This window comes from Hirundo rustica, chromosome 13 (genome assembly GCF_015227805.2).
Source record: "Hirundo rustica isolate bHirRus1 chromosome 13, bHirRus1.pri.v3, whole genome shotgun sequence".
NCBI lineage: Eukaryota > Metazoa > Chordata > Aves > Passeriformes > Hirundinidae > Hirundo > Hirundo rustica.
This window is the reverse complement of record NC_053462.1, coordinates 17663019-17731392: the sequence shown is the minus strand read 5'-3', so window position 1 is coordinate 17731392 and position 68374 is coordinate 17663019. Positions and strand designations below refer to the sequence as shown.

Below are 68374 nucleotides of genomic sequence, written 5' to 3'. Positions count from 1 at the left end.
AGCATTCCACCTCCTCTCTGCCTTGATGAGAAATCATTCATTACATGCCAGAATTAAAAGGAAAGCTGTAGAAAAGCTTCTCATTACTGTGTTTTTCATTACTCTTGGGCTTGGGGTTTTTTCTCCTGTGTTTCTGAAAGAATATACCTCCTAACGGGGTATCTGTGTCAGGACTCGCTTCTGCCCTGAATGCTTTTTCAGCTGCAGCTCAGTTTCAGAGCCTCTGCGTGGGAGTGCAGTTCCCACAAAGCCCCGCACTCCCCTGGGAATTCTCTGTGGCTGCAGCAGGGTCCTGGGAGGAGGAGGGGACATGGGGGATGAAGGAAAGCAGCTCCTGGGCATCAGGTGCTCAATGTGCCGAGGGTTTTCTGGGACCTGGGAACCATCAATCACTCCCCAGGCCCCAGCACAGACCCAACGGGGTGGCAAGTGCTGGCTCTCGCCAGAGACTTGCATGAGCCAAGTCAGGGTCTTTTGAGGACATGGCAAAGCTTGGAAGTATAGAGAGTGCCACAAGGGAATGAGGGGGAGGGAGCCATTACATGGTGATACCAGGCTTGCAGAGCTCCACAGCCAGAGGAGCTGTTCACATTAGATCCCACCGACTGGTGTCGAGGGTTCACAGCCCTCAACGCCAGCTCTGGAGATAACTGGGGAGCGCAGAGCTCCCCTTTGTGACCACAGGGACTGGGGCAACAGCAAACCCAGACCCTGGCTCAGCTGGTTTCCCATCCATGGGGCAGACTTTGGGCTGCCTCTGCTGCCCAGGCCAGGAGAGAGCGGAAGGGATACCAGCTGGGATGCCTCAAATACCTCCGCTGCTGATCCTCGCCAAGTTCTCAGCATTTTCAAAACAGTTCCCGCATTTGAGAATAAACCCACTCAATGCAACTGCAAACCAAAACAATCCAGAAAACCCCAGCTTGCACCCACAGCCAGATGGAAAACCACTGGATGTGTCTTGTCCCCATTTGCTCTCTGCCCCTGGGCCAGGCCACCACCCCGATGTCACCCGTGAGGAGACTGCTGCCGGTGGAGCTGCAGGTCTGGTGGTGGCACGGAGGAGGCAGGGGACACTGACAGATCTGTCCCAGCTCTGCACCGTGGGCACTGTGAGCTGAGCACCACTGCAGTCCCCAGGTGGAATGTTACAGCAACCTATCAAATCAAACCCTTGTCCCCTTCCCAGACAAAGCCAATTAACATTTCACATTGTCTTCTCCTGACAGCAGCACATGGAAAAACATTGCTTTAAAACAATTTTAAGTTGAACAAACAGCTTAAACATCCATTAAAATGAAGTTAAAATAATTCTGTTACTAAAATATTTATGTTGGGCTCCTGTGGCCAACCCTGGATCACAGAACTTGGCAGGCTCACCCCTCCCCTCCAGCTCTGACACCAAGCGACACAACCTCCTCCCCACTTCTACATGCTGCTTCTTGACAGTTCAGGGGTTTACAAAGATATTTGTCAACAAAATGCAAAAGGTTTTAAGATTTTAAGTGTAGCACTTGAGGGAAAGTGTGAGTCTTGACAGGCAGTTGAGTATGGCACGGATGCTCCCAGGAGCCATTTGTTGCATCCATCAATCCAGACTGTGATCCAGAAAGTAACACAAGATAATTTTAGGGGTAAAGGGAGGAAAAAAGATACATTTCTTACCTCTGCAAGAAATGATCCAAGATCCAGGACCAAGCAAACCACTAAGGAGGGTGAGAAGCTGTTCGCCTTTGCAGAGTGAGTTGGCACAATGCTGCCAGTATGCTTTGCTCCAGCAGAATTCAGCACAGCACCCTTATCTTCCCCTTTCCATCTTCACGGTGTTCACTCCTCCAAAGATCACAGTTGGAGGCGACGCGATCTGCCCTAACCACAGTTTAACCTTTTGCAAGTCTCATTTTTAAGGTGACATCATCTTGGCAAGGGGGAATGTAAGGAAAAGCTGTCTGTAGATGGACTTGCCTTATAAGGGCTGTATCAAAAATAAAAGCTTGTATAACCAAGGGAAAGCAGAAGGAAAAACAGGGCTGGGAGTTCCAAGAGGAGCCTGCAAGCTCCCCACAAATATCTCCCTAGGACATACAGGGTGCCACATTTTCCATTTCAATGCTATTAAAGAAAAGCAGAAATAAAGCATCCTTGGGGATGGAAGGGTCAACTCCCCCAAAACCTGGATGCCAAGTTCCCTTGTTGCATCCAGGCAAGAATGAAGGCGGCCATGGAGAGCTGTACCTTCCTGATGTTGTCTGGCACCCACCTGGAGATCCAGGGAGAAGGGACATAGTGTTTTACCTTGATGGCAGCACGTTGCACTGGGAGATTGTTTGGAAGGGTACAATGGAAAATGGTACTAATACAACTAAGGATTTTCTCTGCTGGGTTGTGCCAGTTGGCATCCTGACAGAAAAAGACAAACATATTGCAGAAGAACGCCCCCAAGCATCTTTACTCAAAGAAATTACATCTGTATCTAATTCACAGGAAAATAATATACTTTATGTGAAAACACTGTTCACGGTTCCACTGCCAAGCCAAGACACACATCCTGTACAGTGATCTGAATCTCCCATTCTCTGTCCTTCAGTTATATACAGAAATTCCCTTGAGCATCCAGATGTTCCTGATGCTGACAGTCATGCTTCACTTCATTTGGAGCCACTATCTTCACAGTTTAGGGAAGCATCCCCTGAATTTTTCTGATTTGGGCAGAGCATGAGTGCAATGAGCAGTTCCCCATCTTTTATGTTCTGATTTCATGAAGCTGTCTGAGGACAAACCTTTGCCTCCACCGTTTTTCATTGCACCGGATAAACCATGTATTTCAGAGCAAGGGCAGCTTGTTTTCTTTCTTTACCCACATGGAACTGTGTATTTTCCTCACATTTCTGGTTTAAAAGAAGCTAATGCCATCAAAGGACATTTCAATTACTATATTCAACCATGACTAAGTCGGCTGAGACTCTTCCCAAGCCAGGACCAACACATGTTCCTGCATGAGCCTTCAGATTTTAGGAAAACAATTTCTTCTGTAGATTTACATAATCTTTTAAGAATCCCCGTTTGATTGTAGCTGAAAACATGACACCCATCACCCTAGGTGGAGGGAGAACACTGGTTTGGGTTTTGCAAAAATCTAAGCCGAAGGCGGTTTGGATCTTCTTTCATCTAATCTGAACAGCTGAGATGATCAAGGGATGTGTGGGTGAGGAGATAAACATTCCTGCTATGCAGTCGGTGCCTGAATGACAAACACTGTTATGCTGGATGTCCATAAAATAAGACACCAAGGCAGAGCTGTGAAGTTGTGTGTCTGGTGCTTCCAGGGGTGGGGATGGAGCAGCAGAATCACCTGAGTTCTTCTGGTCTGGTGGAGAGGGGAAGCTGTGACTGCCCCAGGATGCTGCTCAGTGGGTTTTCATCACGAGCTCTTCCAGCGCCCTCTCCCTCTGATTCCCACAAAGCAAAAGAACTTCTTTGATTTCATTTTGCTGGAAGCCCATATCATTAAACTGAGCCAACAGATGCAAGAATTCAGCTGCCTGGAGGAAGAAGGAGGAGAGAAGAATTATGTTACCATGGATGGATATATCGTGTGATTGCAGCAAAAGCAGTGCTGTGGGACAAGGCTGCAGCCAGAAGACCTGGCTGGGTTGTATCACCGTGACAGCAGATCGAGGGCACACATATCCCTGGTAGCATTGAAACTTCTTAAATAAGAAATATTTCATAAAGTCAGCCTCTAGCTTCACTATTCCTTATGACACTTATATCAAGTCCATGCAGTGTTTGCCTGCATTATGAAGAGAGAAGGGAATGGCAGTGAGCACAGCTGGAATTCATCTGTCCTGCTCCCTTTGCTCAGGCTGGGCCCCAGCACCAAACATCACCCGGAGATGTGTCCTTAATAAATAAACCCTTCCCTGACACTGAGACCCAGGCACCCTGCCACTGCCACTGCCCTCAGGGGCGGTGACATGGCAATGCTACAGGCATTGGAGATACAGCAATCCTACAGGCACTGGCTACCGGCAATCCTACAGGCATTAATGACACAGCAATCCTACAGGCTCTGGCTACTGGCAATCCTACAGGCATTAATGATACAGCAATCCTACAGGCACTGGCTACTGGCAATCCTACAGGCATTAATGACATGGCAATCCTACAGGCACTGGCTATCAGTAGGTCCTACAGGCATTGGTGACACAGCAATCCTACAGGCACTGGTGACCAGCAAACGCTGCCACCTCCCCAGGCTCTTCATTACCCCCAGGGGGAGTCTGATGGAGACGAATGCCCAGTTCTCCATGGTTCTCCTCCCTGGGGGTAGAAGGGAGAGCTGGCAGGGCAGGAGAGAGTGTGAGTGCTGGTGGGCTTGGGAAGGGATTCCCTGTGCGGGGGCTGAGTGAGCATCATGCTGCACAACAGGAGGAGAAGAAGGGCGGAGAGGAGTGAAGGAGCAGGTGTCCTCCCCCAGGGGTCCTCCAGTGGTGACACTGCCCTAGAGGTCTGGCCTTCCATGAGGCTGCAGGAGGGCCTGTGGAGGCAGAGGGAAGCGTGCAGCCCACGGTAAAAGAGAGCCTGGAGGACACAGCACAAAGGGCTGGGCTGTGCCATCCCATTCTGACCTTTTTCTCCGAGTACTGGAACATTTCCATGGCCTCCTCCACCTGCCCTTCCTCATAGCCCTGCTTCAGCAGCCGATCACAGGCACCCAGGTAGCTCAGGAACTGCAGAGGAAGACAGACAGGTTAATCCAGCCTTGCAGGCACAGGGAACAAGGCCAGTCAGGAGCCACCTCCCAGGGACACACCAGGAGCCACCACCATCTCGCCAGCTCCCATCCAATGCTCAGCCGGGGTGGTCTGTCTGTCTGCAGAATTCCCAGTGGGAGACAACATCTTGGTCCCCCTTCACCCTCCCAGGGTGGGAATGGGAACAAGGTGGAGAGAGGACAAGGGGGAAACCAAACATGTGAACATAAGAGATGCAGAGCCTGTCCCGGTGGGATGACTTTGCTCAGCTGACCCTGCATCCCTTTGATGCACTGGGGTTCAGGCACCTCTGGGTTTGATCCAGGCTCCAAGTGCAAAACCCACCCCAGGGGAGACCTGTGTGCTGTCATTACTGAAAGTAAACAGTTATTTTTGACTTTCCTCGTTTTTCTTGGAGTGCTGATAGCACAATTCCCAGCAGCATCTTTTAAATACCGCGAGAATCACTCAGTGTCCAAAAACATATGGGACAGGCAATAAGAAATGAGCTATATAATAGCAGGGGGAATAAAAACATCCCACAGGTCTCTCCAAAGCTTTTTCATCCAAGGAGAAGTTGATTCATTTTTCCCCAGATTCACCGAACACAGACCTCCACCCTCCCCAGCACTACCATAGACAAGGAGGAGGACTCAGTGAAAGGCCATAAAACATGAAAAGGACAAACAAAAAATCTCTCAAACGTTGAATTGATCTCTTTTGGCTGAAGAGCTGAGCAGGGATTTTCAGAAATGTCAGCCTTTTAAGGAGCCCAGTAACTCAGAAAGGAGACAGTCACTGGTCATTGGTGTTCCTCACTTCATGTTATGTCCCTTGTAACCAGGCTAATGACAACCCCAGATCATTGCTGTGTTTTCTTCTCCTCTTGTGGCAGAACAGCCACTCATGCACAGCATAGCACAGATAGTCCTGGCAGCCTGGTCAAGCCCAGCATAAAATCAGTGCCTTTGTCAACTCAATGTTTTTTATCACTAAAAATAATACATATATATATATCCTCTCAAGACTAAACAAGAAGAGGGTTTTTTTAAGTGATCTGCTGCAGCCTTGGTCATATCTCAGCTCACATGTATACTGAGGGCTCCATGGATCAATGATGCACTTTGAATTTGATCAGTGATCGTTAATCAGAATGCAATGGTGCCTTTTTGGCCATGATGTCCTACATGATGAACCTCTGGCACGCTGGGGCAACTAATCGTGCTTGAGCCTTTCAGAGAAGATTTTCCCACCAAAATTAGGAAAGCACTGCTTTCAAAGAAGGCTATAGAAGGCCTTGCCTTCTCCACTAGGGTGGGCTCTGCCAGTTTCACTTGACACTGCAACGAAGTTGAGCAATTTTTGGCTACCATCTGGTTCTTCCATCAATCCTCACAGTTGAAATAGACATTCTCACACATCAAAACCTCAGGTATCACCAGCAAGCAATAAAGAGCATAGGTCTTCTTTTTAACTTCCTGGAACACATTTTCCAGGAAGTTTTAGACTAATTTGGTCGTTTGGTACTTGTAAAAGATGCATGAAGGGTCAGGCTTTATCTTGGCTACATCGGGCATAAATGGGAAAGATGGGAACTGCTGTGAAGAAGACATGGCATAGAAGCCAGACCTTGTCTGTTGGTGCAGTAATCTCTCCTCCAAGGGAGTGGGAGTCCTGGTGTTTATACAGAAGGGAGCAGGCTGTACCCATTTCCACCCTTAATAAGATGCACTATTTCTTCATTTAGAAGCCAGCAGTTGCTACAAGACTCCCTCACATGGCTCTATGAAACAACACGGGCTGGGCTCTGCCCATCTCTCTGTGCCTTGATGAAACCTCTGTGGATTGAAGACACAAATCTTCCCTTCCCACCTCAGCTTGCCTGCAACTCCAGCGAGCCCTGGGGAGCTGGTCCAGCCAAGGAGGAAGCTGCAGGATAATTCAGCCACAGAGCATCTCCCAGGAGGGTGAGAGCTGGCACACAGAGCAGAGGCAGCTCCCAGGGGAATGGGAAGGAGACTGGCAGCTGGCAGCAGCTGCTTGGTGCTCTGCCTGCTCATGCCCTGCCAGGCTCCCTGGCTTGACAGCCCCATGGATATCCTTCCTGCTCAGCTGTGATTAAGACCCTTCTCTCTGCAAGAACTACTTGGATAATTTAGCCCTAAAAATCCAGCTGGGATGGGCAGGTCCAGCCCCAAGCTGCCTCCCTCAGGTCATGGATGCTCTGAGCCCACCTGGACCTTTCTGACAATCATCTGGACAAACAAAGACATTGGGAATAAGGATGCAGCACAGCAGGCAGGGATGTATTCACATACCAGGGGTAGGAAGAGGCTGAATGTTAAGTATTTTCAATAAATTTCAGGTTATTATACTGGGTTCCTCAGGAAAAGAGCTCTGGGACTCCACTGCAATGTTTGCATGGATTCCCTGCTTGCTCCAACACGGGCAAGTTGTGTTTTGGAGAGAGCCCAACCAAATCTCCAAGGTATTCCTACAGTGTCACTCTGACAGGATGAGCCATGGCAATAATCACATGAATCCAACAACTGGGAAAAATGATGTGCAAAAAGTTTCCATATATGGGGGCAAAATTTGTACCTCAAAAGGACATGAAGCTTCACACAACAGATTGAACAGATAACAAAGACAGCCGTGATGATGCGCTGAAAAGCTGAGGGCGACTCGCTGCTATTTTATTACAGCAAAAGTGTAATCTCATGGAAAATCCTGTCAGCTGTGGTCTGACACCAAAGTGGAAAGGCCAGGCCATCAAAAATCTACCCCAAAGAAGACAGCCATTCCTTCTGCCATGAAAATCAAGTTTTCCTTTACCAGAAGTTTCTCACAGTACTGTGCTAGCTCCACCAACCTGGCTTAAGCTTTGCCTTCCCGTCTTCTGGAGGGTGAGGATGGCTTTGTGGGTGGGGTAGCCCAGGGCTATGACGGGCTCGATGAGGTCTCGCTCCTCTTGGCTCAGTGCAGACAGCAGGTCAGCTGCAGAATCCGGCTGGGATCTGTGGCAGCTGAGAGGTCGTCCAGGTGTGGAGGCAGGAGGGAGGCAAGTGTAGGGGCTCAGGGACTGCAAGGAAAAAAACAGATGGTCTTATTGCTCCAGGTCATGGAATTAGGTGGAACAACCCAGAGTGAAGCAACGCTTCTGAATGCTGGTGGTTACCTTGATCTCTGCAGAAGAGAAAAATTCCCATACAATGAACATCCCATGGGAATCAAATGAGATTGGATTTAATTAAATCCAGGCTCAGCTATAGATACAGGTCAGAGAAGAGCGCTCAGGGTGGGTATTGTACAAATATGCATGGCATTTAATCCTGCCTTAATTACTCCATGTCAAATGCAACTGCATATAAATAACCTGGTCATTCATGTGTCTGATGGTTTTATTGCAGGTTTTCAGTAATTCATCTCTTAAATCTCTCAAGCAGCTGGATTAGATGCAATTTCTTAAAAGCAGGGTGCAATTCAGATTTAAGGTGACAGGGTATTATTTACTCCATCCTTTCACATCACTGTCTCTACCACTAAATGATCTGTATTTCTAGTAGGACTATGAAGTCCAAAGTTACCTAGAAAAGACGTAATGAGTGTAAGGGGACATTTCCCTATAAACCCTGATTATATCTGTTACAATGGGATAATGTAGCAAAAAGAGGACAAACCCCTCATATTTCACTCTTTTTTTAGTGCTTCAATTGAGAATCAGATTAGACCCTGCTTGGGGAAAACATGGATGTTTTGGACAGAGAAAGTAAAATGTGCACCCAGAAAGCTTCTTTCAACCACTGTGAAAAAATCAAATCCTTTCTTCACTTTTTGTGAAAACTTCAGCAATTCCTCATGGGTTCAGTGTTTCCAAAGCCCCATTTTGGTTCCTTTCTGCTGGCCAGCCCCCACCAAATGAGACCAATTCGATGCCCTCCACCTCCCTCCTTTCTCAGCAATGAACAAAGAGCCACCAAAGTAAGCTTCTCACCGGTACTGTGGGCTTGTGCTGCTTGATGGGAGGGATGGGTGTGGCTGTGGCTGGAGGAGTTGGCACAACTGTCCCCTGCTGGGACACGTCCAGATCTGGCCCGTACTTGACGCCACGGTTGGTGCCAGGGCACTGGGGGAGCAGCCGTGGCACCGGGATCCTCCTGCTCCCTGTGGCAGCTCTGTTCAAAGGATGCACCAAAGCAGCCAGCTTCCTCCTAGCAGCTTCCAGCTCGTTCTTCATGTTGTTAAATATCACCATGGATCTTCCCTGCTTGCTGGGGTCTGGGCTGGCTGGGCTGTGGACATTGTTCTCCAGCGAGGGCTCCAGCAAGCTGGGCGATGTCTTTGGTCGGGTCTGGTAAAAGCCGGGTCGTGAAGACACACTTCTCGCAGAGCTTCTCCTCCTGGAGAGGATCGTTTCATCCTTGTCATTCTCTTCCCAAGAGGTTGAGGAGTACTCATCATCCGAGTACTCACCCTCATCTGAGAGCCAGGTGTCACTCTCAGTGTCGGACAGGACCGCCCTGCCCTTGGCGTGCCCGTAGGAGCTCAGGCTGATGGAGCGCCGCACCGCCCCGTCCCGACCCCGTCCCCCGTAGCTGTCGGCGGGGTCCACCAGCAGCAGCCAGCATGGAGGAGCCGTGGGGACGACTTCGGAGGTGACTCGATGGCGGGAGATTTGCTGCTGAGAGGCCACCTCCACCCAGTAGAGCACTTTCCTTTCCAGTGAGAAGTCGTGCTGCGGAAGAGCGAGAGGCAACTGGTGAGGACGTGAAACCGGACCACGTGGAATGGGCTCCATCAGGGATTTTGAGGGCTTCAGTCTTCCTGTCTCAGCTCCTATTTCTATGAGGATTAGGGCTGGCTGTAGGATTGGGCAGTGCCAGCCTCATCTCTATAGGGAATCCCTGAATTTATACTTGAAAACAATCTATGTATGAAGTCATTACTATTGTGAATTCTTTGGAAAAGCGTTTTATGCTTGAAGGTGTTTGCGTCATTTTGACTGTGGAAGGCAGGAGTGTGCAGACATCCCAATTTTAGGCAGCTGCAGACAGGCACCACATCCAGCCCCAGGCTGCCTCCAGCACGGTGGCAGAGTTTGTTCGTGGCTCTCATTAGCAGTGCTTGGCAGAGCCACTTCAGGGGCTCAGAAGCCACCAAGAGGGGAGATGCCACCTCGGGCAGAAGCAGAACCAGCCATGGGATTCTCCAGTGGCGCCAGGGTCTCGGCTGGTCCCCAAACAGAGTTGTCATTTCCACATAGTTCAGCTTAAAATATAAGTGTGTTTGTGACTGAAATCTGAGGGTTTTCCTGGAACAAACAAGCTTTGCCCGTCCCAGAGCTCTCCAAACAAGGTCTCCTCCTGACAGGCAGGCAAGTACATTCACAGCCCAGGAATGCTGTTTTTACTGTTCCTGCCACTTGGGTCAGCTGTGGACCAAATCAGCCTCCTTCAGGAAAACACCCTCACATCCCTCCATAAGGACCAGCAGCACAATGGCTTGGCTTTGGAGGGGAACATCAAAGCATCCCCAAATAGAGAGAAACATGGGGTGTGTATATATACATATATATATAAACATCATCTATACACTTCTAGCACAGGTAGTATTGCCTGCTTATAGCTGGTAGATTTATTGGTAAATATTTAATAAATGTTATTAATAAATATTATTAATAAAACTTTGTCCTCCTATCCCAGAAAAACCTAACTCTCCTGCTTGGAAAGGATTTTTAGAAAGCAACTCCAAACCAACCCCATCATCGCTGCCACACACCACAAACCAACCTCACCTCCTCCCAATACTGCTGCAAACCAGCCAGTGAAGAGGAGATCATGTTTCCGTTCCCTTCTTTCATGAGGACACTGCTGACATCCCTTTGAGCATCCCCCAGCGGTGACCCGAGTGTGAACTCACCATGGTGCTCATGAGGATGTCGGTGCAGTCAGGGACCTCAATGTCTGGGGCAGTGACTAAAGTGATTTCTCCCTCTGAGTCCCCACTGAGGCTCATGGCTGTCCGAAAGGGAACTTCATCCAGATAGTTCATTGCTGCTGCCTGATTTCTTGCTGCAGGAGGAAGGGAAACAGAAACTGTAAGAGGGAGGAGGACTAGCATCTCTTAAGTTGGCGGGGAAGGAGAGAAAGATGAGCTGTTTCAAGTGCCAGCTGGGTAAAAACAGATTGGGAAAATCTTAATTACTTACATCAGGAAGCTTTGTCTGAACTAACCTTTGCTATTCTCAGCTTGAGCCAGCAGGACTTGACCAAGCTTATGGCTTCCTTTGGCAGAGATCCTGAGCCTTTTTCTCCTCCATGCTTGCCCTGCTGTTTCCCATCCCTCCTGTCTCTCCCTCTTCCTCTGGTGCCATTGCAAGCTCCCTTCCCCAAGCTGGGGACGGACTGAGCACATTTTCCAGTTACAGAGGGAGAAGTCACAGCCAAGGAGGACACTTGCAGGTCTCCCCTGTCTGTACAGCCTGTGGTGACAGAGCTCATGCACACAGCCTTATGCTGCTAAGCCATCACAGGGAGCATCCTGAGGGAGCTGGGGTGAGGGGATCCCTTCAGGCATTGCAGCAGCTTACTGGGAGTCAGGCAAGAGGCCTGGTGCATCAGTCAAGCTTGGGAATCAGGAGGATGTCAAACAAGCTATTTTTGAGATTAGCTTTTAGGAACCCTGCATTCATTTTAAGTGTGGTGATGGTCTTAGATCAAGAATTGCAGGGGAGAGAAAAATTGCTGGTGAATTGGGAATGCTGTCAGGGAAAATATTACTGCAAGTGTCACCATCAGGTCTCTATAAATGTCTCAATTTACTAAAAAGCCATTACTTGCTGCATGAAGCCTTGAGCTTTCAGTTTCCCAATGATGACAGTGTAAAAAAATCACTTATTTTACAGATTATAAACTGTTAGGAGCTGGTAGCCAGTCTTACACCAAGTTCTGCTACTGGCAGCATGTGCGTAATCATCCCAAAGTCCTCAGCACCCATCCTCAGGTCACACAGTAAATATGTATGTGACATCCCTAAGTGCTTTTCCCAATTATTTTTTTCCTTTAAAAACAAACAGCTTCTATGACAACAAGGATAAACATTCCACTAAAGGAAACATACAGAAGAATATACACAAGGATGACAAAACCGCCTGTTTAAAGCAAAAATAAGAGTCTGTAATGGGAGATGGGGTTCAGGGTAGTTTCCTGTCTTGGGAAAGGACTCATGAAGAGCTTCCAGGCCACAGAGAGAGTGACATACACAATCAACGTTCACAATCACTCGGTGCACTTTGCCTGCTTACGCCAGGAGCCTTTAATACCCCTGCACATGGCCCCTAACGAGCTTTGTGCTCCTGCACATGTCCTGCCACTAACATGCAACACAGGCAACGTGTTGGGATCCCACATGGAGCCAGGCCATCTGCTCAGCTTAAGAGGGCTCAGCCTAAGGGACAATCCACGTCAGTGCTGACAAAGGTGACGCCTGAAAACATCTGTAAGCAAAGCCATCTTCCCTCAGCTTTCTGCTACTCCTCGAGCAGCTCCTGCATGCAAGGGGGACTGACCTTCCCTGCAGCTTGGGCTGTAAACTGGCCCTTCCCAAAATCCCAGGGTGCTGAGGAAAGCAGTGACAGCTTCTGTCACCCAGAATGGCTCCACTCAGGTTCAAATTATACTTTAAGGGATGGTGATGGGTAGTGAAGGTGTCTGAAGCCACGATGAAGAAAATATGAGATGGTGGTACTGTACCTAGCTGTATTTCACTGTGTAAATACTGTGCTTTAAGAGAGGCTCACACAAGTGTTAATTCCCAAAACCACAGTTTAGAAAACAAGTACTTTGGGGCAGGAGCAATCACAACAAAAACACTACTAGAAAAGGATAAGAGGGTCAGTCATAAACACCAACTCCCACCAAAAGGGAACTCCTACAAGGGCTCTGATCTCATGCTCTCCAGCCAACCCTGCCCACTTGCACATCGCAGACACCAGCCAGTGCACGAACCAGTTCACATCAGGAAGAGGATGTGCCTGAACAGCAGGAGAAACCCAAACTGCACCAGGACCAGGGGAGGAATAGGATACAAATGAATCTTGGAAACTGACAGCCAGCCCCTCTCTTCTTGTGGGCTACACTGAGCTTTTAAAACTTAAGAACAGTGGGAAATATTACACTCAGAAAAATGGGAATCAAGTCTGGACACACACTTTTTCAGTTAATACCCTGTGTCCATGTATTTTATGAGCTGAGATTTTAAACATTCCTCCCCATCAGTGGCTTCAACAACTTCCTCACTAAAGCTATTAAACATTTGAATGCAGATGTCATTAGACAGGAGCGAATACACAGAACATACCTAAGGGTAGATCCTCCCCAGGTATTTTCAAGCCTTATGTTTATTAGCAATATAAAGCTGTCCTTACCGTCAGATGAACTCATGGAGCTCTCTCCTCGCAGGGCAGGGAGAACAGGGCTGCTGCTTTGCTGCCTCTTTAGCTACTGCTCAGCTCTTTAAATTCCTGCAGTGTCAGACAAGCAGCTGACTTGGACAGCTTTAAGATAATCGTAGCTTAAGCGGTTGTTCCATCAGACATGCTGATGGGATAAGGAGACTAATTATTTCATCCTCTGGTCACTAAGCTGCCTGAACAGAAAGTGTTGGGTTTGTGTTGGCTTTTTGTAGTTGTTTTTATTTTTTAGATCTTCTGTGTTTTCATCAGGGAAGACTCCCCTGTCTGAGGGTCTGACTCAGCTTAGGAGTAATGAGATGCTGGAAGTGACACTAGGGATGGGAGGATGTAGGGAAGAGCAAATCAGAACACCACCTGCAGAGGGCTTCATGGCAATCTGTATTCTGGAGTACTACAGGTGAGCAAGAACTGCAAACTTCTGCACTCATGTTCTATCAGGAACTACCAGTTCGTGTCTCTTACTGACAGAAACCAGTGCAAAGGTTCAGCCAGGACACCACTAACACTACACCTAAGGCCCAAGGATTGAATTTAGGCAATGACACACGTGAATTACGCACTCTTGTGACGCCAGGAGGCAAAGCACTGCAGAGATTAACTTGATTCCCACATATTGGGGCTGCGCAAAAGTAAGGACTGCAGCTCTGGAAAGGTTCCACAGCAATCTGTGCAGAACAGCAACGCTCCAAATCCATATGGGCTGTCACAGTTACAAGCAAACTGTCCAGAACATGTTAAGCTTTGACATCAGATGTCACCTCTGTCACTTTGCAGGAGGTAGAAGTTCCTTCACACAAATCATTTCCCAACAATTCTCTCCCCGTTGGAGTTGTATTTGATGGAAAGTACTCAAACAAATCTCTCCCCTGGCGTGAAAATGCTTTAAACAAAAAAGATAAAATCCATTTTTCTCTATTTGTTCTGTACAAAAAAACCAACTTACAAAATAAAGATTTGGTTTTTAATCAAATATTATAGATGTGATATGTGCCTATACAAAAATTTCTATATTGTCAAAACACAGTAGGTTAGACTTTAGATTTTATTACGTTTTTTTCCAGCAGGCTTATTCATCAAATTTGTATTTATTCACATGGTTGTCTGACCTATTTCACCACAACTGGGAATTTTTTTCCATGTTTTGGTATCAGTTTTAGTCCACAAAAGTAAAACGTCAACAGCTGCTTTAATCAGCCTTGAAAAACCCTGTCTTGTTTGTACTTCAGAATTCGTTTAAACTTGTAATAGGTTTGTCTCTACACCCAAAAATACAGGAACTGTTTTGACAGTGATGCTTGACATGCTTCATTTAAGAAGAAAAACATGTTTACTAATGATCTCTTCTTTTTTTTTTTTTTTTTATTTTTAATTCCTTTATTTCTGAAGTTTGCATCATTCTTTATAAAGATAAAAGCCACTAAAAATAGTGTGTTAATACTGGCACAAATACCACCATCAGCAATGTTCCTTTATTAAGACTGAGATTTAACAAGAACTCGCAGCTGGATTGTAATTCCACACCACAAGAGGCCTGGCAGCTCTGGGCTTGCTCAGCGATCTCCCTGCACAGTCAATCAGCAAAAAACAATTCTTAAACTTTTTTTAAAGACATTCCAGTAAAGACATTCCAGTACCTGGCTGCTGAAAGAGAGGACGAGACTTCCTCTTTGGACCCTCTCATATTTACACGTGATTATAATGAAGCAATCCTCCAATGCTGAAATCATTTATTACTAAATTATCTGACAGCAGTGGCCCAAGTGTCATTGGTGGGGAGACCTGGGAGAACCCATCCTGGAGGGATGCAGCTTCCTTCAGGGTGGTCAGCTGGCACCAAGTACTGATCCCATTCATGCCTTTAACAGAGAAAGTGTTGTTATGAGAAGAGAGCCGGGATTAATTTGGTGGTAAGATTTATTATATACCCACACAGAAGTTACTGATCGATACAAAACCCACAATACTTGTACTCTTAAACTTGTTTTTCAAAACACAAATATGAAAATTCAATGTTCTGGTGTTAAATTGAATGGTTATGCAAGGAAGTGCACTCTGCCTCACACGGGCATCTGTTGGATATGACTCAAGCAAGAAACCTGAAAAAAACAGAACAACCCACTGCATAACCATATTTGGAAGCCGACAAACCAGAAGGGGCACTGAATTTACAACTGCAAAAAGCAGTGTTTGCCATCTCTGATGATAAAATATTTTCTTTGGTTTTACCTGATCTGGATTAGAGCCGCTACAGAATGTTCAGCTTGTAAGTAGTAGTCTCTAAAAGGCTGCAGTAGATGGGCGAGTGGGAATTCAGCTGTGAAAACACAGACACAGAAACACTTAATAATCCAGAAAAACCTTCCATTCTAGTGAGTCTCAGAAGCCCCAAATTTGCAAAATCATTTGCTACTGCCCATCTGTAATCTGACATCAGGTCCCTAGATAATGTTTACATGTTACACATCCCCTGGTCCATACCACAGCTGTCAGAGGAAAGCCAAGACTAGAAAAACTTCCTGACTCCACCATAGAAAAAAGGGGAACATATGGACACTGATTCTTTACAGATTATCTGAGTTACACTCACCAAAGCACCACACTAAAGCATCTACTGGGTTCTGGAAGTCTTCAATCTATTCTGTTTATTCTCACTTCAGTTTAATCTACAACTTTGTCTTGCAAAACATGATGAAACCAATTTGAGATGTGCAGTTCGTGTGGAAGAGCTCAACAGCTCCTCTTACACCACAGGTGTTAACAGCCCTATGTTTATCCCCCATTCTCAGACCATAAATTACTCCAGTGGATGAATCCTTTCTCAGCTAGATCTGTGCCTGTATTTCGTATTTCAAATCCGGTGTCTGTGAGATGGGGATGTGATGTGGAAAAGCATTATTAAGAACAGGAGGCAGAATTTACCTGGATCCCCAAACAGCTTGGAATCCATTTCCAGTTTCTGCTGTAGTAGTTTTTCCCTTTCCTTCTTCTGTTTCTTTTCCAATTCCCTCTTCCTTTCCTCCTCCTGTTCTCCCTCCAGCATAACCCTTAATGCTCTTTCCTCAGCTTCATACAGTTCTGTGCGAGTTTTGAGCAATGTTTTGAGACTTTCCACCTGATTTTCAAATGCTTCATCTGCTGAAGGCGGTGGACAAACACCTGAAGAGAAAGAGAAGTGATTTTAAGTTTTCAGATTCAGAAGGGGGTTTGATACCAGACCTGAGAGCAGAGTTGGCAAAATCTCAAGAGGAACATGAGCTTAACCTTGCTAACAGATGGAATTCTTACTGGAATAATCTTTCAACAAAGAGCTTGGAAACATAGGAACACAGCCACTGAATTCAGCATTTTGTACCCATTCTTGTAATGAAGATCACAATGAAGACACAGCTTTTTGAAGCTGCACCTAGCAAGTCAGCACAGGGCACCCTCATCTTATTTCCTGTGCGGGCAATTTTAAAAACTTTGGATCAATCTTCTAACGAACCTTTCCTGGCAGCAGCTTCTTTCCTCAGTTTCCGAAGCTTTTCCAACCCACGCAGGATGTCCATCATCCTCTTTGTATCTGCTTGCTTCTTCCGGACTTCAGACAGGACACTGTCAGCAGCAGCCTTCAGCTCTCGTTCCTATGAAAGGAAGGAAAAAAACCAGATGAGATGCGTGAAATATCCCTCAAAGACAAGAATCAAATGGTATTTTCAGAGATTAGCAAACCAATGGAGAGCAAAGCGACTTCACAGTCACAGCAACAAGTCAAGCCAACCATCCAGCCGTGCCTTTTTATGAAAAAAAAAAAAAAAAAAAAAAAAAGGCTAAAACACCACAGACTTCAGAAAACAAAGAAAGAATGCTGTAGGACTCGTAAATCTGGGCCAAACCACAGAATCATGGAATTGTCAAGGTTGGAAAAGATCATTAAGTCCATCTGTCAACCCAGCATCACCACCAAGTTTACCACTAAACCACGTCCTCAAGCGCCACATCCACACATTTTTGAACGCTTCCTAGATGACTTATGAATTATGAAAGCCTGAGAGCCTCTGACCACAGAAATTTAGGGAAAATACTTTACAATAAACAGAAACCATCCCAATTCCACAGTTCTGCAATTAAAAACCATTACCTGCTAGAGTCTGACCACAAACCCTTCCTCAGCAGCTGCCTGGACCATCCCAGCAGCAGACCAGCAGGAAGGGAGCTCTTCAGCCAAAAATCAACAGAAAGATTCCTACAGCCCTTCCCAACAAGTCTAATTTGAGGTGGTATTTTGGCTTTGGAGATGTTTTACCACCCCTCGAGATCAAAAAGCTTGTAAACCACAAGCTTTAGAAGGATGAAAGTAGGAGGCAAGGCTGATGGATACTGAAACAGCACTGACCACTACAGGGCAGCTGTGAGCTGCGTGGACAGCCTGACACTTGGGACCAGAGACGAAAACCTCCTGGAATTCAGAAATAACTTAAACCCCAATTTCATGTCAAGGCATAGAATATGAGGATGGGAAACCCGAGATGTCTACCAAGACTTCTAAGCAAGAGGCAGGGCTGCAGGCCTCGGAAACAGCACGTCTCTCAGTATGCTGAAGTCATGCAGCACCTCAGTGACACCCACTGAAGCACGGGCGTCGAAGCCAGGTGTGGGGGAGGCACAACCCGCCGTGATCCCGTTACCGGCAGGTAACCCTGCTTCACCGCGCTGTTCTGGAGCCCCGGAGAGAGGCAGGACCAGGCCCCCGGGACCATACCCGGTTCTTTTCCTCCACCTCCTGGATGCACTTAGCCCGCCACTGGTCGATCTTGGCCTCCCGCTCGGCGGCCCGGGCCGCCTCCTCCTCCTTGGCCGCCCTGGCTTCATGCTTCCTCCGCTGCAGGCGCAGCCTCCTCTTCCTCGCCCTCTCGGCCTTCCTGCGCAGCGCCTCGCCGTACCCGGGCTCTCGCAGGGGCCGCACGACCTCCCGCAGCTCCTGCAGCACCGCCTCCGCCTCCTCCCGCGCCCGGTCCCAGCCCGGCTGGTCGCCCTCGTCCTCGCTGCGCCGCAGGGCCCGGCAGAGCGCTGTCACCCGGGCCACCCGCCCCAGCGCCGCCACCGCCAAGGCCCGGGCGCTGCTGGGGCAGGCGGCGGTGGGCGGCGGTGGCGGCGGGGCAGCGGAGCGGCGGCGGCCCAGGAACTGCGACAGCCACAGCTCATCCTGCTGCCGCTGCACCGCCTCCTCCTCGGCCGCTGCCCGCGGCGGGGCCGCCGCTAAGTAGGGGACGCCCGGCGGGAAGCGCGGTCCCCCTTCACCCGCAGGCGGCGGCAAGAAGAAAGGCGGGGGCGCCACCGGCCCCACCGGGAAGGGCGCTGGGCGGACGGCGGGGCCGGGGAAGGGCGGCGGGAAGGCGCGGAAGGGCGGCGGGAGGCGGGCGGGGAACGGCGGCGGCTGCGCCATGATCCCGCCACAGCCCTCAGCGCGCCTCCATGGTCCTGCCACAGCCCTCAGCGCGCCTCCATGATCCCGCCTCAGCACAGCGCCACAGCGCCGCCTAGCGGCCGGGAGGACCCGCCCCGCCCGCCTCTCCGCTTGAAAAATTGTATCTCAAAAACTTCTCCTAAAACTTAAAATATGTGGGGATGGCGTCAGGGATGACAACGCTTCGCTGCTTGAATATTCGCTTTTATTCAAACGCCAGAGGTGAAGTACAAACTGTAGTTACACGGCATTTTTGTTTCCTTAAAAACAGTTCTTGGTTACAGAATTCCAAACAACTTTCAAAACTAAGTTGTTGAACAGTTTCACCTAAAATGTGGTGGGTTTTTCTATCTGTTTAAAAAAGGGTTTGAATTAAAGGATTCAGAATTAAAAGCTGTTTTATTTTTTCACTCTACAAAAAGGAAAGTGAGGATGCAGTTACAGATAGTTCACCACAGATTCTCATTTTGAGGGGACCAAGTTTCTAGAAATATCCTCAACTCCAAACACAGCTTTTTCTGAACCATTAGTGGGTCATTTAACCTGAAAAAAATCTGAAATCCCACGGGAGGTATCTGTTGCACTTGGCTACAAACTGCATGTCACACTGCTGCTAGGGAAGAACACAAGTATTACATAAAATTTACATGACAAAAATTAATGACAAATATAGGGTCAATAGGTTTTTTATATCCTTTCCGGTTCTAAAACATCTACTAGACTGAAAAGAAGGAAGAAAGCTTTATTTAAATGGTGTGAATTAAAGTTTTAGGGAAACTCAAGTCCACATTTTCACCGAAGGACAGAACAAATTGTAAGCAACAATTTTAATTCCTGAAACAAATCAAAAACATACAGGTCCTTTAGTGTTTTTACAAAGACTTTTCTAAAGGATTGGATTAATTTTGGTGGAGAACAGAAGAGGGAGGATTGCTTGCTGTGAGACTAAAAATCAAAGACAAACCCACAAGATGCAATACTAGCATTTGAGAATATAACTTAAAAAGCACTGTCATGTGAACAATCACTACTGATTACAGCAAAAATATTATACATTTACTTCTTTCATCTCTTAACATTATAAGATAGTTTGGGCAAATACCTGGCACCAAAAAATTGATGCATGATAGTTCCAATATGTTTAACAAAATGTACTATATTAGAACATTAATATTTAAAATTTTATGGTGACTTCTCATCCAAATTTAGATGGTTTTACTGCTTCCTAGGAATCTTCTTTACCCCTCTGGAAAACCAGCAAATGACTGACTTTACAGTATCCGAAGTGTCTAAAGCTCGCAATGGAGACGTGAAGGGTATTATTAGAAATTCAAATTACTGTAACAAACCAGTGTCACATTTTAGCAGAATCTCCCAGCGGTGTCACAAAGAGTGTCCCAGTTTTTCCAAAAGGGCTCCCTCCCCCACCAATGTAACAAATCACTCCAGCGCCCGCTGGGCTTCACACACCAGCAGGACTCTAACACTGACCTGAACAAAACCCCCTGTGAGCCGTACCAGGAGCTAAGATAGTTTACTCACCCCCTACTAATTGTTAATTTTAATTTCCCGTTTGTAGAGTAACATTATTGTTAAATCTAAGTACTGGCAGCACCCGCGCTGCTGGTTTGGTTTCTGGCAAGGGCAGCGCAGGTGCTGCTGCATTTGCTATACATTTTAATAGAACAAGTGTAATATACAATTCATATTTGAACATTATGCCAGTCCACACTCTGTCCATCAAATCAATGTGATGCTGCAATGAAATACACGATCTGATTTAGCTAATGAAATTCTTCGTCCCGCAGCGCATCCGAGACAGATCCGGCGCCTTTAGGATCAGGCTGGAGTCAGAGGCAATCGGAAGGAAAGAACCGAGTGAGCTTTTTGCAGGTGAGAGTTCTGACAGTGTTTAATGGTTTGCAGCATCTGCCTGTCGAGGCCAGCCTTCCTCCTCCACTCCAGAGTCATACTCCTCTTCTGATGAATCCTTGGTGGGAGCCCTAGGATTGAAAGGGATGGTCAGATACCTCAGGCATAGAGGGGATAAAAACAAGAGACACTTTTTCCATGGCTTCTGACAAACACATCACATGCACAGTGCCCCGTGACAAAGTTCTGACCTTCTGATCTGGAAGTGCTGCTGTGCACATTTGCAGTGTGCCACCAGCACACAGGTTTATTAACTGAATTCAATTAGCCTTCTGATTTTCAGTCAGTTGTTTGATTTAATCAATAAATTTAGTAATTCTGGTGCTATAAAAAAAAAACACTTCAAGCAACCATCAGTGTAGTAACTTTTCACTCCCTCCAATAACACAAGGCTGAGCCAAGCTTCAGCACAGACAAGGTGCTGAAATGAGTAAATGTACCTGAGTGGAGAATGCCACTCAAACAACATTGTAAGTGACAGAAACCAAGACAAAAGTTCCCAAATTTCAGGTCTGAAATTTGGGAACTAATTTTTAAACCAGTTTTAACCTGACCCATTCTCTCGCAATTCCATCCTTCATTCAGTGAAATTGTTGGATTTTTTTTTAACGCAGATTTGTCCAGTGTTTTCAACACTCCACATCATTACCATACTCTTTACAACATTAAACTGATTATTTTAATGAGAATTCAGCAAATCAACAGATGTGCCTTTGTGGCTCTCCACTGTTGAAAGAGTAACGTAAAAAACTGTTGCAGCCTGGAGCTTGTACCAGTGGTAAAAAGTAGGAATAAAGAAACAGTTTCATTTCAGAGATTTCAGTACAGTCACAACTGAATTTCAAATTTTTACTGTTAAAATTTACTTTCATTTCTACAGGTATACACACACAAAAGTAACTTCACATATGTTTATTTTAAAAATTCTGTTTAAAAACTAAAGCAATACAAATCCAAAGTATCTAGGACGGAACAGGCACTAATTCAGCTGTGTACAATATACAGAACATTGAATATTTTTCAGGTTGCGTGCATGGATTTGTGTTTATTCCATCAGAATACCTGTCTAGTTGTATTACTGGTCTGTTCTGCTACTTCTGTTACGGTTTTACCTAATGTATCCTGGCTCTTTTTTGCCTTCTACAACATCTTTGTCAACTTCCACGCATACGATGTCAGAATTGGGCACTTCAAACATGGGCTCCAGCAGCAGCTTTTCCTACAAGAAAATAGAGGGAAAAATATTTCTGTATGCCCTCTTCTACATAAAAAGTGATTTTCAGAGCTAGAGAGTCTTCTTGGAAGAACTCTGAATATTCACAGCATTAGAAAGACTTATTGTATCCATGTAAAGGGCAGAACTAAGTGTGGTGTTCACTGGAAATGGTCACAATTAGGTTCATACACACAAATCCAGGAAGCTTCATTTAGTGTTTATAGGACTTAATTTACTCACCATTATAGATCGGAGACCTCTGGCACCAGTTTTTCTGTCCAGGGCCAGTCTGGCTATAGCCTTCAGTGCATCTTCAGTTACATTTAACTCACACTGCCCAGAGAAAAATGGAAAGTTGAGTTAACGACTTCATTTATAACTCGGCACGTCGAATACAAGCATTACTGAAAACAGCACCGCATTTATAAACACGAACACCAAAGAGTCATCAAATCAAAACTCAAACCTTATCCATGCTGAACAGTGCCTGGTACTGAGGAACCACAGCATTCCGTGGCTCCGTAAGAATCCGTACGAGGGTTTTCTCATCCAGGCTGTGCAGAGGAACCACAACAGGCAAACGTCCCACAAATTCGGGAATCATGCCAAACTCGATGAGATCCCTGGCTTCCACGTGGCGCAGCAAGCGATCCTTCTCCTCGATATCTTCCTGTGGGTCAGACTCTCCGCTGATATTGGCAAGATCAGCTGCTGCTGCAGCCCTTCTGCCTTTGCCCATGTTAGACGGTGTCCCAAATCCTAGGTACTGCGAAACAAACACGTTCTGCTTAGGGAACTGTAATAACTGCATTTTCTTGATGTAAATAAATCACTTTCTGTGAGTATTAAAAAATCTGCAGTGTCTGATTATGTCATTACATACTAATTCAAGCTCAAGAAACTACTTAAAGTAAAATTAGACCCCTTGCATACAATCATTTTCTTATAAATAAATTTCCTCAGTGAAGGATTAATACATCAGTACAAGAGCATTTTTTTTCTTAAAGAAGGTCATCAACACATTCAGGTTATTACACAAGTACCAGTGACACTTTGTAAGTGAAGCTAATGCAGGCAAGTTTGCTTACATGGGAAGCTACATGAATTACATGAACAGTAACTTGAATTTCGGTCACTCCTTTAGTGCTAAGAGACAGGGAGCACATTTTGTCAGAATACTACAGCCAGAACCCTGTCCCCAGACACTAATCTACAAAACAGCAAACTGCAAGACCAGGTATTTTAAGATGATGATGGCTTTTAGCACCATTTGCTGTAATAAAGAAATTTACTGTGTTTACAAATACAGCAAGACTTGTAAATCAAGATGATGATTTTTCAGCCCAGATACAGCCTGATGCACTCACTTTTTCATTTTTCCTCCTGCTGATAATTCTGTCAAGACCATTAAAAGCACCAGAAGCTACAAACAGGATGTTTGTTGTGTCAACCTGCACCGTTTCTCCACGTAGTTTACGAGAATTCTTTTCTGGAACGTTTACTATTGTGCCTTCAAGTAACTTTAACAAACCCTAAGAAGGAAAAAAGAAATAAGCAACAAAAAATTTCCATTGTGCAGCATCATGTAAAAGGGCACACCATGATTATGTTCACTTTCACAAATATACTTGTATTTTTTTCACCTTTATGCCTTTATAGTAACAGTAAGTGTCCAAAAAAGTCAGTTTTCCCTATAAGACAATTTCCCTCAAGGACAAAAACATTCCTTTAATGTGGTTCCCATGCACCTTATGTATATAATGATTAGCTGCCTTTAGAGTTTTGTTTAAACGGGAAATGTCACCTGTCCTTGCCTACATTATGAAATGGCTGTCTGAATGCTGCAAAGACATTTCTGAAGGAAAATTTTTCCATGAGGATGCCTCAAACTGCTTTTGAGATTATGTTTTTTAATGAAGTCAAGAGGAAAGATGTATCTTTTGAAGGTGAATAATTAAGGAACTGAAGAACTATGACTCCATACATTCCCATGCTGTTTGACATGACAGGATCCTATGTCCTGTTCACTCAGGAAGTGAAATCACTCCATGGAAGTATTTACCTGTTGAACACCTTCTCCCCCAACGTCCCGTAACTGATGGATACCAGGAACACTGCCAATCTTATCTACTTCATCCAGAAAAACAATTCCTGCAGTTACACAAAATAGGTTTAAAGAAAACCCTACTTTTAAAGAGAAGCACGAATTTATAGAGAATAATAAGATTTGAGAGAGTAGCAGTCTGTTCTACTTCCCCACTGCAAAAACATGTGTAATTTTGTCCAATTATGGACGAAAACAAAACTACAAGATACACATTGAGCTCTTTTCAGGTTTATTTTATCTGACTTAAACTCTGGGTACATGCAGCAGGAACACAAATTTCAGGAATACTGGTGGTCTCAAAAACTTAGAGCACTTCAACAAAATAACCAATCTCTCAAACACGCATGAAGAGTTTACCTTGCTGTGCTTTTTCTACGTTGTAGTTGGCATCTTGCAGGAGTTTTGCGATGACAGATTCGATGTCTTCCCCAACATAGCCAGCTTGAGTCAAGGTGGTACAATCACAGATAGCAAAAGGGACATCTAGGCATTTAGCCAGAGTCTGAGCCAGCAAAGTTTTACCTGGTAAAATAAAAGCTGCATGTTAGAACTGCCACACATTTCTCACAGAGCACACAAATCCAAGTACTTAGACAGGGACTTTTAACAAGGGTGTGTAGGGACAGGACATGGGGGAATGGCTTTAAGTTGAAAGAGGGTGGGTTTAGATGAGATATTGGGAAGAAATCCTTTTCTGTGAGGGTGCTGAGGCCCTGGCACAGGGTGCCCAAAGAAGCTGTGGCTGCCCTATCCCTGGAAGATTCCAAGGCCAGGCTGCACAGGGCTTGGAGAAACCTTGGATAGTGGAATGTGCTCCTGCCCATGGTGGGGGTGGAACAAGGGAAGCTTTAAGGTACCCTCCAACCCAAACCCTTCAAGGATTTACCACAGGATCATCATCACTCTTATCAGATATTCTGAATCATACCAACATCTTAATATAAGAATATTTTCCAAGGGAGATAGCTTTTGTAAGCAGCGTTTTTTACACTGGCAGGCTGTATTTCTGGTTTTAGTTTATTAATACACATTTAAGGCAGCTTGAAATGCATACAGTATCACAAAATGTCACACAATATAAAAACCATAATACATGTACTTGCAGAGTTTAAAGATTAAATAAATCAGTAGTCCTTTGCAGACATGCAGGGTGCAGTGCAAAGTCCAATTGCTCCTGCTTTGAAGTTGGGAAGAAACAGAATTAAAATATTGTTCAGTGAATGTTTTCCCAAGAAGTCTGCAAAATGCCATCACTTCAGCACAAACACTCCCAAGTCTTATGAACGTACAAAATAATCTCTTTCCAACCCCCTGCAACTAATCTGTCCCAGAGGTGAAACAGCACTAACTGCAGCATCTCAGCTTGCCAGCTAAAGCAGAGAAACTATAAATGCATTTTATTTCAGCTTAGTCAAGGTGGCATCTTTTATTCAGTCAGTAAATATAGGCATTAAAAAAAAGAAAAAAAGAAAACCACACAACTACATCTCATTCCTTTTTAAGGCCACTAGCTCAGCATGTTAACGTGGCATGAAAGCACTGGAATGCCAATTTGAAATTCACAGTTTAGTTTTTTTAATAAACCAAATCTGGATAATCACAGAAGAAAATCACTCATTAACAACAAATCCTATGAAAAATAGGACACCTATAAAAACATGCAGCTGTATACCTGATCCCGTTGGTCCAAGCAGCAAAATATTACTTTTTTCAAGTTTAATGTCATCATTGGGTGAATCTAGTACTTCTCCTCCCCGTTTTTCCTGAGGTATCTGCTGGTTCATTTGTTGCTGCATTGATGCTCCCAAAGCATTCCCGTGTGGACTGATTCCAGCAATCTGCAGGAGTTCTGAAGAGAACAACAACAGCACTGTTTGAGCACCAACAAGGTCTGTCACTGCCTTAAACACACAATAACTGCTTGGTTCTTCTGCAAACCTAGAATTCTCTCCATACTGAAGTTTACAGAGAGGAAAGCAACAGAAATACAGCACAATTATTTCACAAACAGGAGTTCCAATCATACTTTTGCTGAGGCATATAGGAAAAGAATTTCTAGTGGCACGGTGGATTGCCTAAAAGTATCCCTCTACATTAAAAAGCAAGATGATTTTTCAGTCCTTACAAATTGACTCGTTTTAACTGTAATTTTTTTTTTTAACATACGAGAAGAAATAAACCCAAGCTTTTGATTACCACGACAAAAGAAGTACAAGCACTGGACTTCACCCAACATTTCAAACTAGCAGTCACTAAAGACTGTTATCCGTGTCACAAAAGTAGGTATTGCAGAGGAGGACATGAGGAGAGGGTTCACTTACTTGTAAATCTGTACTCATCCTCCCGTCTTCTGATTTCTAATTCTAAGAGAGAGGATGAAAACAGTCATAAAAAAGTAAGTTTATAAAAGCTTATAAATTCTCCACCTCTTGCCCTCTTCTGAATACATCTCATCACTGTCTGAATGTATTTCTAACACGAAATTCCCACACGAGCTATTTTTTATTGCTGTCAAAATTAACCCCAACCCCAAATTGCATGTTTTTAAAATGCCAGCAAGCTATCTACTTCTAAAAACAACAACAACCTACTACCTCTAATTATATTTTCACTTTAAAACCAATTATAGAAAGGGAAAAAAATGCAATAACAATTTTTGAAGAGGCTTCCTTGAACTCTCCCTGAGCTTTACAATGTAAGACTTTGTTATAAGACAGAACTCTGAAATACATAAACTTTCACTGTCAGTCTCTCTGGGTATGGACCATGGTATCTCCCTGTGGAAGGTCAGGAACTTTCTGGTGCCAGGTACACAACTGCTTTCTTACCCTTACCAAAACAGTGCTACTAATATTCCCTCCTCATTTAAAAGACTTCTTTATGTTAATTCAAAAAACAAAGAAGATTTCTGTGGTAACTTTTGCAAGACAGAACAAAAAACCTTTAATTAAAAATAAAAAAAGCCAACACCCAAGGTACACTTTGAGTCTGAGATGGTAACTTAATCCTACTTCTAAAAATAAATTAGATCAACATAGCTACACACTTACTCAGCAGCAAAAGTACTGCCAGGAGTAACTCCATCTACACCTGCTAGATATGGAACAATGCTGTGGTGACCAGCAGATGCTGCCAGCAGGAGCAAGGGAAGTTAGAAATCCAAATACTCATCAATTTCCAACACCTATGCAAAATATCACCTTCCTGATCTGCATTGTTGCTTGCAGATTAAGCAGCAGATTGACCGTTAAGTAGTAAATGAGATTAGAAAGATTAGGAGACTCACTTTAGAAAGTTAAAGGAGAATACCCCACAATATGTATCAGTAAAAAGGGCTAAGCTTTAGTATGGTAAGCAGCATAAACTTTCTGATTACCATTTAAATAAATCACAGAAGTTCATAGTGAAAATTGTTATTTAGTAGAAATTTTTATAGGTCATTTCAATTATAGAACATTTACTGTCAGGGTAAAACCCTTCTTAGATTTCTTAAGTTAGGGCCCTAAAATGGTAATTTATTTGAACAGAAAAATACCAAATATCATACAAACCTCTTGGTGTTAAAGAAGTCTGTTTCTCAACTTCTGCTTGCTGTCTCAGGTTAGATGGGATATTATTGTAGATTCTCTTGTAATGATTATACACAGCAACTGAAAGCACCTTCTTTGCAAAACACTGACCAACAACGTATTTGTCGAGGTAGTTGTAAATCTGAAAAAGAGCTTAATCTTAGTAACATTTCTAAATCATACTGCAGCAGAAAAGGAAAAATAGTATACTGTGCCAAAGATGGACTTTGGTCTGAATAGTTACAGACCTGAGAAATAGAAACTAACATCTAAAAGACAAAACATATTCCTGTTGACAAGGTTACTTAAAAACCACGGTGCTTACGCACTCATATTGTGTCTGTCAGTTCTGCCCTACTGATATGTAAGCCCATTGCCATTTTCACCCAAATTTTTAAGAGGAACAGAAATTTTAAGAGCACTTATTTCCTTAAAAGGGGAGCTGTGTGCAGGTTCAGAAACCATGACAGTCCACCAGGAACTGAGAAACATGAAAGGCTTCCTCACTCATCTCCAGAGGGAAACCAAATGACTTCAGGAGGACCATGGCCACAAGTTAATCAGCTACAGCTCTCACCCAAACCCACACCAAATAGAAGGCTCTGCAGCTACAGAAAGAAGCTGCTAAAATAAGGATACAGAATGCAAGGCCATAGTGAGAAAGAAAAGTTACTATGGTTGGTGAGGGCTGAGGTCAGCCTCAAGGTCACAGGAGAAAATGAAGTCACAAGACAAAGAGGAAAACAAGCTCCAATACCTTTATTGGATCTACTTGTTCCCTTTGTCAGTGTTCTGCTGGGTCACACAGCTCACAAAGGTTTAATCTTGAGCTAATCATCTTTATTGTTTGTTGCTTTGTCCCAGCAGCCCATCACACACCTGATGCAGATTAAGGGAAGCATTTCTCCATGCTACAACAGAGGGGACTCTGGGGGGAATTAAGAGCATACCTTTTTCGGTGGAGGTGGTGGCTTCTGCTGGAATGCCAATTTCACAGCTTCTGCTGCTGACTCGGGCTCTTTAATGATGCTCTTTTTTGTGTCTGCCTCTGACAGGACAACAAAAAAGTGGTGACACTTTTCACACTTCACAAAACGGGTGGAAGCTGCAGAAAAAAATCAAATAAGCCAGTAAGAGGAATTGCTTCTGTCCAAGTTCATCAGACAAGACAAGCATTTGTAAGACAGCACAGCCACTCTGTGTTTACACAACACTTCTGCCTCGCTCACCTTAGAACATTCAAATGCTGCTATTGGCCTATGAAATTTGACACAGAGGGAACACTATTTGCCCCCAAAAAATCAGAATACTGGGCAGCAAGCAGACAATGGATTAAACACAAAACTCTTTTTGATACTTATCCAGTAGCACAACACTCAGGAGAGGACACTCTGCACTTCTGAGAGAGACAAAATTAACGAGAAGACTTTAGCTATGCAGGAAATGTTCCTAACTCTCAAACTGACAGCAAAATAAAATGTTGTGGTTAGGCACAGACTAAAGAGCAGGGAAGCAGTCTAGAATATCAAAGACAGCATTCCAGGAGGGCTCTGGCAGCTCCTGCTCTCTGCATCCCACTGGCTTTGGAACACTGGGTCAGACCTGAGCCACCCTAGCCCAGGACACCGAGCACAGGGGGGTCACCCAAAGGGCTCATCCCAACAAGAGGCAGCTGTGGTATGCAACAGACCATCAGGACTTTGATGTTTTGCAAGAGCTTCTGCTTATTTATTGTTACTGTCAAGATCAGAACAAATTTCTTTCAAATTCCAAAAGCTAAACCCTCCTACCGCTGACTTTGTGAACTATGTCTCAAGAATTCTGCAAAGGTTGGTTTCATAAGCCTGAAAATGAAAACCTGCATTGCTTTTCTTTCCCTTTGGCAAAGCAAAGTTGAAATAATAAAAACAGACAGTAGAGAAAATTAATAAAAGTAATTCAGAATAGATCCTTTCTAGCCATATTACTATGCTACTAAATGCAAATAACAAGCAATAGGATAGATTTAAAGGAAATATACTAGTAAATGTATTTAATTAAAATGTACAAAAATAACCCCACGAAAACTTCAATGTCAGAACTTCTGAAATCATGAAAAGTTTTCAGCAAATGGCTTGAACACTGTAGCACCAGCTGACTGTAGCAGCACCCTCTAGCAATAAACAAGCTGCTTATTTATAACTTGTTGTCTCCCATAGGACTGGCATCAGCAAAAGAGGAGTGGCTCAGGCTTTTCTTACCATTAATCCCACCTTATACCTGGATAAGCCAGACCAACAGATTACTTTAAGAACATAGCAACTAATATTGTGACCAACACAGCTTTATTAACTTTACTTCAAAGAAATTCTGCGTAACAGCCTGAAAGTTCTCCTGGCGACCTTCCAAATGACTGTTATCTGCCACATGGGAGTGTGATGGAAATCCACTTGCACAAACCCATTCCTCTTATGTAACTCTTATTTGGCAACAATACTGCAGGGGAAAAAAGCAACCCAACCTTTCTCCCAGGGCTCACTCGAAACACCTCTGATATTTAGGATGACTACAGTGCTATGAGGCTGTTCTCCTTCTTTATACAAGGCTTATTTAGGATAGACTAGCCATGAGAATGGTTGTTCCCTTTATAGATCCATATGAATGATTTAAAAAAAACCCCAAAAATAAGGAGTGGGCTGTAAGAGTACTATGGGGCATCTTTAAAACTTCACTAAAAGAAAAATGAGTACACAATTGAGTGGCAGGCAGCTTTGCTAATCCCAAATACTGGCATATTTTTATATGTTCTTTTACTAAACACACAAAGACACAACAAAGACTATCCATGTCAAATTACCTCCCTGTCATTAGAGATGTCTGCAAATATTTAGTGTGCCAAAATGCAAGTCAATTGCTGTTTTAAATCAGACAACACTGCCACAGAGGCTGCATTAGCAAAGGCATTTCTAAATTGTGTGAACTGACCTTGCCAAAAAGAAATGCCAGGTTTTTACAAAACACAGAGGAAACAGAAACAACCAGAGGATTAAACACAAAAAGAGTTGTAGGGCTGAGATAACGGGCTACTATCAAACTGCTTTAAAGTAAAAAAAAACCAAAAACCCCAAACCAGGAAAAAGCAAGCAGGGAAGCTTCTGAGTATGTACAGTAGCAGGGAAGTGCTGCTTTGGAGGATGGAGTAACCTGATGGCATCAGGTGGAGACAGTAAAAGCAGCATCCAGGAAGGGCTTCTTGTGTCAATCAGCTTTACAGCTATTGGATTTCACTCCACATCTGAGGATCAAATCTTATTTCACTGATCACAAACTCTCCTTACAGACTTCCACAACCCAATGCAATACAGGAACTGCTGAGAAAGGAGTTTAAAGCAAAATGACTTTTTGTTTGCCTCATATTTTCCCTTCATTGTTAATTACTAGAAAACCATTGCCAAGCAAATCTTTCTGCAAGATTTGCAGATACAAAGTGAAGCTCCATCAAAAACAAACTCTGCTGGAAAAGCAGCCTGTCTCACTGCCACTCAGTGGCAATTAATTTTCTAATGAATATGGCTTTTATTCAGTATTGTTTCCCTACTTCTCTCAAAATGACTGAAAATCTAATATTTAGACTAAAACAAATGCTAATGGCATGTTTTCCTTTGGTTTTAGATATTTATTTAAGGCTCTGCAGGTTGGCAATTCACACCAGAACTGTGCAAATTCATCATCTTTCCTGACTAAGCAACAACAAAAGCTTATCCAAAAAAAATCAAGTTACAGTAGGCTTAATACAACTTCCAACCCATTCATTTTGGGCAGAACGGGACAGATTTTTCTTAGTTTTCCTTTTTTTCAAATAAACTTTAAGATAATTAGAACTTCTGTTTTCCAGCTGCTTTGTAGAGTGGTTGGGAAGAAGTGTGCTCAAATTAATAGCTTAAACCAGAATAATACAGGTCCAGAAAAAACTTCACCAGGACTCACAGGAACTTTGGAATAAAGTGGGTTTCCAGTCCCAAGCTGTTTACAGAACCTATGTTACTCTGATGCTGCAGCTTGAGCTAGGTTCAATACTTGGGAGTTTTAGATTGCATCTATCAAGGTACATTCTCCCACAGTGTTGGTATGAATAAATCCTGTTCCCAAGGAAGTCTCCAGGCATGCTTAAGTGTTCCCAGCAACACTGACAAAACACTAAACCACATCTCTGCTTTCCAGGGATGGTTCTGGACAATGCTTGAACGATATTTCCAGATAAAAGACAAACTGCAGTACCAAGGGAAACAGTAGTGAAGTGAGAGAGTTTCAAAGCAACTCTGTCTGCTCATGAATCATAAGAAAGTAAATGAGATTAAAAATCCTTCTACTGTTTCCAACCACACCTTGGTCCAGCAAGAGACCACACTGAACACCAGACAGGATCATATTTCTAATTCCATGAACTAGTGCCAGGTTTTGCAGAATACCTTGTTGCCTATAGTTTCAAACAAACTGGAAAAACAACCTTATTTTTTCAGGGGAAAAAGCAACTGAAGGCTGATCCTTACTCTAACATCAAGAAATATACTGCTATTATTATATAACTGTCTTGTGATTTGTGACACTTGATCATTTAAAACACTTTTATACGAGCAGCAGCAAATAACAGCACTAATAATCTGCTAATTATTTTTGCCAGCTGTTATAGTAACAACTGCTGAACACGTTCATGCTGACCTTGTCTTAAGCGTCTTAGTGCACAAGTCTGATTATGACTTCCTCCTTGAGCCTCACCACCTAACAATAGGTATTTGCCTTCTGACAAAAGTTTTTGTTTTCTAAGCTGGTCTCATTAGTGCTGAAATAAGGTATGAAGTGTCTTCAAGTCTGATAGAACCTAAAGAATAAATGGCATTTATTTGGATTATAATTAAAAAAAAAAAAAGAAGAAAAAAGGAAAACAAAAGTAGTAATTGCTGCTGGAGAACAGGCATTTTGGATTTTCTAGCGGGACTTTCCAGCCAACTATTTGAAATGTATTATAGCTCTGACTTTGCCATGGAAGACTGTTCTAGTAAGCCATCTGTCAGATACTAATTCCTCTGCTGGATAAGCACTTTGGTTATAGAATATGCAGGATTAAAGTTTTATTATTTAGGAAAGAAAGGAGAGACATTACAAATGCACATATAGAAAGTATAAACGTACATTATAGAGATATGAAAGTGTCTGTAGTTAAAATGGTATTAAGTATAAAATGCCATGAAAGATTTTAAGAATGCATATTCACAGATGCAACGTGAGTTCCACTACCCCATTCCCACCCATCATGGGAATTACACAAACGTACCCACAGAGACAATAAATGGTTACATCAACAGGGCCAAACTAAGCATAACAAAATTTCTGACATCATGTAATTAGGTAGGCTAACACTTAGCTATCAGGACTATGTTAAATCACAAAGTCACATCTGTGCCAATTAAAAAAAAAAAGAAGTTTTAGGGAAAACTTACACACAAAGGTCTCCACGTGTGTGCACAAGTCCCCGCACTTTGGGCAGCGCAGTTGGTTCCCTCCTTTCCCAGAGCTTCCAGAGCTTGACTTTTTACCACCACCCTCACCAACAGATTTCTAAAAGAGATTTCCAGACAATTAGCCCCAAACAATGGAGCTGGTACAGTAGGCATTTAGCAGCATGCTTATGGAATCAAATAATTTGAATTTTGCGACAGCTGAATGACAAAGTAGCCATTGTCAGGATGTTTTAAAGGCTTTGAAAACTTAGCAGAATGTAACATAAAAAGTTGGAAGTATTTTATATTTACAAATACATCTGCATTTCCCAAGTCTTCCAGTCTTGGATGCCCACGGAAGAGGTATCCCACACCTGCATCAGAGCTGCTTGACTGGCACTAGAACAATAACAAGCTGTGTCAACAGTGTTGCAATAGTGTATTTTAATATTTTAATGCCAGATAAGAAAACAAATCATATTTAGAGAGTATTATTATCTCAGCTGCATGGATTCTAAGGGTTTCTGAAGCCACAGCTCCTCTCACTTCCTTGGTAGGTGCAGCAATCTATGCTGAAACATGCATTTCAAAGTGCTTGGAAATACTGCATTTCTTACTTGTATCTGTATCTATGCCTTCATACTCTGATTAATGCAAGGTATAATATTTTAGGAAACAGCAAAAATCTCTCTTCCCGTTTCTAAGGCAGTTCTTCATTTTTTAAACCTGTCTTGCCTACTGATTTCTCCCCACAACCCTTTTTCAAGAAAAAAAAAAAAAAAACCACTATTGTTTTTTTTAATCTTTTTTTTTTGAGTTAAATTGCACCTTCAGAACAGACCTGTTTCACTTGGACAGGTCCTCAGGTTCACAACACACCATACTAAGGCAAAGTTATTGCCTGTGAGCTCTCAAGATGTTATTTGCTGACTAAAGAGCAGTTTTATTCTCAGGTAATCATTTATCTGAAGAAGCTGTTTATTAACTATAATTATAGAGAATGACTGGGATAAAAATAGGCTACAACTAACAAGAGGTGAGCTCATGTCCTCACTGACTTGTCTTTACTTAAGACAAATTAGTTCTAAACCGAGAAACATTTAAATGTATTTTAAAAAGTCTACTTGGGAGCACCAGGCTTTTGAGGGAGAATAGCTCTGATTACTACTCTTTCCTGAAATCCTGAAACCTGTTCTTTATCACATCCAATAAAGTTTTCAAGTGTACACTGGGCAAAAAGATTGGAAAACTGGGAAAAGCATTGTGGGATGTTTACAAGGTTTATCTCCTAAAAAATTCACAATACAGTTTATTTTTTTCTTATTTACCTCTTGCAGCAATTTGAAAGATTAGAAATGTCAGGAGTTGGCCAAAATTTTGAGATTAATTTTAAGGGAAAAAAAAAATCAATAAATATTTTCCATAAACTATTGGAACCCCCAGTTTGTGGAGATTACCTTGCTTCCATCTCCAGAGCCATCCTTGCTTGCACCATCCTTCGAAGCAAAATATGCTGGTGTTTCTGAAAAGTTTCTAAGAGGAATTCGTTTTAGGGAACAAGTTTCAAAAGTCCCAAGTTTTCCTAAAACAGGGATGCGTGTACGACCACAAGTAATACCTAAAAAAAATTTTTAAAAAAAGAAAAAAAAGGAAGAAAAATAAAGTTAAATACTAAAAATACTCCCATTTTAATTCCATTGCCACCAAATCTCAAAACTTTACTTTACATGGAGTTTAAATGTTTTGTCAACAGAATTCAGCTCTGAACATCCATATTTCAGTCATTCAGAGTACATGATCTTTACCACCTTAATGTTCATCTCATTGAAATCTGCCTGGGTTTTCCAAGAAAAACCCCTCAAAGTAATTCCAGGTCCTCTAACATCAGACAATTGAGAGTCCCGTTGTGGCATGAAACAGGGAGCATCCCAGTTATGAAACTGATCCTCAGTATGATAATCAACATCAAAACCAATCAACTTACAGCTTTTATTGTGAAATAATTCAACCCCCCAAGACAAACCTTTGAAGAGTCTCTTTATCATGTAAATTCAGGTGTTTCAGACTCAATTACTGCACGTCTGGATTTGGCTTTTACTTGGGAACTCCACTAAAAAATAGTTTCCAGGAATTTGAGGCACCTCTTGGCAGTAAAAATTGTGCTGAGGAAAACTGAGAAGCTGTGTCCTATTTGGCACTCACCGACAGGGCAGCACCGGCAAACTCAGCGTAATCTCAACTTTGCTGAAATACCTTATTGCCAACAGGATAAAAAAAAACTCATTGAGAAACTAAACAGCCTTTTCCTTCTCTTGCAACACGGGCAGGATTGCATTTCATGGCTGGGTATGACGTGAGCCAACATATGTTGCGCTTGTGATTTCAACATCAACAACAGCCTGGAATCCGTATCTCATCTCTCGCATTTAAAGTGGCAAATTTCTCACTTGCTCTCTGGTTTTGATAAGGACTCTGTGCCTTCCTGACAGCAGAGCTATACAGCAACAACGGAAATTACAAACTTGCTGACAATACATAGTTGTATTGTTACAGGAAGGAGAGAATCCTATGGAAAATCCAAAACTCTTCCAAGAAAAAAAAAAAACAAAAAAAGAGAAAGTAAGAATGGCAAGAGAAGCACAGCTCATTCGCTCTGAAAGAGGAAACAACAGCAACCAAGAGCTGGGAACTTAGCTGAAAGAGGATACTCTGAAAATTCACCTTGTTACTATAACAAGAAGGGAGAAAAATAAAGAAGAGGAACATAAATTTACCAGGAAATCTCTTACAGGCCTCTGCAAAGTCACAACGAAGATGACAGTGTCAAATGAGATTTGAAGCTGGTTTATTAACTTACATGCTGCTTAAGATTCCTGAACCTGAAGAAGACTTGTTGCTATTTTTAACGTGACTAAAAATTAATGTTTTAAAAATCTCTTAACAGCATTGCTTCTGTCTGTAAACATGAGGGAGGAATAACAATCAGTGAGCTCCCCATTTTAAATCCCTCTGCCGAGTGCCACCGCAACACATTTTAGATTACACAGGATAAGCGATGAAAACATCACAGAAAACTTGAAAACACTGGCTGGCTCTCAGAAGCAGTTGTGTCTTTTAACTGAATGTGCAGAGAACTCTGAGGACTCCGTGTGCCAAGTGCACTTGTCAGTAAAAAATAAGCCTTGGTGAAGTGTTTACAATGCAATTGCTGTTCTGAGCAGCTCCCTGTCTTGGAGGCTCATTCCTCAGAGATGGTTCCTTTACTGACATTTGTTTTAGAAACTGAGAAAAGACCCCTTAACATAAAACACAGACCACCTCGCCTCCCTTGAACAAAACCTGAAGTCACACAACTTTCCTTGTACATGGGGAGATTTGGCCTGTGGAGACAGGCTGGAGCACTAACACAAAAGCTCAAACATTTCAGTCCTCATTTTAATTCAGAGCGCTCTTTTGAGACTGAAAATGCACTGAGAACTGTATGCAATGAATTATTAAACCTTACACAGCACTGAGTACTGGGCTGTGAAACACTAAACCTGGGGGAAAAAAAATCATACTACTGCTACATCAGCTTGTGGCTAAGCATACAAAGCCTCACGTGCTTATTGTGAGGTCCGAGCAGTGGTTTTTTGACAAAATATCATTGTATAATGACACAATGAAGCGGTAAGAAAGTTATCACCACTACTTCCTTGCTCTAATAAGCCCAGGGTGAGATTTTCAGGAGAAATCAACATTCCAGCGCAATGCCTGCCAGCTGCCACTGACCTAGCCAGACTCTGATAAATGTTCCAGTAGGTAACAGCTGCCAGGATTTGCTCACACACACCTGGCACGATGGCTCAGGTGATATTTTTTTTTTTTTTAATGGAGCATTAATTCAAAGGACGTGTCCCTAACGTTGCTGGCAGCAATGGAACCGATCCAGGGTGCCCGGATTTGTGCGTTAAGAAACGATGGGAAGCTCCTTACCACCTTATTAACCTTTAATTGATACTTGATGAAATTAATAATGACTTTTGGGCCAAGCCTGGGGGATCTTGCAGGCATCTGTTGCTCAGGAAAGTAACAGAGAGACTGTAGCAAACTATAACTGTCCCACATAACACTCGATTGATTACATTGACCTGTGCACTCTGAACTCTCTCAAGGTTGCACCAACCAGCAACAGCAAACAAAGCGCCTGGCAGAAGACACAATTTAATATAAAAGATGCACAAAAATAAGGTACATTTATTTTTAGACAGCTTTCATTGAAAGCTGATAGACAAATAATTGTTTTGCTCTATCTGCATTTTATTCTCATTCGCTCTTTCATATAAACCTTTTGAATCTTAGTTCTGTCCAAAAACCCCACAATTTTTAAAAAAAATAATTCGGAAGTAACTTCCAACAGTGCTCACTTTAAAGCTGATTGTTTCAGACTGGTTGCACAAGGCCAGACAAGCTGGACTTGAAAGTGCAGGTTCGAACCTTTCAGCACAGGTGATATTTGAGATATAAATGCAAAGTCACCTACAAAGAGTTAACTCACCTCTTAAGGGCAGTAAATGATCTCTGACTCATCAGGCCATTGTTGAGGGTAGAGTAATTGAAAATATTGTTGCAAATGTGGCAACAGAGTGGTTTTTTCAGCACACTTTGGGGGTGCTCTACGGTTCACCCAAAGCAGCACACGGTTTGTCTGCTCTCAGTACCCCCAAAAATACCATAAAAAGGATAAACAAAGGAAAAATGTAAAAAATGAACAGCCTCATACAGCCTTCAACTGCCAGTGAGTAGCTGGCACAGTCTCGTCCTTCTACCAAGTTGGAAATAATTAATTTTGCTAACTAAGACCATCTTTATGAGAAATAGCTCAAGTTTAGGCTACCACAAAGGTAGGCTTTTAATTAATTAAGGTAATTAAGCCATTTTTAAGCCAAATAAACACATTTACTCGAACTGCAGAGAAACACACACTGGCCGACAGCTGCTAAGCATCACTTCAGTTGAAATAAACTCTATTCCCGCATTACATTTCCCCATAGCGAGGGCAATTTCTCCAGTACTTCACACCGCGTAACGCTGCCCTTACCCCCACTGGCACCGCGCGTGTGACACCAGCAAACAGTTAAAAGGAGGAAAAAAGGGGGAAAGGCCACGGTGTCCCGCCGCTGTCACAGCGCGATAAGGGCAGCGGCGGGGCCAGGGCTCCCCTCAGGGCCGCGGGCCGAAGGGCCCGACCCCACCGGGCCCGGCGAGGGAAAGCCGGCGGCCGGAGCGAGGTTACCTCTGCGAGCGGAGGGCAGCGTGGAGCCGAACAGGCGGGCGGCGGCGGCGCAGCTGTGGCAGGCGGACATGGTGCAGCGGCCGCGGGCCCGGCCGGCTCCCCCCGCCGCCGACAAGGCCTCGCTGGCGGTAGTCCGGCCCCGCCCGCCCCCGGTAACGCCCCCGTGACGGCCCGGCGCGTCACCGAGGGACTGCAGATCCCAGCGGGCACCGCGCCACACCGCGCCCCTCATGAACAGACTCGCCACGCGGAGCATTGTGGGAAGTGTAGTCCCAGCAGTGAATGGTTGCGTGAGGGTCGCGCGGTATTGGGGGAAATGTAGTCTGCGACCGGCAGCGCCCCCGGACTCACTCGATCTGTCCGGGGCACGCTGTCCAGGTGTGTGTATTGCCGGTGATTCCGCCCTTTAATTCCTCTTTCCAAATACGATATGAGAGGAATATTTCCCTTTGATCACAGATTTTTTTTTTTTTTTTTTTTTTTTTTTTTTAAAGCCTTTCTTGAAAAGATCTGAGATGGGGACAGAAAAACTTCAGGCAAACTGAAGGGATTTCGGGAGCGAATAGAAAATGATGCCGCGACTTGTGGGAGGGCCTTCAAGCAAGGAAGAGCACTGTATAAATATATATTATCTATTGAAGTGTATCTTTTAGGTATGCGTTATGGAGAACACACCTGCAACTGCAGGTGTCTATAGGTCTGTTTCTTTCAGCTCACCTTCAATTCCTCTTTATTACATACCAATTAAGCGGGGCTAATTGACTCCACTTGCTTATTAGAGGAATGATTCAGTATCACCTCTCACCCTCCTCAATTAACCTGAGCTGCCTCACAGCGAACAGGTTGCTCAAGAAGCTGCGGCCCATCCCTAGAAGTGTTCAAGGCCAGATTAGACGGGTCTTGGAGCAACGTGCTCTAGTAGTCCCTATTCGTGGAGGCGACGAGGAGGGAACAAAACGAGTCGAAACCAGCCCCTTCCAACACAAATTATTGCACGAATTAACATGGGGGGCACGTGACTTCCGCCTCGGTAACAATGGCGCCCACCTGCTCACTTCCGCCTCGGTAGCGATGGCGCGCAGCTGTTTCCGCCCCGCCCACGCCCCGCCCCAGGATCACGTGGGCGGGGCGGGGCAGCACCCGGAAGTGGCGGCCGGCGGGTGCCCCCGGCTGGGCGCGCGGGGCGGGAGGGGGAGGCGGGACAGCGGCGGCGGGTCCGCAGCTTTCGGTCCCGGTCCTGCTCCTGCTCTTCCTGGGCCTGCTCCTCGTCCCCGGGCCAGCTCCTCGTCCCCGGGCCCTGCCAGCTGGTGAGCGCCCCGCAGTGATGGGAAAGGCGGCGGTGGTCACTGTGGAGACGGGCCTGCCCCTGTTCTCAGCGCCCCGCACAGAGGAGGGAGCTCTGAGGGGCCGGGGTGGGCGCTGAGCCGAGCGGGGCGGTCTCTGCTCCATCGGGACAGCGTCAGCCCTGGAAAAGCTGCGTCGGGGGGGACGGGGGACTGTGCGGGGCGGGGGACTGGCTCTGGAGCGGGGTTGTTGCGACCCGTGAGGGAGGGAAGGGAGAGGGTCGGGACGCGGCCCCCCAGCGAGCCCAAAGCCCCCCCTTGGGGCTCCATTTACTGGGGTACTCTCAGGGGAAGGGGCTGCCTCAGCCTGTGCTACAGAGGGGAAAGCCTGAGCTGAGGGTGTGGGCTTTTGTCCCCTTCTCCCTGCAAAGCTGTGGAGCCAAATGTGGTTGAGGAGGGGGAAAGGAGCAGGGGCTGGGGGCGATGGGCACCGTGGGGCAGGGTTGGTGGGAGCAGCTCTGGGGGAAAGTGCAATGTGCTGCTGCCATATCCCAGCTACCCACAAATCTTCTTTCTCATTGTCTTTTTAAATCAATAATGAATGGAATGTGTCATTAGTGTAGTGAAATAACTCACAAGGAGATTATTACCAAGTGCTCTGAGCACATCCGTAGGTGATACTTCTTTCAGGGGAATTATTTTTAAGAGGTTAAAGTTCTTCGGGTTGTTTAGTTTTACTAAAAATGAAACTTGGGTGTTCAGAAGCTGATCATGATCATCAGGCTCTTTATGGTCTTTACTTTCAGTAGCTGCATCCCTGTTTTGGGTTTATGGTTCAGCTTCTCTGTGGCTGGAAAGCACATGTAGTTGTTGCTAATGTGAGTATTAGTATGTACAAATTTAATCCTGCATTTCTGTGCAAAGGAGAAAAAAAAATACATTTCAGTAATAGGACATTCTCTAATCCAAGCTTTCTCTTGCCTGGAAAGAAAGGCAGCCCTTAGGAGTGGTGGTCACAGATGCTCCTTTGGAAGAAAGCTGCTGGAAATCAGCCCAGGTGTTAGTGGCCAATGGCTCACTTCTGTGAATGGGAACACGTGAACTGGGGAGTTCAAAATTTGGGTTTCAGATGGACTCTAAGCTCGCTGTGGTACCAGACAAGGTACAGGCCCAGCACAAAGTCCACCTGCATGGTACCTTTTCCTTACCACCTGTAATGACACAGCTCTGTGCTCCCAGCCCCCAGCAGTTAAGGGTTCTGCAAGACTGAGGTGGCAGAAGTAGTGAGGTGATCACAGCAGGAAGAGGTTGCCAACCCTCTCTGGCAACCAGAGTGAGCAGCAGGAAAAATCTCCGTCTCTGGCGCCTCGGTGTCCGTGTGGGGCCCTGACTGTGACTTCTGCTTCTTGGCCCTGTAACAGTCCAAGGTAATGTGTGTTTTTAGGCATTTCCTGTAATTTGTCTGCCACAATTTTTGTCACACTATCGTTTGCTGAAGAGCTTTTAGAAAGCCATTGATGTGTGGTTATGAAAAGGAATTAGTCTGAGCTGCCATTTCCTCACTCCAATGACTTCTGTCCCCCGGTCCAGGAAAGCATCCTTGCACCTGCTCTGCTTTGCAGATTGTTGGAATAGATATTTTTTACCCTTGCTGTAGTTTTAGCCGCTGCCAGGCTTTGATAGAGAGCAGAACAGCTGGTGCAAGCACCAAAGGGAAACCACACAAATTTGAAACAGCAGCCACACAGCTGGACATCCCACCTTTGAACATGGGAGGTGTAGCACATGCTCTATGGAAAGTGTGTGTTTCTCATGCAATTTAGAAAGTACTTCCCCTTTTAAAATGCAAATTTTCTGCGCTTGGAAGACAGCAAATGAGGAAAAACGAGGAAATTGTAATGAACTGTTAATCCAGCTGTAACCCCATAAATTGGCTAAGCTGCCCACCGGCAGCTCTCCTGCAGGGACAAATGAATTGGAGTGACTCACAGAACACAATGAGGTCTTATTTTATGCAGAATTGGGAAACAAAACCTATTGATTTAGACTTAGCAACTGTTAAGTAACAAGAGCAAAAGTTTATTTGTTTCTCTATGCTCAGTGCTGTGTGTGAATGCATGAAAATAATCTCCCAAGGCAGCCGGCTTTCAGGATGAAGCTATTGAGTCTGCAAACTTCAGAAGTGTTTGATGCCATTTGTTGTATAAATGGAAGCTAATGGTCTTTTGCTGCTTAAAAAAAAAAAAAAACAAACCAAAAAAACCCCCAAACAGTTAAATCTTGAAGCTACCTCAGTGTTTATTACTAATTAATGGAGTATTATAAGATACTCATTATGTATGCTTGGACATCCTGGCTGGGAAGTGAATTAGTGGCATTCCTGTGTGGACCCAACTCAGAATCAATTTGTGCTGTATTAACTGGTGTGCTTCAAGGATTTCTTCATTGGTAACTCCTGATAAGAGCCTGCTTCTGTGTGGATAGAATTAAAATTTCAAGGATTTTCTGTAAATTAAGCCTCGGTTAGGTGATGTTCCTGATGTGCTTGGGGACTCGTTTAGGTCAGTTATACTCAGTCGGAAAAACGTGACCTGAATACTGAGTAGGTTCATGAAATAATGTCTGTGGTGTGAATTCCTGAGTGAATTGTATAAATATTTATTAGCTATAAACTTGGAGTGCCTTATCAATTTAAAAGAAACCAAGAACATGCTTTAGGTTTTAAAGCCACTTACAGCCTGCAACACAATTGACTTTCTCTGCAGCTTCACATGGAAATGCTGCTACAGAAGCATCATCATTTCATAATTAGGTTGGTGCAGTAAGGCAGTCAGGTGACTGCCTCTTGGGAGAATAATTGCATGGTTTGATGAAAACTGAGCAAAAGTGAACTTGGTGTGAGTCAGAGGTAGTGCCATCAACTGATAAGAGCAAACCACCCTGCACTGCTTTATTTACATAGCACAGCTTTCAAGAGCTGCCCACGGTGAAACTGTGGTATTGATTTCTCATTCTCTCTTTTTCAGGCTGACCCAAACTGAGTTTTTTCTAAACATCATGGGAGAGATTAAAGTCTCTCCTGACTATAACTGGTTCAGAAGCACAGTTCCTCTTAAAAAGGTATGTACATCTTGTGGGTGAAATATCTCCTCTCATTTTTTAGGGGGAGAGACTCAGTGTGGGTAATGCAGAGTGGTTGTGGCTGTGCTACTGAGCTCCTTTATCTCCTGAACTGTTGTCCCGCATGTCATGTGAGCGCATGAAAGAACACCCTTCATCTTCACGTGCTTCTTGGAGGTCACTTCTGCCTGTGGTGGGGAGCAGAGACTCACAGCTGCGAGCCATGGCAGCAGTACCTGCCCTCCTGGTGCCAGCCATGCCCGAGGAGGGGGCTCCAGGGCAGTGGTGTGTGCTGAGCATCACGTGTGTGGCCTCTCAGAGCTGCCTGGGTGCACTGGGCTGAGCTGCCAGAGCCACCTCCACTGTTCCTGCCTGTTGTCCTCAGGCCAAAGCAATGTCCAAAGGAACCTTCCCAGCAGTCAGGCTGCACGGAGGGTCCTGAGAGTGGGAATATCCTTAACCACAGGGGGAAAACGCAGGCAGTTTCTTCTGCTTAATCACACTTTCTCCTCTTGCTTGGATTTCCCTACTTCCTTTCACTGAGCTACAGGAGAATGTTTGAGGTGTGCAGGGCTCCAACTTCTGCTCTCTACGTGCCGAGTGGCAGAGGGCAATGCAGGGCAGTAACTCCTGACCCAGTAAAGCGCTGGTGTATCTTCTGCAGGTCAGGCTTGCTGGGGCTGTGGTTACAGAGTGACCTGCAGCAGTCCAGACTGCTGCCAGACACAGAGAGACAGCCCTGCCTTTGCACCCTGCTGCTGCTCCGAGCACAGGCGCTGCTGTGGCTGTACAGGCTGAGCAGCAGTGTTCTGTCTAGCCTGAGGTGTGCTATAGTTTGATTTTGGGCTGACTTCGGTGTGGTTCCCTTATCTGGATGACTGTGTGGGCTTGCAGAAGGACCTTTAGGGAAGGGCTGTAGGATTCTCATTAATTTTTGCCAGTGTGTCTTCTGTAGATAAGAAAGGTGCATTGCTGTTGACCCCACGTGCTCTGTTGTTGCCTTCACTGGTCACCAAAGCCAGGGGCCAGTATTTCAGCACAAAGATGTGTGGGTGCTCTGAGACTCTGCTTTGTGGGATGCAAGGTGGTAAATGGAAGGAGCTGGAGGTTGTAGTTCCAAGGGAATGTGGTCCTGGTGCAGCTCAGTGCCAGCAGCCACTGCCTGCAGCTGCTGCCAGTGCTCAGGGTTTCATAACTGGCGACGTGTGTAAGCTGAAGCTGATGGTGACCTGGTGACCTTCAGACTCAGGAATGCCTCACCCTCTTGAGTGCTTCTGCCTCCTCAAAAGGCAAATGATGCCACAGTGTGAATGTGCAGTATGAAGAAATTAACTAGTCCTGGTTATTGGAGAAAGAATTTTTAAAAAAGCCCAATTTGAAAATGTAATTAATCTCTGAAGCAGTCTTTGGGAATACATTTGCCTGCATTATCCCCCCCAAAGAAGTGCAAAGCATTTGCAGAACAGAGGAGGGAATGACCAGCCTTGGTAATTGCTGTCAGATCTAAGAAAGCAGAGCCAGAGCAGTTTGTTTGAGAATATGCTGAGATGTTTCTCCTGATAAGCACAGGAAATGCACAGCTCCATCCTCCTTCTTGCTCTGGTCACATATAGGAAGTGCAGCACAGAAAATAATACTTTTTAACTGAGTCTGCTGCTTTGCCTGTGTGCCTCTATTTGCATATACCGCTCGCTCTCTTATCTGAGTCCTTCCTAAAAGTTTTCATCAAGTGACACCCTGGTCCTGCTGAAGAGTTCTGCTCTTTGTTTCGAGGCACTGCAGATTTTACCTTATGTGTGGACTGTAGATGATCTTGATCGATCAACCAGAACAAGAAAACGGTTGATGACCTCCCAAGTCAGGAATTAACCACACTGTTGCCTACACAGCTCAGGAGCTGGGGTTAAACTGTCCAGCGTGTGGCTAGAAATCAACCAGAACAAGTGTTTAAATCATTGATTCACTTTCTGGGCTCAAGGAAAGAAGCATTATCTCTCACCCTCAGCTCTCTTGGCATGAGCTAACTTTGGTGTTGTTATTTCAAAGACTACAGTCTGCCTTTGGAAATACTCCTAAAGGTAAACTTGGTCGTAGCCACCCAGAATGGATCCAAATTGCTGATGGAATGACAGCTGAGAACAGCAAGGCCTGGAGCCCAAGGGTTGTGTGCAAGGAGTTGTGGTGGGGACTGGGAGGGCTTTTGTACAAGGTTTATGTTGAAATGGTTTCAGTGGTCTGGAAGCTCTGGTATGCAATCTGTCTTTTTTTATAGAGACTTTAGGAAACAACGTTATCATGTGATTCCTCACATGCTCCCAGAGCCTGAAACACTGGCTTTATTAGGAGCAGATTTGTTAGTCAAGCAGACCTGATTTGTGATACTTGTTCTTCTCTGATTGCTGTGAAGCTTAACTGTTGGGTCGGGAAAGCAAGTTGTGCTTGTATATTACTGTTCAAAAAGCTATAAAATCTCGATACAGAGATGCATTCTGGCTCCTTGACTCAGGCTTTCCCCAGAGGTTTGTGCTTGTTGATCTGGTGCAAACAAGATGCAGCTTCTGCTGGGTCGTGGAGTTGAAAGAACATCTGGAATATAGAAAGCAGTTTCTGATAAAAGGGGCCTTGTCAAAACAAGTCAGGCTTTGGTGCTGCTAGAAGACACAATTCTTAACACTTCTGAGGATACTAATTATGCTAGGACTTGTGGTACTGTATGAGGAGCTGCTCATTAAAGATAGCACCTCATGTGTGAGTCATCTCCCTCAGCCAGCCATGTGTCCTGGGGAGTCAAGATGCTCCTGGGATGCTGCCAGATGATGGAAGCATTTTTCCCTCCAGGTCAACCTTGCAGTGCTGCCCTGGGAGTTGTGTGTGTCTGTGTTTCTGGCAGGCAGCTGTAAGTGTTTCAGATCAATAATTTGTGGTGATAGCTGCTTAATTCCGCAGGCCTGTGTGGTTCCAGACCTGTTACATCCTCTGTCCGTGGATGCAAATATCAGTGGTTGTTTAAAAAGCTGTCCCTGGGGCAGTGCTGGCTCTTCCAGCCTCCAGCTGCTGCTCTTGGTACCCTGAACTGACCTCCTGGGTCTCTCCTGAGCATGGTGGCTCCTTTCCTGATGTGCTGTTCATTATTCAGCTTACATCACAATGCACAAATTATTCTGTTCTGATGGTGTGTGGCCACAATTCTGTTCCAGCTGTATCCACATTGTCATTTCTAATTAGAAAACAGCTTGAAAGCTACTGTGAAGAAGATTAAAAGAAGGTCTTGAATATTATAACAATTACTAGAAGTTGGAAATTTCTAGAAGCCATCCTGGAAGCTGACTGAAGAACCTCACTTGTCTTGTGTTTCTTCTCCCCTCCGTGCCTCTCTTTCCAGATAATAGTAGATGATGATGACAGTAAAGTCTGGTCACTGTATGATGCAGGACCAAGGAGCATTCGCTGCCCACTCATATTTCTCCCTCCTGTGAGTGGAACTGCAGATGTGTTTTTCCAGCAAATTCTGGCACTGACTGGATGGGGCTACAGAGTTATTGCTGTGAGTATTCTCAGTCCTGTGTAAGAGGTGATATGCTTGTGCTTGTTGCTCTAAGGTTGAATAATGAACTTCTTAGATTTGAATTAGGGGCTCCACTAAAAAAACTTTGTGCTAAGTTGTACTACAGAGTAGTACTCTGTGAACCCAGGCTGGAATCTGCTGTATGCCCACAGCAGCATTTACCCAAAACCTTGTGTGTGCACACTGTTGTCTTCCCAGCCCACTTTTCTCCTTTTGTGTCCCGGGCACAAGTACTTTCTGCCTCCAGCTGCATCTTTGTTAGCCCTGAGGCAAACACATGAGTTAGTTCAGGGTTTCCATGTTTTCCTTAGGGATGGTGGATAACGTGCTTCTTAGACTATATAATAGCTGCAAATGCTGTTTCATTCCTTAAATCCTACCAGCCTGCTCTTCTGGGGCTTCTCAGCTCCTGAGCTGAACTGAAGTACAGTTGATTTGTACAATATATTAAACACCTTCAGGAGTACCGCTGTCCTTTGCAGCAGTTAATGATTTCTGCATCTGTTACACGCTACAAAATCAGTGAAGAACCATCCCAGCCTCCCCTGCCACTGATCACAGAGTGAGGCAATGCTGCACTTTCCCCAGCAAACTCTGCTCTGTGGCACTTTGTGTGTTTTTGTGTAACTGAGGGGGAGGTGTTGGCACCCTCGGGCTCTGGGGACCTTGAAGAGGAACTTCATAACATGGGAGAGGCACAGGGCTGTCTTGAAACTGTGAGAACTTAATGTGAGAACTGGTACAACTCCGAAGCAGATTGATCTCAGTCAGTTTTTTCTAACTTTGTGTGATTTTAGTTGCAGTATCCAGTGTACTGGGATCACCTCGAGTTCTGTGATGGATTCAGGAAACTCTTAGACCACCTTCAGCTGGATAAAGTGAGTGCTCCCAGACAAAGGAGTGGACAAATTGTTGCGATAAAAACCCGAGGTTTGAAATAGTCTCATTTAAGAGCCAGTGCGAAAAATGGGATCCAAAAATACAGCCTATAAATAAAAGAGGCTGTGTTGCAATTTCACATTTGAAACTAGTTTATTTTTGAAGGTGAATGCCCTTGGAAATTGTCATACTTGGCCTAAATTCAACTGCTATTCCAGGCCTATTAAATTGTATGGGTTAACTTCATTTTTTTGTGAGATCCTGTGGAAGTTATCCTTCCTAACTCACATAGTACAGAACACCACAGTCAAGTCTCTTGGGCTGGAATAGCTATAGAGAACAAAGGAAAATGTTTGCGTTTTTTCTTAAGCTTCATGAACACAAAGAAATTGGCACTGTGACTCTGTGGGAAACATTTCCTTTTGTTAGTATTTATTACATTTTTATTGCACATAAAGCCAGGAGATGAATGGGACAGCGATTCTTTCAAAAATGGGTTATAAGGACAAGGTAAATTTGAATGACCTATTTTTGTAATGAAGCACTGTGCTCAGAGATCACATTTTGTCATCTGTTTGTTCTTGGTGGTATTTTTTGTTTGTTTTTTCTCTTGCATTAGGTTCACCTTTTTGGAGCTTCTCTGGGAGGCTTTCTGGCTCAAAAGTTTGCTGAATACACACACAAATCTCCCAGAGTCCAATCTCTGATCTTGTGTAATGCCTTTAGTGACACTTCTATTTTCAATCAGACATGGACAGCAAACAGGTAAAGAAGACAGACAAGCAAGCAGACTCATGGCATTAATTTTTTTTTGCAATGAAATGTCACATCAATTAGTTGGATATGTGTCTAACCTGATTCCAGTTTGGTGGAGGGAGGTGTGGGATGGAATACTTGTGGCTTTTAAAAGCACGCCACAAGGAGAATGGAAATATTAACAATTGAGAGTGTGGAATTAGACAAATTGTTCTGTGATCCTCTGTGGATTTGTGATCAGATTTAAGAACTCTGCCTAACTTTTGTTGTCTAACAAAACCATTTAGAGCAAGGAGAGTGTTGTTCACCGTGTTTAAAGTATACTTTTGCCATGTAACTAGAAGTTTTTTCAAGGATTTGATTTGAAGTTAAAACACAAAGTCTGTGCAAGGAAAGAAAGCATTTACAGTACAGCATCTTGATGGTGAGTCCTTGGTGCTTGAAGATATTGTTACATCTTATTTCTGTTTTAGCTTTTGGCTGATGCCTGCTTTTATGCTGAAAAAAATAGTCCTTGGGAATTTTGCATCTGGTCCTCTAGATCCTGAAATGGCCGACGGGATTGATTTCATGGTGGACAGGGTAGGTAGCTGTGTGCTCTGATGTGGTGTCACTCTGTAGTTACTGACTGGGAGGGCATAGATATCTCTGCTGCTTTCTTCATTCACTGACCCAGGAGGGAGGGATGGGATGTGGATCTTTAGCAGGTGTTCACTGTCACAGCCCCAGCAGTTTAACTGATTCACTGACCTGAGTTCTGTTCATTTGTGTCAATCAAGAAGAGTTAATGAACTGAGGTGGAAAAGGAGAAAATGTTGGGCTAGATGTGTAGGCCATGCTCTGGGGGCAGGAACATGGTTTAGGCATTTGCCTCATGCAGAGTAATAACCAAATTTGAATTACAACCTTCATCCCTTTAAAACTATCTTCTCTTTGGATCTACTGTTAATATTGCATTAACTTCCTGCAGTGAAATATGTTGTTAATCAGTGTTTGTGTCTACTGCAAGCTGGAGAGCCTGGGCCAGAGCGAGCTGGCCTCAAGACTCACCCTCAACTGCCAGAACTCCTATGTAGAACCTCACAAAATCCGAGACATCCCTGTAACCATTATGGACGTAAGTGAATCTCTATTTTTAAATTAAACACTATTTCCTCCCTTTGGCAGGTGGAGCCACGATATTGCAAGTCAGCAACTTAGCAAGCATTTGCAGCGTGCAGCTTCCTATTTAGGGAAGCCTTCTGCTGACTGGGCAACACTGACTTTTCTGTGCTAAGTTATGAATTAGATATTCTGTGCCATATGTTTCAGTATTACAGTACTGGCTTTCTAGCTGTCAATGCCCAGGTTTGCTTGTTTTCTGTTTCATTAACACCATTCCACAAAGAAGCTGAGGGTCTCATCTAGGAGCAGCACGCAGCCAATCTGATGTAACAACAAAATCTGAGGTTCAGAACTCACTGCTGGCTCTTGTTCCATAGGTGTTTGACCAAAGCGCGCTTTCAACGGAAGCTAAAGAAGAAATGTATAAACTTTACCCTAATGCCAGAAGAGCTCACCTCAAAACAGGAGGCAACTTCCCCTACCTCTGCAGGAGTGCTGAGGTCAACCTGTACATTCAAGTGAGTTCCTGAATTTAATCTATGAATGTGTTTAGCCACAACAGCAGAAGGAAACTCCTGTTGAGCTTGCTTTTGTTTCTTAACTTCCCTGTGTGCTGATACCAAAGGGCAGGGCTGGGAGCAGCTGTGTCCATGCTGGGCCAGCTTTGGGGGTTTTCTGTCTCTGAACTCTTGTACTCCAGAGCCATGGTTTCACCCTCACAGAAGTTGCTCAGAAGGAATGTTTCTATTTTACCAAAACACTGTGCTCCTACACCCGTTTCTGTGTTATTTCCTGTGTCCAACAGATCCATTTGCTGCAGTTCCACGGTACCCGGTACGCGGCCATTGACCCGTCCATGGTCAGTGCAGAAGAGCTGGAAGTCCAAAAGATCAGCCTTCACAGCAGCAACGAGCAAGAAGAGCAGTAGGCTTGGGAGTGCCAGTGAAACAGAGGCATTGGTTTGGTGGTCTTCCTGGGTACAATCAACTGTTCCCACTCTGCCTTTTCCCTTGTGTTAGCCGATTATCACTGTGTGATTCCAACAGGATCAACAGTCGGTGAGCTACCCGTGGACAGCAACCTCCAGCAGCGTAATGGGATAGATCTGCTTAATTTTTAGTCTTTGGATTCAAGGAAGCATCTTTGAAGACTACACTTTTAAAAATAAAAGACATTTTTTCTACCAAAGTCTTCACTATATCATGTTCTTAAGCAGAACGGTATTTCCTTTTATATTTTTCACTCAGCTGTATATATTACCACATGCAGATTGTGTACTTATAAGCTGACATATATTTTTGTTGAATATTTGATTTAAAAGATGTTTAAGTGTCAATGTTGCCGTCACTTATTTGCTTCGTACATTGTTGTTGTAAGTTAGTTTGTTTCTATTTGAAATAAAGCATTTGAATTTTTAACTTTCTTGCTGCTTAAAAATGGTTTTCAATAAAACTTCACTTTCAGCAAGTGTCTCTTGTTTTGACTCTAAGAAAACAGCAGCTGAGCTCACTGCAGTCCTGGTTTGCCTCTACAAACACCTCTGGAAATGAAGATAACCAGCACCACCACCTTGAATTCCTCTCGAGCTTTAACTACAAGGTTGTACTGGTTTAGGTCTAAGGAAGTATGCTGTAGTGTTTTTTTAATAAGGATGACAAGATATAACTTGCAATTTTAAAGGGTAAAATCTAGATTTATTGAATTACAGACATTATTTTCCCCTTGGGATGCTGTAAAAAATAAATATGAAGGATTACATGACAAATGCAAAGATGTTTTGAAAAGGTTAGTCACCTAATGATTTATAAACAGTACATGTTAATGTACATTTATAAACAGCATATGTTAATATTCTTCTCCAGCTTTTTGTGAAGAGTCAAAGCATTCAAGATCCCAACCCCTCAGGTTCCAAAAAGACCAAAGAGTAGCTTTGATTTTGCTGAAGTTCTCTTATGGTGGGAATGTATGGACATGCCCAAGATGTGAGATACCTCCCACAAATAAGGTAAGTAAAGAACATTCTTGAAAACAAAGCCTTTGCCCTCATTAAATTAAGAGCTTGACAATTGGAAATTTATATATAAAAATGTGCTGTAGACAAGTTACAGTAAAACTGTAATATTTCCTGCTGCAGTATGACGAGTAAGGCTCACTCACCAAACTCATGACAGTACCCAGACCTTTTGAAATTGCTGATAAAAATCTCCCTTCTGTGTAGAGGCCTTTTTGACCATGAGCATTTGTTTTACCCTTGTCATTTCCTGGCCAGAGGGCTGCAGCAGTGCCGGTAGTTTGTGACAAGAAGCCCTTAGGTTGCATCTGCCTTCTCTCAGCAGCAGAGAAGTGTTTTTCCTGTAGATCTGAGAGCAGCTGAGGATGCTCCTGGTGTTACATTGCTGTGCATTTTCGTGGAGAGGTGGAGTCTGCGTTTGCTTTGTTCCGGATACTTTCTGTAAGAGAAAATGATCTGCTGCACAGAAAAACAAAGCTATGGCAGGATCTGCTCATTTATCTAACTTAAGAAAAAGAGATTACATGTAATGGAAGCAAGGGGGCAGAGCAGGTGCTTTCAGCTCATGGGAGTTGGCTTCACTGAAGCTTTCCTCTGGTTGTGTTGTCTAAGCACAGAATTTGGGTAAATGAATTCAAATAATGCTCAGTGTGCATTATTTGAAGAAAGACAGAAGTATTACCTGCTAAATCTCTTCTCCCAATCCCCAACAGGCCTTCATACAGTCCCTTGATTGGATTTTCTCCTGCAGTGATCACACCATGGAGCCAGATCAGCAGCATTCTGTGGCCGTGTTCCCTGTAGCTCTTAGTGCCTGGCAGGATCAAACCACAGATGAAATCCCTCACTCAGAGTGCATGGCCATGATCAGAGCAGATTTCTGCCCTGGTGGGTTTGCACACCCCTCCCTCCCTTCTGGATTTTACTAGGAGGCTGTAAAGCATGGCTTTAATTCCTGGTTGTGATGTGATTGCTGGATTTGTATGGAACTTAATGGAGTGGCTATGGCTGAGCTTGGGTTTGTTGCACAGCCTTCCATGGCAATACAGATTCTGCCTTCGAGCACAGCTTGGCCCTTTGCTCACATCATCCAAACTAGAGTCTTTGCTACAGCCAAACTAGCAATGATCAGTTTCTGACCCTCAGACCCCACTTCTGCTAATGTGTTTCTTGAATTCTAAAGAATTCACTTCACTGCCTTCTTGCTACTCAAAAGGAAAAAGTAAAACCAGCAAGTTTCTTCTCTTCTATAGAACAAGAATTGTAGCAAGAACTCTGGGGCCTGCCAAATGTCTCATAAGGAGTGAGCAAAGAGTCACAAATTCCCCTGCTTGTGTGCTTTATTCCTAGACAAATTACAGCGTGTAGGTAATTCCACATTCAGTAAAACCAGAATTTTTAACCTAATCTTTCAATTGCTTCAAATAAACCAACGGGTTTTCTTAATGCTTTGCTCTTACTGCAGCTTTATCTCCTAGAAGCAAAGTCCAAGGAAAGAGAGGAAAATACCTGGGAAGCTTTTCTATACCTGTCCATTGTTGCTCAATGGCCCTAATATGGTCATCCGTGAATTTCCAGTAATGTGCCAGCTTCTTCCATTCCCCAGGTTTGAGGTACTTAGTGGCTAATCTCCACATGACTGAGCGAATGTGCTGTGTTTCCAGCCTGTGATCCTGCTTAAAGGTCAAATGCTTTGCCACCCACGAGCCAGAGTCGCTGTTCAGGTTGTCCTGCAAAGCCAGAACAGGGGGGTCAGTCGGGTGCTGCAGCAGTGCCTGTGCTTCTGCAGCCTCCCACATCCTCAGCTCTGTGGTCCCTGCGAATTCCTTCTGGCACAGCTCATTTTTTCCCTCTCTTTATTCTCATTGCACTCTGCTCATCAGGGTTAAAACGCCGTTAATGGCCACTTCGATGAGAAGGCCATGCAGATCACGATTTGCATTTCTGCAACGCCTCTTATCTGGGGTTTGGGGCAGAATCATTTAATTAAATCTCTTGCTTCCCTGCAACATCAGCCCCTGCTCGAAGTGCTTAGGCAGGCTGCAGAGGCTGCATGACATTCCCTAGGGCTGCCTGGGAAGCCAATCCAAGGGCGTGATATACTAAGCATGACTCCCAAAGCTGCACCTGAGCCACAGGCACTTGCCCTCCTCCCCTTCCTTTTCTTCCCCCTCTAGAGCACTGCTATGGGAAGACAACCAAAATCTTAAGAACATGCAAGGGATGTGACATTGGGCTGTACTTTGAGTTCACTCTGCTCTGCTTGGTTTGGGCACTTCAGGCTTGGGGTAGAGAGGGTTTCAGAGGGGAGATTGGGGCTGAGAGGCTGCACTGAGGGAGAAGTTGTATGACTCCAACAAGAGCTGTCTCCTCCTACTGCTGAAAAACTCTCAAAGTCCCATTTTGGTGACCTTAGGCCAAGCATTTTCCCGCTCAGTCCTTCAGTTTCTCCTTCTGGGAAAAGGAACTAATTCTATCCCTTTGGGAGCAGCTATTAAATAACTTTTGGAAACCCCTATTCCCATCAGTGCTTCCTGGGATTTCTAACAACAGAGGCCTGTTTAAATAAGGAAAGCCTTAAGTAGATGCTGTTGGCATGGTGAGAATGTCTGTTTTTCTTAAGGGGATGAAAATAGAGGTCAGGCTGTCACGGGATGTCCTGTATTTCTTTTTCTTTGACACTGGTATGTGGAGTCTCAATGGAGAGGAGAAAGCACAGGGGCTGCTGCATAAGGTGCTCACCTTCTCCCATTTGTAAAATCGATCTGCTTTGATAATCATGTCCACCAAGATGATGTGATTGCCTCGGGCAGCAACATCCAGAGATGTTTTCCCTTGCTGAAATTAGAAAGGGAAAAGAAGCTGGAAAAGGCTTTGCACCTTAGGAGGTACAATCTCCATGGCCACCCAGCATCAGGCACATGGACTATTGGGTAATGCACCCAGCCAGGCCCTGTTCTCCACCTGTGAACACTTCAGATGTTGTCAAGCTCCTGCATTCAGGGCATGGGGAGTGGTTTTCCAGGCTCTGCAGCATCTCCTCTGTTGCTACAAAGGATCTGCCTGTTTTGCAGGAGCCACTGGAAAAGCTTCTGGCAACTCACCAACACGAGAGCAACCATGAGAGGAGCAGCTCAGCTCTGCAGTTCAAGGCATTTTACAGCCTTTTGCACAGCAGGTTTGCTGACACATGAAACCAAAGTGATTTATACAACCTCATTAACTTTATAGGCTCCAGATACACATGATTAGAAATGGTCTCCTAGGAGAAGCACAGGCTGATGGGACTATGAAAATGTGACTATGTTCCTTTCACTAATATGATTTTGGATTGGGCATGGGGAGATTTGTATTTCTATCTAAAATCAGAAGGCAGAAATGAACGAGATTTGAAAGTTGCGTGAAGGAAAGTGAGCCAGCCCAGGTACCAGGCATAACAGGAAGAACAGTTCTAGCCTCAGATGTGAGCAGAAACCAAATTTCATACAGAAAAGTATGAATGTGTCCCCTGTGCTGAGTGTCACTACAGTTCCACAGAGTGGTGAAAGGTGACATTCACCACAATTGAAGGCCAGTTCAGCCAAGTGACTTCAGGTCTGCACTTGCTCTAACTCATGGTGAATGGCCAACACTATTTAATCCCTGCCCAAGGCCCTCCAGCATTTTCTGGGCACATACTACATTTTCAGGCCTCTTGAAATTCATTCTGTTGATTTCATTAAATGGCAAAAGCCCCAGAACCGTGCCAGATCTACACCAAACAGATCCTTTCAAGCTATCAGAACATGTGTGCTATAATTTTTCAGGTATATTACCTATCATTATTTGAGGAAATCTTTGTTATTACTATTCATGATGGTACAAGTAGAAGGAACTAGAACAACTTTGAGAAGGAAAGCATTGTTCATTGTGTTATCTATTTTCTACCTGTCTGAGAACCAGTCTCTTCTTCCCTGGAAAACACATAAAAATAACCTACTTAGCCATGTTTTAAGGGCTTATCCCTGGAAAAAACCAAATTTTAGTATTACTAGCCTTCCTTGAAAATTACGAAAAACATTAGCAAAGACTATCTACGTATAATATTCCATATTCCCACAAAACCTGTTTCACCCATAAAGAGCTTTACCTTGTCTGCTAGCTTCAGATTAACTCCTGCAATGAGAATCATCTCAGCAATGTCCTGCCTGCCGTGCTCTGCAGCAATGTGGAGTGAGGTCTGCTGCCTCTGCAGAAGAAGGAAGAGAGGACTACGCTTCAGAGAATGACAAGAGTGAGGCTGGAAGGACAGAACACTGCCAAGAGAAGCCTTGAGACTGTTTAATGGAAAACGGTAAAATAACACAAAATGTGTCAATTTTACAGTATCATCAGGAGAGAATGTTGCTACAAGTATGAAGATTAACAGAAACAAGCTACACAAAGCCCCTTCTTCAGAAAATTACAATTTGGTGAGACAACCAACTACCTCCAGGCTTGCCTCCTATTCTCAGCCCTCCAAACATCTTGCAGAGTATCTTCCATCTTGAAATTTCTCCTACCTGCTTCCAGCAAGGAGGAGAGAGTCTGACTATGCAGTGTTGCAGGGGACACAGCACAGCACTCATGTTGAATACTATCAAGCGATTACCTCACTGCAACACTTAGAATAATTTCACAGGTTTCACATTTCCTAAGCTGCGCTTCCAGGTCCTCCACATTTTAAAGCACTCCTCTTTAATCCTGTCCCCAAGGTGATAAAATCTCCCATGAAACTGGTTCACATTTCAAACACAAAGAACAGGAGCTGCAGTCTTACATTATCTGGAATGTCAAGGTCACACTCTGCACTGATGAAGAGTTTCACCATGGCTGGGAAGTTCCGCAGGACTGCGATGTGCATCGCTGATGCATTTTGCTGTGGAGAGAAGATCCTGCACTTAGGGAGAGCTTAGCTCATAGCACTGAAAGGACCATGCTGTGCCCAGAATGTACTATTCTATCACAGCTGCCAGTCTACACTGGGGTCTGATGGGGACAATGCAGCACTGGTCCTTCCAGAGTCGATTTGTGCTCTTAAACAGCTCCACAAACAAGGTTTTACCATGTTAGTGCTGAGAGCATTGAGAGGGACTCACGTGATTGAGAGCGTCCGTGTGGATTCCTGCATCCATGAGGATCCTGGCTATCTCCTCATAGCCATGCAGGGCTGCATAATGAAGGCAGTTCATCTTTTTCTGAGAGGCAAGTCAGAAGAGAGGAGTGCTACTCTGGGATTCTTCTCAGAGGCTGCAGGTGTTACAGACTACCCACAAAGAGCTCCCTGCTCCTTCCTGCAAGAGTCCTATGGCCCAGCACTGACAAATTCACGGAGATTGACTCCAGCCAAACCAGTCCCAGGGGGCTTCACCTGCCTCTGTACAAAACCCGCTTACCTTCCTCTAAACTCCCTCTGCTATTTCTGAATGCAGGGCTCCACACGACCTCTCTCTATTATGAGTGACCTGGGAAGCCACAGGTCTGGGCATAAACCCACCAGGTGGGGATCGGGAATGGAATCACCTCCATGGAGCTAACCTGAGTTTGGGCATTGACATCAGCTCCTGCTTCCACGAGCAGCTTCACACAGTGGCTGTGTCCCCCCTCAGCAGCCAGGTGCAGAGCCGTGAGCCCTTCCTGCACAAGGCAAGAAAGGACACAAGCAGCATTTCTGTAGACAAGGCTGAGACAGAGCAGCAGAGCGAGACAGACTCTACCCCATCTTCTGAATTCACAGCATGTTACAGTACCAGTTCTGAGGGCCAGGGATCTCCAGTTGATTGTTACAAAAATAGAGGACGCAATTATCTGCCCTGGACATACCAGAGTACTGCTCTGTCCTGAATGTCACTGGCTGTAGGCCACAAGACAGACATTGTGTTCACCATCTAATTCCTCCCCTCCAGCCCATCAATAAACCAAAAGGGATTTCACGCACACAGTGAAGACAAACCATTTTCCTGGAATAGCCCAGAAACCCGTGACCCTCTATCACTGGTTTTCCTTTCTGAGGGTTACAGCTCATTTCATTACAAGAAAACAGAAGCAAGCAAGCAGAATTCCTAAGTGATTTAATGTGGTTTAATCATTGCTCTTCGCACAAAGGGCAGCTCATATGGGGGTAGACAAATGCTGCCAGTTACCACAGAAGGTGGCTCCCCCTTTCCTTCAGATCTTAATCACAATCAAATACACTTTTCAAAGACAGTAACCAAATAAGACTAGAAAAAAAAAATGCTGATAAACTTAATTGGGAGTGTGCCCTGGAATAAATAACAGTGATACTAAGCCAATATTTGCTATCTAAGTCATTAACTGTGTTCCAGCCACATAATTTTCCAGAGTGGATCTGTCAAAAGAGTGATCTCAAACACAAGGTCCATATGTTCAGTGACTAAGTCAATAATTTAAAGCACGACACAGTTTAGTTTAAAACACACTCAATAACCATTCAGGCTTTTGAATGTACAAGGGTCAGGGAGAGAAAGGGAGATTAAATGGAGTGATAAGGTAGGTGAGCAGATACAGCAGGAAGAGAAGGCAACACTTTAAAGCTGGAAATTGGTCCAAGACGGATGTCGCCTTTCACTGATAGCTGCCAGCGTGACCTGCCTTTACCCACATAGGCTTTAGATAAAATCAGCTATTTTCTAGATCTCTCCTGTCAATACTGGCTTTTCAGCCTGAAGACTGTGGCAGGAGGGTATTTCTAGGGAGGAAAAGGGCAAAACTGATGTGGTTTTGATTTAATTTAAGTGTACTTACTGAGTTTTTTTCATCAAGGTCCACTCCAACATCTATAATCTTCTCCAGCACAGAGAGGTGTCCATTTTTAGCAGCCAAATGCAATGCTGTGTTTTCTTCCTGAAAGCAAACATTACTTTATAAACATATGTCTCACAGGACTGAGTGTTCATATACCACAAACTTGCACAGAGTATATCCAGTGTGGTTGAAAAGGAGGTTGTAACCAGTAGCACAAATATGAAGCAATCTTCCTACAGTTGCAGCAGCGAGGGAAGAACCCCTCCTACCTTAAACTGGAGCATGGTCCACCAGGCTTACTGTGTATCCCACCTGAAAAGCCTTTGAGAGAAAGCATGAACTAAGCAAGAAAATGGCTTGAAGTGCATAGGGAAGAAAAGCCCTGAAATACCACAGGCATAGTAACAGCTGTGGACAACTCTCCTGCCTGAGCCTCATTTGGTATCCTGCTCCCTGTTTTTCACATCCCCCAGTCCTTGGACTTCACCTCCCTTGCATGTGGTTTTGTGCCCGTACCTTGTCTTTGGCACTGTGGGAACAACCCAGTCGAATGAGGAACTCCACCACCTCCAGCTGCCCGTACTCTGCGGCCAGGTGAAACGCTGTCCTGTCCATCTGCAAAAGGAATCAGAGAAACACCATCCAAAAGGCTCAGAAAGCACAAGATCAGATCATCTACTGTAAAAAGCTTGACCAGAGCCAGAATCCCCATGATCCTTAAGCTCACTCTGCAGGAAGATTTCTGGGAGTAGTGTCTGACTCTGATTCTCTTCCCAAGACCAAGGGCAACATTCCTGCTAAACTCAGCAGAGCAAGATCAGACTTCATGAAGCAAAGCTGTGAAGAGCCTTCCTACCTTGTCTGTCTCATCCACACACACATCCTCCAAGTCCTCCGTGATGAACTCCATGATCTGGATGTGTCCCCTCTGAGCTGCACAGTGAAGCAGGTTCCTACCATTCTGGAGAGGAGACAAAGGACTGCTCACCCAACAAGTCCAAGACTGTGGGACAGTCAGTCTCTTTTGACAATCTGTCAAAATCTAGCAAAGCCCCATTTCATCACTCCCTGCACCTCTAGGGCTTAACTTCCTTGTGCTGCAGACAGCAATTTATGACTGAAATATTAATACCCCTTTTCCCAGACAAGGTCTGGCTTAGAATACAAGTACTGCTGATTCACTAAACCCATTTCCAATTTCTGTAACACCTTCCACATCAGCACTGCACAAACATGAGCTGAGGAAGCTGTGTGCATCTCTAGAACTCCAATTATTACACCTGCTTCAGGGATAAGTCAGAGTGCAGATGACAGTCCTCACAGCAGATGCTGTCACACACGACTGAACTCACAGGTAAAGCTCTCTCTGTCCCCCAGCACTGTCTAGAGCCAAGAGATGGATCCACACTTAGAGACCCTCACCCTATTGACACGGTTAATCTTGGCCCCAGCATTGACAAGGATCTGCAGGACACGGAGGTGGCCAAACCAGGCAGACAGGAGAAGGGCATTCATTCCAAACTGGGCAAAAAAAGAAGAAAGATACTTACAGTTAAACTGCAGCCACCACCAGCTCCACTCTGGAGGGAAGCGATCCTCTTAGCTTAATGAAGTTTTCCAAATCTATTTGTTTCTCACTGGTATAGTTTTTAGTTGCAATTTCTCCAGTTATTATTATTATTCCTGTCACAGATATTCACAGCAATTGAGCAGAGACCTGCTTCTTTGCAGCTACTACCTATTTAATGGTGAGTATTAACCGGGCTGTATGGGGGAGAGAAAACTTGTTGGCTGCCACTGTCGTCCCACAAGCACCATCAGCACAATCAGAAGAAGCCAAGCATCCCCGCGGAAAACTTCACAGATTCTACCAGCCTGTTCCAAGTCACTGTGCATGCAAGGAAAAGGCCAAAATACAGAGCACAGACACGTGCCAACAAGGCTTGCTCCAGCCCCTTGCTCAGCAGGTGCAGCGTGCCACCTGAGCCACCCACCCCGGGCTAAGGTGCAGTCTGTGACTGCTGGCCCAGCACCCAGGCCCCAGCGCTGCCCCAGCACCGAACACATCTGCAGCACATGCAAGGGAGAGCCGCCTGTGTACACTGTCCTCATCTTCCACAGGGACATCGTGATCCAGGAGCAGCCGCACAGCATCCACGCTCCCTGCTCCTGCAGCCCAGTGCAGGGCACTCCGGTCCATCTGGAAGGGAAGGACAGAGGCAGGGAAGGCTGATGCATGCAGAGTGTGCGTGTCCACCAGCCTTCCTGAAGGCAAAAATATCCTTGGCCATCTGTGGAGCCAGGATTTCTTGCACTGTGCAGAGTTTTCTTTGGACACAGCTCTCTGTCTCTGCTCTCCTGTCCGGCAGACAGGTGTTAGTCACCTTCTACCCAGGAACTGCAGTTCTGGACAACATTGAGAGCACAGAGTGAAGAACATTGCTGACCATAAATGGACACATCAAAACACTAAGGATGGGTGCAATCCTGTATTTCCATGAGCCCACTAGTCAACAAGGAAAGACCTGCACCAGAAACAGAGTTTGTCCCACAGTCTTACTGTACAGAGACTGCAAAATCAAAGCCTTTTTATACCAATCATGTCTATCTGGCACTTGCAGCTTTCCAGTGTGGCCAGGATGATAGCGCTGGAGGTCTAAGTGTGTTGTGAAAACTGGTTGGTTGCCACAGGCCCCATTTGCCACTGGCTGTTGTATTTTAAAGCTTTGACAAATGAAGCAGTTAATGAGAACAGTAGTGTTAAGGAGCCGCAGTTCTGAAACATGCCCTCAGCACTTCCTGCAGCTTGGAGGTGGAAAAACCCAGGACTTACATTATTTTTGGCTTTGATGTCAACTCCTCTCCTGATGAGTTCCTCCATCCTGGCCATATCATTTCGCTTCGCTGCATCATGAAACTCCTTCTCTGACTGAAGCACTGCAACAGAGCAGAAGAGTGAGCATTAAAACATCACTGGCAAGAAGCACGGAGCAGCATGCCCCAACAAACCTCCCCTTCATCTCACCGGCCCCCGTGGCTTCAGGGAAGGATGACTGCAGAAAGATTCTTCCAGCAAGAATCCCAGCCCTACAGATGTTGGTATGTTTGCTGGATTTTTACTCTACCACCGTCTCTCCTTCCCTGACTACCCCTGTGCCACATCAGTGCTCTTCCAGCTCTACCGGCTTCTCTTCTCATTCAGTGTCTTTCTCTTCATGGATTTGCTCCAGCTGCAAAACCTTCTGATCCATGAGGTCCATATCCCCTGGGCACCCGCAGTGTGGAGGCTCTGAGATGACACAGACCCTCTCCTCCATCCTTCCTCTTACATCCCACTGCTCTACAAGGAGGCCTTTACACATGGTCACCCTCCAGGCAACCTGAACCAGCCAAGCAGCACAAAACTGCCAGCCTGGCCTGTGATTAGTGTTCCATCTCTTAATAAACCGTGGCAGTTCTGCACATAACTTACCATGACTGGCAGTATTTGTCCTGCACAGTTAGGCACAATTTAAGAATATTTACTCTCCATGCTGGGCCTTGCCCCAGCAATCTTCTCCTTGATTGAATAAACCTTCCTGCCAAGAAACAAGAGCAAGGCTGTGACTGCCACAGCCCAACGGGGAGGCTCTGAAGGTTTTTGGCAAGGCTGGTGTCAGCATTTGTTGGACTCAGTCTCTGTCCTAGTGCTTTTGGGGAATTCTTTAAAGAAGTGCTTGAGTCAGAGCCTTGGCCTGGCACATCCCACTGGAGAGCTGGCCCAGAGGCTCTGCTCTCTTCTACACTTCTGCAGAGCCCAGGCTGCAGTTTGAGGGGCTAAATGCAACTTCAGTTAGTTCCAACATATCAACTGCACACTAACCATGTGCCATAAAAAAGGCATCAAAACATGTTACTGTTCCCATTCCACCACACTGAGGGAGACAAACAGGAGATCTGCTGCCTAAACAGAATTATTAATCTCTGTGGAGGGCACAGAAGAAAGGCATCCCTACTGTGGACTTTTGGAGAAACAGAGGTATAATCTCATCCTCCAGTTTCCATTCCCCTTGCCTTCAAACAAAAAAACTTTAGCTGAAGAAAAACACAACACAAATTTTAGTGCTAGACAGAATCATTCAATAGTATGTTTATCCACTTAACACCAGACATGGTCATCTGAGAGTGTGCATTCAAGAGTGCTGGACCCGCTTTGACAATGAAGGGGGTAGGTTTTGGACACTGATTTCTGCAATAAACAGGAATTCCTATACTGTATATTAAGACTCTTTTATCACCTTGTCAGCTGTGTTAACAGGATTGCATTTCACTATGCATGGACCCTTCATTTGAGAGGAAATATCGAGAACTTGTGAAAAACAATTTGAGTTTTTGTTAATAATTAACGCCAATGGCTACACACATACCACCTCGTTGTACGTGCTTATCTCCCTTCAGTGGAGTAAATCCTATGTTTCAATTAAGAAAATGCTGCTGATCCTACTCTCCAGGTGACAGAAATGTGTTCTTACATTTTGTGGTCACACAAAGCATCATTTTCAAGAGATGCCAAACCATCTTAGTTACTCTTTGCACTAGCTGTGAAGATGCAGTAAAAAAATCTGGCATCACTAAGGTTGTAGAAGCCGCAATTTATTTATTTTCAGCAACACACGAGTAACAGTTTGATGGTCTGAGTTTCCTATTTAAGATCCACAGTAGTTCTGTAAGTGTAAATGCACTCCCCATCATGGCATGCACCTGTCCAACAGCAACATTTCAGCGGATATTTAGCAGTTTTCCTTCTCTTTCAAGCTCAGATTCCAGGGTGCTTCAGAGCTTACTGAATAGGAATTCAGTTATCACAGTGTGGAAAACATTTTAAATTATTTACCCTCAGTGCAATGCACCAACTCACAGGCAGTTTATTATGCAAGAGATGTAGAAAAGCAACAAAGAAGGTGAAAGGCATGCAAAGAAACGTGCCAAACCCATCCACTGGGCCCTAGCTGGGGCTGCAGGACACAAAGACAACATGGGATGGGGACCGAAGGGACCAAGGATGCCAAAACCCCCAAGTGAGGGGTACCAGACTTATGTGCAGCATCTCAGCGGTGCAGGATGCTCTGGGGCAACAACAGTCTTGATTCACGGGCAGGTTTATCCACCTCCTTTGTTTCCGAGCCGATTTCCAGCTGTCCGGTTATTTTTCATCCCGGCTCTGCCCCTCAGCCCCGCCGGCTCCCGCACGCCCTCGCCACACGAATCGCCCCTCAGGGCGCTGCGCCCCCCGCCCCGCTGGGGCAGCCCCCGCCTCAGCCCCACTCACGGCTGTCGCCTTCCGACGCCAAATCGTCCCCCATGTCGCGACACGGCGACCAGCCACCGCCGCCTCAGGGCGGGCTGAGGCGCGTCCTCGCCGCCTCAGGGCGGGCTGAGAGGCATGTCCCCGCCTCCTCGCAGGCCACCTCGCCGCCGCCGAGCTGCTCTTTCGTTGCTCTTTAAAGTAAAATAGCATAAAGCAAGCCCGTTTCTCGGCAAACACGGCGTTTTCGGGCCGTTTGGGGAGGACTTGAGCGGGGACATCCGTCTGCCGCCATTTCGGCCAGGTGCTGCCCTTCACCTCAGCGCGACTCTGCTGAGTGCTGCTGCTTCGAGGTGGTGGGCGGTTTAATTTAAAATTTTTAAAATTCTGTTTCCAGAGCAATTTGGGAGGAGAGGGATTTCTAAACTGTAGGAATTACGGGGGGTTGTTCGTTTTCCCTTGACAGCCGGGCTCAGGGGTTGATATTTCCCGGGAATGAGATGCTCTTGTTACCACACGTCCCTCAGCAGGTGCAGGATGGGGCAAAAAGGCTTTTCACTCAGAGTTTTAGTGAATTCTCCTGTTTCAGCGTCTGGGCTGGTTTTATCTTTTATTTTGTTCTCCATTTTGATAGTATGATAAGGAAGAAACCAGGGTGAGCTGAGGTGGGGGGGATAATCAGATCTATTTCTGTGGGTCCCCCACAGTACTCCTCCCCTGTAATATTGCTTCCATCTCTGGGGGTCCCCAACATAAGAAGGACATGGGGCAGCTGGAGTGAGGTGAGTCCAAAGGAGGCCACAGAAATTCTCAAATGGTTGGAGCACCTCTGCTCCGGAGCCAGGCTGGGAGAGCTGGGGATGTTCAGCCTGGAGAAGAGACAACTCCGGGGCGATCTTATATGAAGCCCCATCCCTGGAAGCATCCAGGGCCAGGTTGGGTGGGGCTTGGAGCACCCTGGGAGAGTGGAAGGTGTCCCTGCCCATGGAAGGTGGTGGAACTTGAAGATCCTTAAGGTCCCTTGCAGCCCAGACCATTCTGTTATTCTTTGCTGATGGTCTCACGATAGGAGAGGTGACATCAAGTTTGTATCCCCCTAGACCATGCTGGCCCACAGATGTGGTCCCTGTCAGGACTCCCTGGAGAAGTCCCCTGGAGAAGTGTCTCTCTCTGTACCGCTGATTTTGGCTGTGAGCTCACTCTGATGCCTGTCACCACATGAGGGTGCCAGTGCTGTTCACCTGCCACGACTTCCTGCTCTAGCAATAAAGTCCAGGGTGCAGATGGGGCTGTTCCCTGGGCTCGGGACAATTTTGGGGTACATCCCCATCTCGGGGACCCTTGTGTGGGTCTGTGCTGTTCCTGAGAGAGGACGTGGGCCGTTTGGTGTGTTGGGAGATGGGGAGAGGTGGGTGATGTCCTGGGGGTATGCAGGTAAGATGAGACTCTCTGCTTCTCCAAATATGTCCCTCTGTGTGCACAGCAACACCAGAACTGTCTTCAGGGCAGGTGTTTCCATTTCATTGAAACACATCACTGAGGAATTCAGTAGCCAAATGTTTGCTGATGCAGGTGGACCGCCATGACTCGGCCTGTCCAGCTGTGAAATGGGGAGGTGGACCCTGAGCTCTTGAGCAAATACAGAATCTGTGGGTGTTTATGGATAGCTTCTCCTCTCAGAAATTTGGATTTGTGTTTTGTTTGCCTTTTATTCAAACTGAAGTTTAAAAAAAAAACAAACCCAAAACCAACAAAAACCACAACAACAAAAAAAACCCCACCACTTTCTCTGGTAGGAAAAGTGAACATAAGGTCTGTCTGGATAAAGGGGAAGCCCTTCTTTTGTACAATAGCTTAGCGTATAGAGCATCCTCCCCGAGGAAAGAGGAAAGCTGGGCTTGATCCTTGTTTCTGCCGGAGGGGAGATGCAAACCTCGGGCCACACAAGACCCCAGAGAGCACCGTAAACAACAGGCTGCAAGCATGTCTGGTGCGGAGAGTTTTTCTTGCTCTTTCCTATTATTTTAAATAATTAATGATTTGATGGAGCAGGGAGTAGAGAAGGCAGGTGTCCCGTCTCCCTGGAGAGCAGTCTGTGCACCCGGCAAGACGGAGTCTTGCTCTTTCTCGATGAATATTTAAGTGTCTCCAGACAAACTGGAACGGCGCCAGGAATGACTGAGAAGGGCTGAGCCCTTCCCACTGGGTATCCTAGTGCCTGGGGGCTGGGGAAACAGCCCTGAATAGGGCAGGGAATAATCCCTGCTTGAACGGACTGTGCATCCCAGCCTTAGGTGGGACCTCTGGCTCTTGCTAGCCTTTTGTTATGCTGTAAGAGATCCTTGGATGGAAAGCTGTCTGGATTTAACCTGCCACTGTTAATGTCATTGTCTTCCAGAGCCTGAATCAGCCAGGACTCATCACCCACGGCTCTCCTGCGGGTTTAATGCTGATCTGGGAGGAGGAATAGCGCAGATGCACTGAGAGTTCGCATCTGTTTGTGAGCCTGGATGTTTCCAGCAGGCAGAAAAAAAGTCAATGTAGGCACTTCCTTCTGTCCTTCTCAAAGCGGTATGTGTTCAGGGGTGGAAGGGACCAAGACTTTCTGCTGATACCAAGTACAGAATGCTGCGACGATTTGTTAATGACGCTGAACATTCGCCTAGCGATCCATTTATTAGCTAACAGACCTAAAAAGAGCTCTTGGATTTTTCCACTAATGTTGTAGCATAAAGAGTGGCAGGGGGAGGTGGTAATTTGAGCCCCTTTTGCAATATATTCCAGACATTGACCCCATCTTCAAAATGGTGTTAAAATCTTTGACTTTATTTCACTTGAAGAATAATTTTAGCTGAGCCAGCTTTGCACTCTTTCTCACTTAGAAGTGAAGCTCTCTGTCAGAGAATTTTGTGCTCTTATTTTGCATGCACAATTTTTATGTACTGCTTCAGGATAATCATTATTTTTGATTACATTCAAAAATCATGAGGCAGGCTGCTTAAATCCTTGTAATTTTAAAACGTGCCTGTTAGCTCCCTGGTTTAGTTGTATACACTGTGATTTTCAAGCCAGTCAGATTTGCAGTTAGCCATGTAATACAGCCCACAAACCAGTATGTGTTTATGCAGAAACAGTTGCTTACCTAGAGGTTTAGCAAATTGGACTTTAATTTATAATCTTCCTTTGGAAGAAAAACTGGAGGTTGACTCCTCCTGCCTGCAGCTGCCTGTAGTTTGGGAAGCCAAACTTCTGCTTCTCTGGGGCTGCCCACAGCAGGGGAGCCTGGCTTGAGGAGCAGCTTCCATCTTTGGAGGATTGTCTTTTCTGGCATATGCTGCACAGATAGGAAATCGAATATTGCATAGGAGAGGGGATGACCACGTTCCTCTTTCAGTGCTGATGGACTGTTTTTACGTGACAGGGTGTCAAACAGCCCAGTGTGCTGAGATAGCAACCGTGGGCTCTGCCTGGCAGCACCTGAACCAGATCTTTGGGCACTGTGGTACACAGCTGCCTTTGATGAGGAATTGTATGTTTGGCTTTCATGTCCCTGCTGTGGGTATTCAGAAGTGACCAACCATGCCAGTTCTGTGCTCTTTCAGATATGTCCCATTAGAATGGAATACACGTTACAGCTCTGGCTACATGGCTTCATGTGTGGCTCCAGATTATTTATTTTTTGTCTGGGTTTGGCTTTTAGTTGTTCTGTAGACTAGGTTATTTTTGGTGCTTTCTTTGATAACTCTGTTCCTGTGACATGCTGCGGAGCCAGAACTCCTCTGGGAACATCCCAGAAATGCACACAAACATCAGCCCTGTAGCTTCTAACACTCAACATATGGAGCTTTCAGAAGGCCTGGACACCTAACGGGACTCCACAAACCCACTCTGGAAGCCTGAGAAGGGTTCCAGCAGTTTCCTCAAAGGCTGCATTCATTTCCTTGCAAGGCTTCCACAGAGGAGCAGCTTGTTAGAGAGACCTGTGGAGCTTGGAAGCTTTGCCAGTAATAATTCAGGCCCAATTCTAAAGTCAAATATTTAGCTAAACAGAGACTGTCTGATGACTGGATTAAACACAGACTGCATCTGAGTGAGCTCGACATTTCAGGTTTTTGTCAGTGTCCATTTCACGAGCCTATAATTCCATTTTTCCTGTCTTCCCAGACTCGGCTCATGCCGTGTAGTGTTTCAGGCAGCACAGAATGGGGTATTTCAGGAGAGCTATTGCTCCTAGCTCAGGAGGCAGCCTGAATCACGAAGTGATGTTCTTTGCTTTAGGTTTAGGAATAATCCAGTATTATGGGATTGGGAGGAAATCACGTTAGAGAAACTGAAGCGTTTGTTTGTTTGTCGGTAAGAAAAAGTCTCAAGGAACCAGGCAGAGATGTCAGAGAGGGCTGGTGAGTGAGCCTTGCCAGTGTGCTGCATGGTGCTGACACAGATAGCTCCAGTCTATGTTAACACCAGCTGGAAGTTTGAGCTGGTGATTTGGCACTTCCCTCTCCTGTCACTCTCACTTCCCAAAGCCGATAGGCCTTTAAATCCCTTGTAAAGATAAATGACCGTAAGCTTCTATGTAGCTTTGAAAGTGAAGCTTACATGTAATTAGCGCTGTGGCAGGGGTTGTTCCTGTCAGGCCACTCCTGTTGATCCCTGACCTCCATGTGGAGCTTACTGACATGAGTCCACTACGTTTTCCAACTCGATATATTCTTCTTCCAGCTGTGGAGAACTGGACTCACATCTATCCTGCAGGAATATGTGAGAGGCAAAAAAATAGCTTCCCAGTATCTTTTGTATCTGAATGATATCTTAGAAATAGCTGTAGGAGGAAAAAACTGTTATTTCTGTGATATTTGGCTGAGGGAGGTCTATATGAACCAATTGTGTTCAGACTTTCTTAGTGCCTGAGTACCAGGTCTGACCAGTAGCTGGGAGATTACTGGTTTGACAGTCTGTGTCTCATGGTGGTCATCAGGTTGCAGTGGTCATTCTCTCTGTGCTTTGAACTGTTTGCCTTACCAAAATCATGGAACCTGGTCTTTCAAAGCCAGGAATGTAACAGTAGTATGGTCTTAAAACATCTACTCTGTGACCAAAAAGCAAATGTAGCAGGGAAGATCTAAAGGCAGAATATTCTTTCTTGAATATAAGAGAAGTGATGTGATGGAGCTGGAGTCACTGCCCTCCCTCACTTGAATGTGATGGTTAACTGAGCAAGTGTTTGGTTATGGGAGGTGGGAACGGCTGCCGTGTATAAACCAAGCAATAATCAGGACACTGAACCCTAATCCCCTCACTGACATGCCTGCAGGCGATGTTTTTATTCTCACTTTA

General features: G+C 44.9%; 7 protein-coding genes across 13 annotated transcripts in view; 2 read left to right on the top strand and 5 right to left on the bottom strand.

Annotated features, from left to right (window-relative positions):
• Positions 1–37, top strand: part of KBTBD13 (kelch repeat and BTB domain containing 13) — a 1824-nt gene extending 1787 nt beyond the window's left edge. Inside the window, exon 1 of the mRNA XM_040077439.2 lies at positions 1–37. This exon is cut by the window's left edge and continues 1787 nt beyond it. The gene's annotated coding sequence lies outside the window, so the exon portion shown is untranslated.
• RASL12 (RAS like family 12) overlaps positions 1–1807 on the bottom strand; it is a 9890-nt gene extending 8083 nt beyond the window's left edge. Inside the window, exon 1 of the mRNA XM_040077445.2 lies at positions 1666–1807. The gene's annotated coding sequence lies outside the window, so the exon portion shown is untranslated. The remainder of the gene's footprint in view (positions 1–1665) is intronic.
• Positions 1808–3406: 1599 nt separating this feature from the next.
• UBAP1L (ubiquitin associated protein 1 like) lies at positions 3407–10808 on the bottom strand. Its single transcript, XM_040077441.2, has 5 exons — positions 10677–10808; positions 8752–9492; positions 7630–7839; positions 4632–4733; positions 3407–3542 (listed from the first exon to the last, which is right to left on the bottom strand). Exons 1-5 carry the CDS (start codon positions 10806–10808, stop codon positions 3408–3410), a joined length of 1320 nt encoding a protein of 439 aa, XP_039933375.1. The 3' UTR covers position 3407.
• Positions 10809–14250: 3442 nt separating this feature from the next.
• On the bottom strand, positions 14251–18670 carry PDCD7 (programmed cell death 7). Its single transcript, XM_040077443.1, has 5 exons — positions 17972–18670; positions 16715–16853; positions 16150–16386; positions 15457–15544; positions 14251–15086 (listed from the first exon to the last, which is right to left on the bottom strand). The coding sequence occupies exons 1-5, from the start codon at positions 18653–18655 to the stop codon at positions 14969–14971; spliced, it is 1266 nt and encodes a 421-aa protein (XP_039933377.1). The 5' UTR covers positions 18656–18670; the 3' UTR covers positions 14251–14968.
• A 189-nt stretch (positions 18671–18859) lies between these two features.
• CLPX (caseinolytic mitochondrial matrix peptidase chaperone subunit X) lies at positions 18860–38399 on the bottom strand. Of its 4 annotated transcripts, none has more exons than XM_040077437.2 (14): positions 38253–38399; positions 34435–34595; positions 32978–33095; positions 28451–28605; positions 27483–27642; positions 26253–26294; positions 25604–25780; positions 24289–24453; positions 23887–23975; positions 23192–23356; positions 22291–22590; positions 22065–22157; positions 21721–21827; positions 18860–20679 (listed from the first exon to the last, which is right to left on the bottom strand). In XM_040077437.2, exons 1-14 carry the CDS (start codon positions 38320–38322, stop codon positions 20589–20591), a joined length of 1893 nt encoding a protein of 630 aa, XP_039933371.1. In that variant the 5' UTR covers positions 38323–38399; the 3' UTR covers positions 18860–20588. The 4 variants fall into 4 exon arrangements, with proteins under 4 accessions (XP_039933371.1, XP_058278375.1, XP_058278376.1 ...); XM_058422392.1 differs by having other exon boundaries at positions 21671–21827; positions 38253–38381; XM_058422393.1 differs by lacking the exon at positions 26253–26294 and having other exon boundaries at positions 21671–21827; positions 38253–38381.
• Positions 38400–39398: 999 nt separating this feature from the next.
• On the top strand, positions 39399–50422 carry SPG21 (SPG21 abhydrolase domain containing, maspardin). 3 transcript variants are annotated; one of them, XM_040077597.1, is made up of 10 exons: positions 39420–39559; positions 40775–40962; positions 42562–42655; positions 46038–46199; positions 47018–47098; positions 47719–47864; positions 48329–48437; positions 48865–48972; positions 49337–49477; positions 49765–50422. In XM_040077597.1, the coding sequence occupies exons 3-10, from the start codon at positions 42593–42595 to the stop codon at positions 49885–49887; spliced, it is 933 nt and encodes a 310-aa protein (XP_039933531.1). In that variant the 5' UTR covers positions 39420–39559; positions 40775–40962; positions 42562–42592; the 3' UTR covers positions 49888–50422. The 3 variants fall into 3 exon arrangements, with proteins under 3 accessions (XP_039933533.1, XP_039933531.1, XP_039933532.1); XM_040077598.2 differs by lacking the exon at positions 39420–39559 and adding an exon at positions 40567–40697; XM_040077599.2 differs by lacking the exon at positions 40775–40962 and having other exon boundaries at positions 39399–39559.
• Positions 50423–50631: 209 nt separating this feature from the next.
• ANKDD1A (ankyrin repeat and death domain containing 1A) lies at positions 50632–63175 on the bottom strand. Of its 2 annotated transcripts, XR_005702967.2 has the most exons (16): positions 63062–63175; positions 60587–60690; positions 59855–59953; positions 59176–59274; positions 58610–58714; positions 58270–58368; positions 57754–57852; positions 56527–56625; positions 56088–56186; positions 55769–55867; positions 55100–55198; positions 53713–53808; positions 52499–52700; positions 51653–51784; positions 51495–51577; positions 50632–51409 (listed from the first exon to the last, which is right to left on the bottom strand). XR_005702967.2 is itself a non-coding variant. In XM_040077246.2 (15 exons), exons 1-15 carry the CDS (start codon positions 63093–63095, stop codon positions 51348–51350), a joined length of 1527 nt encoding a protein of 508 aa, XP_039933180.1. In that variant the 5' UTR covers positions 63096–63175; the 3' UTR covers positions 50632–51347. The 2 variants fall into 2 exon arrangements, 1 of the variants encoding a protein (XP_039933180.1); XM_040077246.2 differs by lacking the exon at positions 51495–51577.
• Positions 63176–68374: the final 5199 nt, after the last annotated feature.

Coding starts and splice junctions, on each gene's coding strand:
- UBAP1L (XM_040077441.2), bottom strand. CDS start 10,808: ATGAACTATCTGGATGAAGTTCCCTTTCGGACAGCCATGAGCCTCAGT. Junction 9,493..10,676: donor ACATCCTCATGAGCACCATG/GTGAGTTCACAC, acceptor GCTCTTCCGCAG/CACGACTTCTCACTGGAAAG. Junction 7,840..8,751: donor AGCACAAGCCCACAGTACCG/GTGAGAAGCTTA, acceptor TTTTCCTTGCAG/TCCCTGAGCCCCTACACTTG.
- PDCD7 (XM_040077443.1), bottom strand. CDS start 18,655: ATGGCGCAGCCGCCGCCGTTCCCCGCCCGCCTCCCGCCGCCCTTCCGC. Junction 16,854..17,971: donor AGGTGGAGGAAAAGAACCGG/GTATGGTCCCGG, acceptor TTCCTTTCATAG/GAACGAGAGCTGAAGGCTGC. Junction 15,545..16,149: donor CAAGCTGTTTGGGGATCCAG/GTAAATTCTGCC, acceptor GTGTTTTCACAG/CTGAATTCCCACTCGCCCAT.
- CLPX (XM_040077437.2), bottom strand. CDS start 38,322: ATGTCCGCCTGCCACAGCTGCGCCGCCGCCGCCCGCCTGTTCGGCTCC. Junction 24,454..25,603: donor GCTTGGACCAACGGGATCAG/GTATACAGCTGC, acceptor TTATTTTACCAG/GTAAAACTTTGCTGGCTCAG. Junction 21,828..22,064: donor GAGGTCTCCGATCTATAATG/GTGAGTAAATTA, acceptor ATTTTCTTGTAG/GAAAAGCTGCTGCTGGAGCC.
- SPG21 (XM_040077599.2), top strand. CDS start 42,593: ATGGGAGAGATTAAAGTCTCTCCTGACTATAACTGGTTCAGAAGCACA. Junction 48,973..49,336: donor TCCCTGTAACCATTATGGAC/GTAAGTGAATCT, acceptor CTTGTTCCATAG/GTGTTTGACCAAAGCGCGCT. Junction 49,478..49,764: donor AGGTCAACCTGTACATTCAA/GTGAGTTCCTGA, acceptor TGTGTCCAACAG/ATCCATTTGCTGCAGTTCCA.
- ANKDD1A (XM_040077246.2), bottom strand. CDS start 63,095: ATGGGGGACGATTTGGCGTCGGAAGGCGACAGCC. Junction 59,954..60,586: donor ACATCAAAGCCAAAAATAAT/GTAAGTCCTGGG, acceptor CTTCCCTTCCAG/ATGGACCGGAGTGCCCTGCA. Junction 56,187..56,526: donor ATGTCAATGCCCAAACTCAG/GTTAGCTCCATG, acceptor CTTGCCTCTCAG/AAAAAGATGAACTGCCTTCA.